At 34.9% G+C, this 72,089-nt stretch overlaps 3 protein-coding genes across 6 annotated transcripts; all 3 read left to right on the top strand.

Annotated features, from left to right (window-relative positions):
* The first annotated feature begins 10,118 nt into the window (after positions 1 to 10,118).
* Positions 10,119 to 16,775, top strand: LOC114289160 (uncharacterized). The gene is made up of 5 exons (XM_082914425.1): positions 10,119 to 10,506; positions 12,521 to 13,457; positions 13,604 to 13,699; positions 14,936 to 15,072; positions 16,434 to 16,775. The coding sequence occupies exons 1-5, from the start codon at positions 10,298 to 10,300 to the stop codon at positions 16,612 to 16,614; spliced, it is 1,560 nt and encodes a 519-aa protein (XP_082770551.1). The 5' UTR covers positions 10,119 to 10,297; the 3' UTR covers positions 16,615 to 16,775.
* A 15,805-nt stretch (positions 16,776 to 32,580) lies between these two features.
* RRP4 (ribosomal RNA processing 4) lies at positions 32,581 to 44,374 on the top strand. Its single transcript, XM_028232826.2, has 7 exons — positions 32,581 to 32,940; positions 34,061 to 34,162; positions 34,253 to 34,298; positions 34,717 to 34,806; positions 42,577 to 42,642; positions 42,926 to 42,994; positions 43,709 to 44,374. The coding sequence occupies exons 1-7, from the start codon at positions 32,786 to 32,788 to the stop codon at positions 44,168 to 44,170; spliced, it is 990 nt and encodes a 329-aa protein (XP_028088627.2). The 5' UTR covers positions 32,581 to 32,785; the 3' UTR covers positions 44,171 to 44,374.
* An 8,669-nt stretch (positions 44,375 to 53,043) lies between these two features.
* PYM (partner of Y14-MAGO) lies at positions 53,044 to 65,087 on the top strand. Of its 4 annotated transcripts, none has more exons than XM_028236353.2 (5): positions 53,044 to 53,587; positions 53,688 to 53,807; positions 57,624 to 57,845; positions 57,913 to 58,068; positions 64,612 to 65,087. In XM_028236353.2, the coding sequence occupies exons 1-5, from the start codon at positions 53,381 to 53,383 to the stop codon at positions 64,747 to 64,749; spliced, it is 843 nt and encodes a 280-aa protein (XP_028092154.2). In that variant the 5' UTR covers positions 53,044 to 53,380; the 3' UTR covers positions 64,750 to 65,087. The 4 variants fall into 4 exon arrangements, with proteins under 4 accessions (XP_028092154.2, XP_028092156.2, XP_028092153.2 ...); XM_028236352.2 differs by having other exon boundaries at positions 53,123 to 53,587; positions 53,688 to 53,828; XM_028236355.2 differs by lacking the exon at positions 57,913 to 58,068.
* Positions 65,088 to 72,089: the final 7,002 nt, after the last annotated feature.

Genomic DNA, 72,089 nt, shown 5'->3' with positions numbered 1-72,089 from the left:
ACTGTTGTTGTACACAAATTCAGCTAATTGCAAGTAGGTCTCCCAATTCTCTTGGAAGTCTAGCACACACATTCTGAGCATATCCTCCAGAGTTTGGTTCGTTCGTTCAGTTTGGCCATCTGTCTGTGGGTGATAGGCACTGCTCAGTCTCAATTCAGTCCCCAAAGCTTGTTACAAACTCTGTCAAAATCTCAATACAAACTTTGAGTCCCTGTCAAACACAATAGATACTGGCACTCCATGTAATCTCATAATTTCAGTCATATAGATATTGGCCAATTTATCAGCGGTAAAAATGGTTTTTACAGGCAGAAAATTGACAGACTTAGTTAAACGGTCAACTATAACCCAGATAGAGTCCATACCTCAAGAAGAACGAGGCAATCCCACAATGAAGTCCATGGTAATGTGCTCCCATTTCCATTCCGGTATTGGGAGTGGTTGTAGCAAACCAGCAGGTCGTTGATGTTCAGCTTTAACCTGTTGGCAATGTAGACATCTAGTCACGAAATCGGCAATACTCTTTTTCATTCCAGGCCACCAAAAATTCTATTTCAAATTATGATACATCTTCGTGTTCCCCGGATGCATAGCAAATTTACTACTATGAGCTTCGGTCATAACACATTTCCTCAAGTCATAACAATTGGGCACACAAAGACGGTTCTGAAATTTCAGCACATCATTCTCAAACACAAATCCTGGCCTCGGCTTTGAATCGAATTCCTCCACGATCTTTTTCAGGTATTCATCCTCGCACTGTTTCTGTTTGATCTTATCAAGAATTGTAGGTTGAGCGGCAATAGCAGTAAATAGCTCTTCTTACTCTAGGTCAGTCAACAATTCTTTTCGGTTGGATAGCAAACATGACAAATTCGCATTGGATTTTCGGCTTAAGGCATCTGCTACGGTATTAGCCTTCCCTGGATGATACAAGATTTGCAAATCATAATCCTTGATTAGTTCTAACCATCGTCTCTGTCTCATGTTCAATTCTTTTTAGGTGAAGAAATATTTTAAACTTTTATGGTCTGTATACACCTCGCAAGTTACCCCATACAAATAGTGACGCCATATTTTCAAAGCAAACACCACGACCGCTAATTCAAGATCGTGTGTTCGGTAATTCTTTTCGTGAGGTCGAAGTTGTCTAGAAGCATAGGCAATCCCCCTTCCGTTTTGCATTAGTACCCACCCCAAGCCTTTATAGGAAGCATCACTGTACACTTGAAACCCATCAGTACCATTAGGCAAGGTTAAGATTGGTGCAGTCACTAACTTGGTTTTCAACTCTTGAAAAACTGCCTCTCTTTGTTCATTCCAGTCAAATGGCACATTTTTTTGAGTTAACTGAGTCAATGTCATGGCAAGCTTGGAAAAGTCTTTCACAAACCTTCGGTAGTAACCTGCAAGTCCTAGAAAACTTCGGACTTCTGTCACATTTGTCGATCTAGGCCAATCCACGACAGCTTCAATTTTCTGAGGGTCAACAGAAACTCCATCCTTGTTGATTACATGTCCCAAAAATGCCACACTGTCAAGCCAGAATTCACACTTGGACAATTTAGCATACAATTTTTTTTCTCTCAAAATATGCATGATGGTTCTCAAATGGTTCTCGTGTTCTTCTCTGTCTTTAGAATAAATCAAAATATCATCAATAAATACAACAATGAAGTCATCCAGATATGATTTAAACACCCTATTCATAAGATCCATGAAAGCTGCAGGTGCATTGGTCATCCCAAACGACATTACTAAAAATTCATAATGTCCATATCTAGTTCGGAATGCAGTTTTCTCTATGTCCTCAACTCTAACCTTTAATTGATGATACCCGGACCTGAGGTCAATTTTGGAAAACACTTGGGCACTCTGAAGTTAATCAAACAAGTCATCTACTCGGGGTAGAGGGTATTTATTCTTGATAGTCACTTTGTTCAGTTCTCAGTAGTCTATACACAATCTCAAAGATCCATCATTCTTTTTGACAAACAAAACTGGAGCATCCCAAGGTGAAGTACTTGGACGGATAAATTTCTTATCTAACAGTTCCTGAAGTTTGGTTTTCAATTCTTTCAATTCAGAGGTAAACATTCTATAGGGAGTCTTAGAAATAGGTTGTGTCCCCGGAAACACCTCAACAGTGAATTCAATTTTTCTATCTACTAAGTCCCCAGGTAAGTCAGTCGGAAACACATCGGGAAATTCACAAGCAACAGGGATTGTTTCTACAGTAGTACTGTCAGATGGTGTAGTCAATATACAACACAGATAACCCCTACATCCCTTCCTAAGGAGTTTTACAGCTTTCACAGCCGAAATCAAATATGGGGGAGGAACTACCCCATTCCCAATGAATGTAAATTCAGGCATACCCGGTAGTCTAAACACAGCAGTTTTATTTGCGCAGTCAATGGTAGCACAGTATTTAGTCAACTAATCCATCCCCAAAATACAATAAAAATGATTAATGTCCAAGGGTAATAAGTCCACATACAACATCATATCGCCAATCATAACATCACATGCTGGATAAATATGAGCACACATCATAGAATCCCCAGACGGCGTAGACACGGATAATACATAGGTCATAAGCTCTAAGGGTCTAGTCAATTTTCGAAAAAAAACATGCGATACAAAGGAATGTGTAGAACCAAAATCTATCAGTACATAGGCATTTTGAGAACATATAGAGAGTGTACCTGACGCCACAGTATAGGTGTTCGGTACGTCACCGGGCACTAAGGCAAACACTCGGCCTTGTCTCAGAGATTCTTTCCCAGTATTGGCTTTGGCATTGGTTTTGGCCACAGAAGCGGATCTCACTGAACTTGTTGCAGGACGGCTAGTAGTCTTAGACCTGAGCGGGCAATCTTTCACTACATGGCCTGGCTGGCCACACCGGAAACAAGCACTGGACGCTTGGTAGTATACACCCCTGTGCCTTTTACCACAATCAGAACAAACCGGAATAAACTCACTACTCTGACTCGAGTTGTTCGAAGTCCTTGTGTTTTGCTTCTTACTAACATAGGACCGGCTCTTTTTAAAACCAAACCCGGATCTTTTTCCTCTCCATTTAGTTGTTGTAGTTGCTGAGGCTTTACCTTGTTTCATGGTGGCTAGAGTGGCCTCTGCCATTAAGGATCTGTCTAACACTTTCAGTACGTCTACTTGATCAAATACCTCTAAATCCAATCCACCTTCAAACTTTCGTGCTTTCTTGTAATCGGTATCCACCATATGTGGAGAAAACTGTGCCAGTTCGGTGAATTTAGCTTCATATTCTGCCACAAACATCCTTCCCTGTTTGAGTTCCTGAAATTCAGACACTTTCCGATCCCTGAAACATAGGGAAAAATACTTGTTATAGAAGATAACATTAAACTGTGCCCATGTCATATTTTCATTACTACTTCGGATTAGTAACCACCACCTGCGGGCTTCATCTTTCAGAGTGTAGGTGGCTAGGAGGACTTTTTAAGTTTCGGAACAAGGAAATACTTCATACAATTTTTTCATCTCAAGCAGCCACGTCTCAGCTTTCAAAGGCTCAATTCCACCATAGAACGTTGGCGGTTTCATTTTCATGAATTTCTGTGTCAGATTGATGATGTCAGTATTATCTGCCTCGGCTTGTGCCGGTGGAGGCGGAGGGGGCAAAGGTTGTTGTCTCTGTTGTTGTGTCCAGGCTTCAGTCAATGCTGCTAACATTTGTTCCATTCGGCCCATGCGAGCCTCTGAAAATTCACTTTCACCACTTCCCCTTGCATTCTCCATCTTACTATACAGACATCAAATGATAATAAACACAGGCATAATCTTATTCGTTTTCTTCAATTCATTTGATTCAAATGTACATTCAGTTTCCATATTCAGTTGCATTACCACACACTCACACATGCAGATGGAATGCCCCTAACTCTTACTAGGACATCCTAAGCTCATACGGACCTGTGTGTGCGGTAGAACACGTGCTCTGATACCACTCTGTCACGACCCAAACCCGCCGCTGTAGGTTTAGCACCGTAACCGGCTAGTAATCTGTGGATTACCAAAGGCCTCTGAACAGATTAGCTAATAATAAGGGGCTGCGGAAGCAATAATAAAAAATAGACAAGGTCTAATGAGCTGTGATAGCGTACATAGGACAGAACATTTCAAAACTTATTTATATCTATACATAAACATGCCAGTCCAGATACACAATATTTACAAGGTATTCACAGATTGTACTTCCTAAGACTTGACTTTACAAGACTAGCATGAACACAAAAACAAACAGCCATGGCTCCAGGCTTCGTTCGGAACCTCCTCGGGAGGCACAATAGTTGGTTGACAAAAACGAAATAGAAGGCTGTCAACTCTAGCCCTGGTCATGTGCCGGCTCACCTACATACATAATATAAACTGTGAGCGAAAGCCTAGTGAATAATAATAGAGTAAAGGGTTTCAATGAATGAGTTCGTACAGATTCAGAAATCATAATTCAATTCATATCAGAATCATAGTTTATCCAGATCATATACAGACAAAAATCATAAGTCATGATTAAGTTTACATGATACATCCATTAGCATAAACAGAACAGAACAGAACAGAACGTATACACTTGAGGTTACGAATAACCAGTTCCATAAAGGAACCTCCGGATTCGGGTAACAGAACAGAACAGAAGCTAAGCCCCCGTGACAGGGCCTCCGGTACGGGTAACAGAGTGCAGATAGAAATAAGTTCCATAAAGGAACCTCCGATACCGGGTATCAGCTAACAGATATCACATGATGCTAAGGATGTCACAATTACATATCAGAAATTGAACAATCATTCATTGTACAGAACATATCATTTCAGAAAACAGCTCTTATTTTATCACACAGAAAGTAGATATAGTTTGAACATAACTTTACTAAATTATTACTCACAGTTGGCCTTGAAATAGACAGACGGAGCAGATTGATCACACGATACGCGGCACGTGACCTACATAACACATAACAGATACACACTTGAAACATACATTCTAATTGCACAAAACTTACGTCGATGGTTCTTAGTGTGTTTCTAACCTTAAATCCTCACTATAGAGTCTTAAACATAGCCTAAGAATGCCTAGGATGGAATGAGGATGCAAAGATGGCTTGGAAAACATTTTTCAAAACTTGCTGAAAACAGGGTCTCGCTCGAGCGCAGCTTCCCTCGCTCGAGCGAGCTTGTCAAAACAGAGGGGTCGCTCGAGCATAGACTCCTTCGCTCGAGCGGCCTGTAAAAATGCAAAAGTACTGGTTGTTGAAATTTTACGCTCGATACCCATTCGATGCTCGCTCGAGCGTGAGACACAGCTCTTTGCTCGAGCATAGGTCTTGTCGCTCGAGCGTGCGCCTGCGTTCACCAAAAACCTGAGAGCTTGCAATTTACGCTCGAGCTACCATTCCTTCGCTCGAGCGGAGCTCTGAACAAACGATGGTCGCTTGAGCGTGGAATCCTTCGCTCGAGCGAGGAAGCCAAATTCTGAAATTTTTAGATTTGCCTCCCAAGCTCAAACCAAGCATTCAACACCTCAAAACTCGACCTCTTGGGCCCATTTTCTGGAAAACACTTGTAAACTCATAGTATAAGATGTTTCAAAGATCAATTTGTAAAATCAAAAGCCCAAGGGTGAGTCAGTTGAACACAATTTCAAATAAAACTTCAAGAACATAACTTAAATGTAACATGCATGAATTCTCATGACTTCTAACGCTCCAAAACAGGATCCAAAACAAGATTAAGCTCAAGAATAGGATGAATTCATAGACTATAACAAAAATGTGGACATTCATGTGGAAATTCATGAAGAACAACTCCAAAGTCCAAGAATATGTGCATGTATGCATGAATTCACTCTCAAATCCAACTCTTAAAACCAATTCTAAACTTTAAACTCTAATCTTCCAGGAAACATGTAAGAATTAATCTTAAATTCACAATGGAAAGGGATATCTCCTACCTTAAACCTTGAATTCCAAGTCTAGGAGCTCAAATTTGCAAAGCCTCTTCAATTCTCCTAGGTTCCAAGCCAATTCTCTAGATGAATTCAATCTTCTCCTAATTCTCCCTCTCTAGTCGGTTTTGGGCTTAGGAAGATGAATGAATGAAAATGATATCAACACATAACATGGAGAGTAATGGCCTAGGATTGTCCACTAGGTGACAAAATGGTAATTAGCTTGAACTAATGTAATTTAGCATATTTAATCCTATTTAATCATACCAAATCAAATTTCAACTAAATTTACCATAAAATCACATTAATTCTAATTAACACAAAACACTAATCAATTTTGGATTCGGCCGCCGATAAAACCTTCAATTTGCAGTTTAAAACATAAAATAAGAACAGATCATTTTATGGCAAACAGATAAAAACACTAAGATAATGCAATACATATGCAATTTAATTCCGGATTCCTTCTAAATTACTGTTAGGCATAACTAATCATGGTTTAGCATTAATCGGAGGTCGAGGTTATTACAAACCTTACCCATTTTATGGGTTTCAATTCGTACGCACATTAATGATCCAAATCATCTATTTTGTAAGTCTTGTAATAAAGGTCATTTATGTAAAAAATTAATTTAATTGGATATCTATAAACACATAAACAAATCATATTTTGTTTTATAAAATTAATAATAAATATGATTGTAAACTCAAACCATATATTTTATAAAACAAAATACAATTTGTTTTATATTTTTAATTTTTTGATAAAATTAATTTTTTGCATGAATAACCTTTATTATGAGGCTTATAAAATAGACAGTTTAGATTATCTGTATGTGCTCGGATTAAAGCACTCAAATAAAGTATGGACAAGTGTATAGATATGAAAATAAGGAGGTAAGTTTATCGCAATAATTTAAGATCTTATAAGTCCGGCCATCACCGTTTTACTTCTTCACCCTCGAACTCAAAAATTTTAAATATGGCTTCAAATCTTCACACAGTCGAAAGGTCGATACTGGATAACACGCTTGTTTTACTTTAGGGGAACACCTCAACCTCAATATTCTATCTTGACCAATAGAGGTGGGGTCTTCAGATTTCAAGTTGAAGGTTATGAAACAATTGAGTTTTGGATGAATTCGATGGCAACTTGAATTTAATTTTTTTTGTTTGATTTTCTTAATTTTTAGTTTGGTCTCCTGTGTGGAGATTTATTTCCCTCCCTTGTGAGTAGGGGTGTGTGCAGTGTCACCCCCCCAAAATAATACAATAAAGATAACTCATATGCGAAATAAATATGAGAAACAACAAACTTTCATATATCAGAGTTCACTGTTTAACAATCAGTTAAATGCCATGTAAGCTTACATGTTTCCAAGTCATTGCTTGGTTACACAAATTGTGTCTCGCTCATTACTTTACAAATAACAAACATACACACATAAGGCATAATTAAGAAGCTCTTGCTTCCTAAAACTTCATCCACACTATTGCCTTGGAGGAAGCATCCCACCTGTACTTGAAAATGATATTCCCATATAGGGTGAGCCAACAGCCCAGTAGAAATAATCTAACACAATTTATAAGGTTTAGCAAATGTATAAATACCACGTAAATAAACAATACCGATCATGAAACATCCATAATACCTGCATATCCATATGCCACTAAGACCAACCTTGTTCCATTTTCCTTTAATTTCATTTCCAGTTCATATATGCTATTCAATTCACGAGTTAAATCCGTTATCTTTCAACAACCAAAATGAGACTACAGCTCAATAGTTTTCCATTTATGCAAAACCCATATAAACACTTCAAACTTGTCTTTTTACGGATATTTCGTCCGCGGGAATCGGCACCCATGTATATTTTCTCAAATATGTCATTTTACGGATATTTCATCCGAATGACTTGGCACCCATTTATATATAACATTTCGGGTCTTTTACCCAGGACACTCCGACCAACTTGCTTTAAATGGAGTCCATCCCCCTTCTCCTCCCAAACAAATATACATATGCAATGTATTTATAAATATAATCATATATGGAGTACATCTCCTATCTCCACCCAATAAACATACATATACAATGTATTTATAGCACGGTCATATTCAATGACAATCAATCAATAGATTAGCATTAAATCGCCTAATCCTCATACAATTTCTACAACAATCATGACTATCCTCTACCGATAGCCCAATGCAATTATTTCTAAAGAGATGTTCAATATCAAAATAAATAGTTTATTCAAAACTTCCATATGTGAGATAATACATATCTAATATCACCATTTATAATCACAACCTTCCAATTTTACATTTTCAATGTTAATCTCAATTATTTATGCAAAATAATAATTTAATCAAAATTATGTCAAAATCCCCCTTTCACCAAATATCAACCCAAACACCAAAATCAACTATTTTGGCACAACATGATCTTATATTCAAGTCTCATACTTGTTCATCTCATATTCATCAAAACCCCTATTTTCATTTCACACCCAAATTCTAAATTTGTCCAAACCGCAACCGAATCTCATCATCTATACACAATAGCAAATAACTAAGTTAAAAACCATATTAGAGTATAGAAAATCCCTACCTCAAGTTTGAAGAAAAAACGAGTTGAAACCCCAAAATCAACTATGCATAAACTCGATCTCCACCGCACACAACGTAGCCCTCACCTAGATAACCAACTTTGATGAAGGACTTGGATCTAAATCTCAATGGATTTGGAGAAATCAAAGATCTTGTGAGGTTTTTGGTAGGAAAAGTAGAGAGAAGGAAGAGGAAATGTTTTTAGAGAGAGAGATATATACAAAAAGTGACATTTAATCAGCCCAAAGAGAGAAGAAAAAGAAAAATTCCGGATCTACCTAACTTCCCGCACTTGCCTTTTTAGCAGTGTGCTTCAGCCCCTTTGCCCTGTTTTTCGCACGTGCGGCCTCATTCCCCGCACGTGCAGACAAGCAACTTCGAATGCGTTTTGCATTTTTGTTTTGGGAGGTACTGCCTCCTGGACCCCCGTGAGCTGACCGGGCAGCTCGACCCCCGACCGGCCCAGTTGAAGTGGCAAACACATGAAAGAAGGATCGAAACCGGAATCGCTACATGCAGTGCAGTTTAGATGGTTTGAGAAAAATTATAAATCGAATGGTGAACAAATTGTGATTTTAGCGGTTTTGAATGGATTGACAAATTGAACAATATTCTAACTAATTACCAAGTCTTTACATAATATATAATACTACTTTGCATTTGTTATACATATAACACCAACCAATTTTACATAATATTTTTCATGTATATAAAACAAACTAATTTTACATAACATTTTTCATATATATAACTACTAATTTGTAACAAATTTCACATATTAAATTTCTCTCGCACTCATTTTTACTTTGATATTTCATTATAGGTTAAAAAATAAATATGTATTAATTATAGCAAAGTGGAGCGGTTTCAAAAACGGATTATAAATTTTAAAATTTAAACCGTGATTAACAAATAGAGTAGTAATAATTAATATGAATCGATGCGATTTTAATAAATTGAGTAATATTTTATACAACCCTATTTTATTCTATAAAAATTGCTTATCTCTTAATCTTTTATTGATTTTATAACAATTTTTTTTTCCTGATTAGTTTAAAATTTTTAGCTGATGATATAGGTCTTACACCTATGTGAAATCACTGTATTTGATTGAAAGATTTGAAATAAAAATTAAAAATTAAAAATTAAAATAAAAAATATATATAATTAAATAAAATATAAATATATTTTATTTATATTTTACCATCTTTTTTATTTCACTTTCCAAAATTCTCTCAAATCCACTGAGCAAAGAAATTTTGATAAATTACATTTGTCATTACTTTACCAAATCTGCTTGGATTGTTTGGGGGGGTTTTAAACAAGTTTATTTTTTGTCTTTTTATATTGAAAAATTAAGGTTAAAAATATAAATATTTACATTAACTTTTTAACTTTTTATGAAAAAATATATATTAAAAAATTATATAAATTAATTTATAAAAAAAAATTAATATTAAAAATTATGCAGTCATAATTATTAATTTTTGATAAATAATAATAACTTTTTAACCTTTTTTCTTTTCTTTTTTTTTTTTTTTTTTGATTGACTTCCCAGCCTACTGTCTGGTGGCATCGCTTGCTCTCTCACACACTCCTCTCTCACGACTGCTCTTTCTCACCAACCCCTCCATCAAATTCGCCGATCCCTCCTCTCTCTCTCTCTCTCTCTAGAATTGTTGGGTTGTCGGCATGGATTTCATCCCCTACTGCATCATTTTCGCTATCCTATTATCAGCCATTAGATCGGCAGACGCGTCAATCCACGCCTATCACGGAGATGCATTCAGAGAAGTCGGCAGTGCCTACCTTCTCTCCGGCGGCAGCGAAGGCATCGTCGCTTCTCGCTCCGCCACTCCTCTCGCCGGCAATGCGATCCACGACGGCCAATCTTATATCAGGTATATTGTCTCTATATTTCATATGTATACGTGTATATATATTTGTATCTACGCTATATTTGTGCTATGATTGGTAACACTGAGCCAGATCTGCTGCCGCATTGCGGCGCTCGATTGAATTTCGTAAATTCATGTTTGTTTGCCGGGAAACTTGAAGACAATGAAGATTTTGAACATTGAAGTAACGTACGGTTTTGATTATGAAATTCCGAAGCTAAATGTAAACTGAATCTGATAGTTGCGTAGTATTCGTGAGTGGTGGGAATTTTCTGGTTTTTGGTTCGATTTTCACCGCATTTTCTTGGCAAGAGAACTGGATGTGAAATTGAGCTACGATTGGTGATATTGAGTCAGATCTGCTGCCGCAAGATTGAATTTCGTGAATTTTGTTTATTTGTTGCGGAACTTGGAGAAAAGGAGGAAGAAAATGAAGATTTTGAATACTGAAGTAAACAGTTTTGATTCTGAAATTTCGGAGCTGACTGTAAACTGAACCTGATAATTGTGTAGTATCCGTGAGTGGTGGAAATTTTATGTTTTTTGGTTTGCTTTTCAACACATTTTCTTCACAAGAGAGCTAGAAGTGGAATTGATTTCCTTACTTTAACAATGCATTGTATCTGTTGCTGATGAAGTTTTGGTGCTAATGTAATGCCATCTGCAGCCCTTACACAATTTTACTCAAATTTGAGTAAAATCTTCATTTGATATGAATTACTCCTATGGACAAACCTAGATTTAATCATAAGTTTGAGTAAAAGTTTCACTAATATCAAAGTGTTAAATTTGAGACCCACAAAATAGTCTTAAAAGTTTTGAGTAAACATTTTAGTCTCCCTTAATTTGAGTAAAAGTCAATTTGTTATAAGTTTGGATCGAGGAGTAAAGGGTGTTTTGAGTGATTTTTACCCAAATTCAAGTTTGATATAGGATTGAGTCAGGGTTGGAGATGCCCTAAGTAAGGTTAGAAGCAAAGCTGAAAATGAGCTGGTTTAATTTCATATCTGGTTGTTTTATTAACGTGTCTTCCATATATATATATTGCTTCCACTGTACTTGACTCAAATATAAGCGTTAGACATTTAAACTCTGGGAGAATTATTGAACTGGAGATGGTAGTTTGTGGGTTATGTTTCAACAGATTTTATCTTTATGTTCGTATTTGCCCATTCTAAAAGTGAGAAATCCCGTACTGTAGCAATTGACCAATTGAGTTGTGAATTTTGTGGTTTTTGGTTTGATGGTTTTTATCTTTAGGTATCTGCATGACCTTGCAATCCAAAGCATTGCATGGGCTGGGAAACTAATCATTTTGCAAGCCAATGCTGCTATAAAGGTTGAACTGAAACCAATATTTTTGTGACCGTATGATAACTAACAAATAAAAATTATTTATGGATTTTACCCGCCAACAAGGGGAGTAAAGCCCCTGAGACATGTGACATGAATTTATTGAATAGAGCCAGTATTGATAGCCGGATCTCTTCTTTCTTGAGGTTGCAATTGCTACAGTTCCATATTTATTGTGGAACATATGCTAATAATTCAGTTTCTAGTTTTCTAGTGTTTCGTTGTTGCCATTTGTATGATAGCAAGTTGAAGAGGGGCTTCTCATGATGTGTATTTGGAGCTATTGGATATCTTCTTGTAACCATCTCAAATGGGACTGGATAAATGAGTCATGTTGAAATGGGGCTTCTTATAATGTGGATTTGGTTCAACATGCTGGATGATCTAAATTAGGTGTAATGATATGAACTTCCCTGCATATATATCTTGCTAGGGATGTATGTGCCATTAATTATTAGTTTTATCTTGGGAGCTCCACTCAGTGACAGATTTTATTTCTGCTTGAATTTTGTGGATTCTGTGGAATCATGTGGTGTTTTTTTCCTTTTTGCATTTGGGTAGTACTCTCTTGGCTTTTTTTTTATCCTTATAAAATTTGTTTTACTTGTCAGTAACATTTTATTCCTGTTTGAATTTTGCCCTCTGACAATTAAAACTAAATTAGATTTGAGAATATCACATTCTGGAGGACTAAAGAAGCTGCGGACCAGCGCTCAAAAATGGAACACGGTACAGGCTTGATACAAGTTATAATATTTGAGGCCGCTGATCGAGATAATATTGGTGGTTCAGCTTATGGTGGGCAGAGATCTATCTGCTGCACCCCTGATCTTGCTAAGCTGGAAGGTTGTAAGCAAGGTGAAGTCATTAGAATACATTCTAAAACCAGTAAGAAGTGGCCTATCATCTTAAATGTACAGTTCAAAAGAAACTACCTATCCACACAAATGGATAATAAAGTGGTTTACATAAAAAAGACTGGGATGTACAACTTGTTCTTTATATCATGTGATCCAAAACTCAAGGGACTGACAATGAGTGGCAAGACATTGTGGAAGAATCCTGATGGATACTTACCTGGCCGAATGGCTCCCTTAATGAAGTTTTATGTGATCATGTCTCTCGCATATGCATTGCTTAGTCTCATTTGGTTCTCTCAGTACATGAGATTTTGGAAGGACATATTGCAACTTCAGCATTGCATTGCTGTTGTTATTGGTCTTGGATTACTTGAGATGACTCTCTGGTACTTCGAGTATGCACACTTCAATAATACAGGAATACGGCCAGTTGGAATTACAACTTGGGTTGTGACAGTTGGAGCCATAAGGAGAACTCTTTCACGCCTTCTGATACTCTGTGTTTCAATGGGCTACGGTGTGGTGCGTCCTACTCTTGGTGGTCTTACCACAAAGGTGCTGCTTCTTGGTGTAACTTATTTCTTGGCATCTGAATTGCTGAAAATTACTGAATATGTGGGAACTATAAATGACGTAGCAGGAAGAGCAAGGGTCTTTCTAGTCCTTCCTGATGCATTATTGGATGCATTTTTAATATTGTGGATTTTCACTTCTCTTTCAAGGACACTAGAGCAGCTACAGGTACTGCCTTTTCCATCACTACCAATTCAAGTCTGTTTTTTAGTGTCATTTCACTTAGTTGCATAAGACTAGTAATTATTTTCCATCCATTATTACTATTTTCATTCTCATAGAGTTTGTATAATGATATTTTTCTCTCTATCCAGGCAAAGAGGAGTTCTGTCAAGTTGGATATTTATAGAAAGTTCTCAAATGCATTAGTAGCAACAGTGATTGCTTCAGTTGCTTGGATAGGATATGAGGTATGCTTCTAATGAGTAGACTCTGCTTCTAATTTTGATGTGCAATAACATTGGTCTAATTTTGTTTATTAGAATTCATTTTCATTTTCATTTTCATAAATAGACAAAAGCAAAAATCCCAACTATGTGGAGAAGATTAATTGAGTGCTTAATTATTATGTTATGATTAAAGTGTTCCTCAGTGCCTCGTGAATAATAAAATTAGTTTGACATGGGCAGTGGATATGTTTGTTTCTGCCTCACCAGCTCTTTGTGCACTTTATCACGGAGGTGCAGAATTTCTTCCTCGTGGAGAGCATTTTCATTTTTCATAGCAAGTGTTGGAAAAATTTACACACCTCACCCACTTTATGCCAAATCTTGACAAACTGTTTTGCCCATCCATCACAGGCTTAAAGGCCAGTCTCACCAGCTACATGGAGAAGATTACTTGAGTGCTTAATTATTATGTTATGATTAAAGTGTTCCTCATTGCCTCATGAATAATTAAGTAAGTTTGACATGGGCAGTGGATATATTTGTTTCTGCCTCACCAGCTCTTTGTGCACTTTATCACGAAGGTGCAGAATTTCTTCCTTGTGGAGAGCATTTTCATTTTTCATAGTTAGTGTTGGAAAAATTTACACACCTCACCCACTTTATATGCCAAATCTTGACAAACTGTTTTGCCCATCCATCACAGGCTTAAAGGCCAGTCTCATATATTTCTCAAGTCCTTTTAGTCAAGCTTTGTACTTCCATACCCTTATCTTCCTTAGTCTTTCACTTTCCTCGACATATATTCATGACTCCTTGCCCACTATAGTTTCTTTCATAAGAAAAAGTAGTATATTATCTGACTACTAATCATCCTTGGAAGTGTCATTCTAATGAATGAGATGAGACTCAAATCTATCTATCATAGGAAGATGGAGTTTTGAAAGCTCTTCCAACATGTTTGTTACATAATTATTAATCTTATTGCAAGGGGGAAAATAATCAAAAGTTACTGAATTGTACAACCATGCAAGGTTCTGTGCTTAAATTCCCTCTATCACTATTAGTGAGAAATGGAAAATTCCACTGATCAGCATTTATACATTTTCCCTTGAAATAAATGTTTTTTGCATGAAATTTTCAATTTCTGATGAAATGAGACATAAAAAATGTTAAAACCAAGTTGTTTGAAGATTATATTTTATCCTCATTCTGGATTTACATTCTGACTATTGGATGATTATATGTTTCCCTCTAAAGGTCTACTTCAAAGGAACAGATCCATTCAATGAGAGGTGGCAGAGTGCTTGGATGATCACTGCTTTTTGGGATATTCTTGCATATTTATTGCTATGTGTTATCTGCTATCTCTGGGCCCCATCACAGAGCTCTCAACGGTATGTCTCGAATTTAAATAGCCATATGAAGAATTCCGTGCTTTTTAAGCGCACACTAGGGTTTGTTATGACATTTTACCATCATCCAACCATTATTGGGCTTTTTGTGTCTGTTTACATAGTGGGTGTATGGGAAGTGGGTTTTTATGTAGGTTTTTTTAGTTGTAGGATATTATTGAAGAAATTTTTTTTTTATGTTTGGGAAGATAGTTGGGTTTTTTTGTGGTTGGATGTGATTTTTGTGAGAGAAAAAGTGAAATGATTATGGAGTTGGATGTGAAATTTTGTTTGGATGTGTTTTTTTTAGTTTTGCAAAAAGTTTGTCTTTTGGTGGAAAAAATCAAAAAAATATCCCAAACCCAAGTTCCCAAACACCACCATAATAACTTAAGCTAGATTTGGTTGGTTAATCCAAGCAGTTCATAGATGACCGGCAGGTGCTCATGTGCATCTCACCGGTGGATAAGGACGGTCCCTTCTATTAATTTGGGGGACTTTTTCAAAAGAATAAAAAAAGAAGAAAAGAAAGACCACAGTAAAAAATTTGGTCAACTTGTACTAAAGGAGATTCACTACACATTGTCTTTGATAATTGAGTCATTCTCATCAAACTTCTGCCCACCACACGACACTTCAGCTCAAAGTATATCATCTGAGAATTTTACCTTGTAAACCCAATTATCTTCCCTTGTCATGGCTGGGAAGACATAACCTCTTTTGTGGGCTGAGCTAGGGTGGTCTCTGAATTCTAGGTCACCTTTTTAAACTTGCATAGCAGCGCCAGCTGAGTACCCAAAGTTCTTAACTTTCTTTAAAAGATTTCAGAAATTTTGAGTGGCTTTTGCTCTTTTATCTTCCATCTTTTATTCAATGAAGATTAATGTGTTAGACGCCAGCCCTATTCCAAAAGGGGCGGGCTTCCCTTTAATTCGTGATCAGACTGGAGGGTACTGTTGGACCCGTTGGGGTCTACTACGGGTCCCGTTTTTATAATTTGAACCGTTCAATGTGTAGAATCCGTCGAGTACTATATGCCTATAAAAAATCATGTTGATCGGATATTAATAATTACATGATCAAATCAATTTTGTATTAAAAAAAAATAGATAATGAAAAAATAAACGAATACAGTGAACGGTTCGGATTATCGAAATATGACCCGTGGTGGCCCCCACGGGCCCAATAGTACCCTCCAGTCGGACTGGAGGGAAGCCCAGCCCATGTCCAAGTCGGCAAAAGTTGAGATAAATTATGTTATTATTTCTTTGCCCGAGTGAGTGTCTGTTTTTCGGAACCTACTCTTCCCATCTGTCCATATGCCACCATGTTTTTCTTGCTTACTTGCTGTGGCTTTGGTGCAGTTATGCTTATTCCGACAAAATGAGAGAGGAGTCTGATGATGATGAAGCTCAATCCCTATGCAGGGAATCACCAAATGGTGATATCAATTTAGTCAAAGTCCAGAGAAAGGAGAAGAATGCTGAAAGTACTGATGTTTTCAATCTCGAAGATGATGACTCAGAAGAGGATAAAGGGGAATGATTGTTGCAAAAGAAAATACTTAAATGAAATATTGCAAAAAAAAAAAGAAAAAAAGATTGCCTTCTTGATTTTGTGTATTTTCCTTCACAATATTGATTTTGTAAAATGCACCATATTGATTTTTGTAAATGTTAAAGAAGGGCAGCAGGTGGTTCTCAGCAGGAATTTATAGAAGGAAAACAAAATGGGAGGTAAAACTCACAGAGAAAATGGAAAAAGTTAGGTATCTAAAAAATGAATTGTATGCGTAGATTAAACTTGGTTAAATTCGTTCCACATTTTATTTTCAAGGTACTTGTTTCGAGTGTGTAGTAATGATGAAATAATTGAGTTTATATATCATTTATTATCTTTTTATTTTTAACAATTTTTTTCACAAATTCAAAATTCTAGCAAACACGGCATATCTGTGTGCTTGTTTACAAACATTAATTTAACTAGTATATGCTCGCGCCTAAAGGTGCGGTGTAAATAATGTTGGGATTAAAATGCAATTGTAATTTATATATATTATGTTGAAAGTTATGAAATCTGTGTCATTTTTTGATAAAGATACTAAGAAAATATAAAGAAATATTATTCTTCTTAAAGAACTTGTAACAATTTTACTTGTACCACACGTTATACAGAACTCAAATAAAATAGCAACTCCCTCTAAACAAAATACAGAAATCAGCGCTATTGTATACTCGTTAACTTTCTATAATAAAAAGAAAAAAAAATTACTAAACACCATATAAAGCATACCAACTTGTACTCTGCAATTTCAAACTTAGGGGATTCTAAAACTTAGCACAAAGTTATTTCTAAAGTAATTCAAAATTTATCAACATATATTGTCTTAAGTAAGGCATTTATTTTGTTTGTGTTCACCAAAAAAAAAAAAAAAGAAGAGATTTATCTATGTTTATCTTCTAGTTTTTTGTTTTTTCAATTTTTTCAATCCTCATTATACACATTTTCTTTTTGGTTTAAATCTTCAACACATACTCCCAACAATCACCAAAATGTGTAATGGCCAAGCCAACATTGTCTTATGACGGGAAAAGAAATCTAGTGTACAGTGCATGAGTCAGTCAAATAAGCCATTATATTAGGTTTCTCATAGGTCATACCAATCCATTCTATTTCATTCCATTACTTTACATTCACCAAAACCACTCACAGAAAAGCTACAAAGACTACTACGACACCCTTTACTAAGCTCCATAAGAAAAGAAAGATTGAGAAAAATAATCTAGTGGAAAAAGCAAATGAAAGCAAAAAGTTTGAGCAATATTGTTTTTTTTATCATGATTTACTGCTCATTAGTCCCATTTTGCTTCCATCTTTTACGCAAATGGAAACAGAGCTTTGTTTAAAACATAACTACAAAATGGGAGGAGGGAGAAATTTTTTATAAACCCAATAATCATGGAAGACCCAATAAGTAATAGACAAAAAAAATTTAACTTTTATCAAAATTATATGAGTAATGAAATAGATGTAATAAAGAAAAATTGTGTGTGAGGGCTTATACCTTTGATTACATCGAGAACCTAGAAATTGATGACCACCAACAAAAAACATAGCACAATACGAAAACAACATAAAGTAACAAACTAAAACTTGGGAGAAAACTAACGATTAGAGGTAGAAAGGAAATGACATATTTATCAAAATTTTAATGAAAAATATTATCAAAGAAATCAAAAAATTGATGAACTGCAGCAAGAGGAAATCAGATATTAGAAATTGAATTATAGAAATATAACAATCGAAACGAAGGAAATAAAATAATTAATCAAAATATCATTAATGTTTGTAGACAGTGCAATGGAAAATATAAATGGATGCCCATTATACACGGAGTAAGTAAAAGAAAATAACGGTATCTTAGGTGACTCTGTCAAGGCTCGAATCACTTTCATACTTCATTGTCAAAGAAAATCAACATAGATGTCCATACTTTACAAAGTATAGCATTTTCAAAATGAAAAAATCACACCTAAAACGCTAACTAAAGAAAAATAATAATTTTGTTACAAAGATGAATGGAGTGATTGATAGCAAAAAAAAAAAATTACCCCGTCATTCAAATGTAAAGCATTACCCAAATTAAATCGATTTATTAAAATCCCAATTCAACTGAAACACATGCATAACAAAACAAATTAGAAAAAATGTAATTGTTTGAGCTTTGAGCACTGCTTGAGTTATCGAGTCTAAAAAAGAAGGGAAAAAATAATAATAAACAAAGCTCGAAGTATAGTTTTTATCACAACATACCAATCCACATTCTCAAATAATAATAAAAAATTAGGTTCCTTACATATTTGTACTTCAATGGAGGCTCCAATTACCGTCATCGGCCAAGTCTCATTCTACAGGATTTAACCACTGTCATCAACATCTGTAAGTAAACCTGGCATGGTAGCAAAGTCATGCCACTTGAGAAATAATCAAACCAAGCAACCATATGAATTGAAAAATGTACAGTCAGTTGAGAAAATAAAAAATAGAGGATGTAAATATCACAAATAAATGGCTTAATTTTTTATTTTTTTTTTAAAAAAAAAGAGAATAAGTGGATGACACATGCCGATGGCACTCCTCAACATATTTGAATTCAAATGTGAAACAATAAAATTAAGAATTCAAACACAAAAAAATGATATGTCCAGGTTCAACTCTTAAAAATGAAAGGATTTTCATGCTCACAAAGAGAATAAAAACTAAGGTACATTGTAAAACAAAAAGATGGCATGCTCACAAAGAGAATACAAACTAAGGTACACTCACCTACAACCTGTAGAACATTGTAAAACAAAAAATTGCATGCTCACAAAAAGAAAACAAACTAAGGTACACTCATCCACAACTGGGGAACATTGTAAAACCTGACATGCATTTGCTAGTGGGTCTAATTTGTGGTTAATTTTTTTATTTTTTTCCTAGATTATTAAATCCCAAGGGGAATAAAGGAGAAATTAATATAAAAAAATAAATTTAAAAAAAAAAGTAAAACTAAACCAATTGGAGTAAACAATAATGAAAACAAAAAGGAAACTAATTCATATAAATGAGATAGAAAACTAATATTACATCAAAAAACACTAAACAAAAACAGTCAATAACAGAGGAAATAACGCAAGTTATACGCTGCTGTCAATTGAGAGGGAGAGAGTGAGTGAGAGCCATCGAAAAACAACGCCATTGAGATTCTAATGATCTTCAAAATAGCATAAGTCACCTCACAAAAATGGGAGATCACACAGCGTTAACAAAATCAAATTGACAACTCATAACAGGGGGAAAAAAATGAAAAAAAAACCAATTTGATAGTGTTTTTTTTTTTGTATTATTTGATGTCTGCAATATTCTCAAGACATAGAAAAGGGGGAAAAAACTCCCACACAAATATTATTGTCAACCAGAATTGCTACGGAATTTGTTTCCCAATGGAAGCCAAGCACCCTATAACCAACAAATAACTTCAACTAATAATAATAATAATAATAATAAATCAACTATTAATAGGTACCAAAGGATATAGTTCAAATTTATCACAATTTTAGCAATAAAACAAACTAATTAATCTAATTACAAATCTAATTAATTAAATCCAGCACAATTAATTACAAATCTAATTGATTAAAGTTTCTAGCAACTTTTTCCATGGTTTCAACATATTTGGCATAACTAACTAATGAAAATACCTGTTTGGGATAAGATCTCTACCAAAACCAAGACACTGAAACAGAGCCAGCAACCCACAACCCTAATCTTCTCCATTGTCGCCGTTGAAGTTGTTGCACCATATGAAGCAGATCACATAATGGTGCTTAAAGATGGAGCAAAAAAAATATAAAGAGATAGATTAATGGTGCCCGAACAAATATTCCAAATCAATTAAGAAAAATAACAATTCAGAACATCAACACTTGTTATTGAGTACAAAACCCAATAAAAATAATAATAATTTTGATAAAAATACATTCATAATAGACCTTTCAATCAAACCCAAAAATGACAATAACCAAAATTTCATTTTTTTTACTTTTGCTGCCACTTTCTCAGCAATCAAACAGGACAGAAATATTTTTGTATAACTACATCTAATAAAAAGAATGGTTTCTATACTGATAACAAAAAAAAAAGGAAAAAGAAAAAGAAAAACAAACCCAAATAAAAGAGGGGAAGTGTGAGAGGGAGAGGGAAAGGGAGAGGAGGCAAAGATTTATTATCATATCAAAATCCAAAACCCAAATAAAAACCTTAGATTCTCACACCTTCTTCCAAAAAAAAGAACAGGGAGTATAGCTTTCTACCTTGGAGCTGTGTAGAGAAAGAGGAGGTAGAGATTGAGGCAGATGGTAGAAATCACCCCCTCTCAATTGTGCTATATTTCGTCAGAGCTATATTCCGGAAATCACCACCGGAGATTAAACTTCTAAAGAGACAAAGCTTAGTGGAAAGAGGAAGATGTGTGGTGGGAAGAAGAGGTGTGAGAGAGAATGGAGTTTCAAATTTTGAAATCAAAATCAGAGAGAGAGAAGATGTCCGTGTGAATTGATTCAATCCTAAGGGTAAGAATCGAAAAGCTAAATGTAAAACTGATCTGAAGCATTGGTATTCACCCAAAAAATCTGAACCATTGAAATGTCCAAGTAGGACAAATGAGAGTAAGACATTTTCAACCATTGGATTGAATCAATCTGATGGTGCATATTTTGACAGATATACAAAAGTCCCATCAGGATTCAAAAATGTATGCCCGTGCCTAAAGGCACAGAGGAAATAATATTGGGATTAATCTTCTCATGTCCAATCTTTTATGTAGTACATGGAAAATTTATTCACAAAATAATTTCGGAGAAAATTGTTCCTTTCTTATAGCATCACTATTATTCTTACCCAAGTTATCAATCTTTCTTGTTCTAATTGAAGAGGTTGGTCTCATTTGAACTTCGGCTCAAATTAGAAAGGAGTGATTGGTAACCAAGTTGACAATGTCCAACAGTGCAAAAAACAAAGTTGCACTTTAAATAATATTATGTGCTCTCTAAGAAACATATAGTGCAATTTTGGCTTGTTCAAATTCTGTTGGAAATAGTAGAAAAATTCTGGGTAAAACTAGAATTTTTTCTCAAGTTTGGTCTATTTTTTAGGTAGGCCCCGAGCGTCGATTTACTCGGGTCAAAGTGGTAACGCGTTCTATGCCGCGTTGTGATTTACGTGGTATATTTGGTTGCTCAAAACCATTACCGAGTGAATGGGAAATTGAAGCCAAAGTGTGCTCCATAAAAATGGAGTTTTGGTGGAAATTCTTTAAGGTTGTAAATTGGCTTGTCCCACATTAATTTGGTGGGAAGTTTTGAAAGGGTTTATAAGGCTTGGGTTAGATACTTGGGGTGTGCCCCAAGGGGTACCCAAGTGTTTTAGAGGGAGAGGTTATGGGCAAAATGGGCTAGACCCATTGGACCCAAAAATAACCACACGCGCGCGCTGCCGCCGCCGTCCGTCGGGTTGGGCTTCTAATCTTTTTGGGCCAAAAACATTTGAATTTAATTTTATTTTTTATTAAAATAAAATCCAGAATTCAAATTAAACTGGTTTGGATTTATTGTTCATCCAAACAGGGCCCTTCCCGTTTTCAAACAGAATTAAACTGGTTTAGATTTATTGCTCATCCAAACAGAGCCCTTCCCGTTTTTATCTGTTTGAATTATTAACCCAACAGATTCAAAATCTGTTTAAATTCGAAACTAACAGGTTTCATACCTGTTCAATTCAAAACCAAGAGCCACCTTTACATCTATAAATAGACTAGCCTCCCATTTGGATTGCTCTCGTATTTTTTGGTACTCCATCCTCTGCTTTAAATCTCTGCATTTTGCTGCATTTTATTTCTGAAAGAAAGAGTGTAAACACTTTGTGTGTTTGACGAACGATTAAATTGTAGTGCTGCTTTTATTCGTTGATAAGATCATTTTATCCTGGGAGATAGACGTCCAAATTCTGATAGCACCGTGGAGAGGACGAATCTGTCTTAAGGACACAGTGTTAAACACTGGACTTAATCAGAAAAGTTATTCAAATAAATTAACTAAGTAAGCTGTTTAATTTTATTCTGTTTTTTATTTGTTTATTTAATCAGATTTTATTTTTGTTTTTGTAACAAAATAAAATCTGTGGTTTTATTTATTTATTTATTATTTCGAGTTTGATTTTTGTAATCAAACATATTCTTTCCTTTTCTTTATTTCTTTATATTCTTGTTGTTGTTTTGTGCACAACAGAATTTAACTTAATTAAATACAGTGAAGATTGTCCAACAATCTTAAGACAAAATCCTTTTTGGTATCTTCATTGTATTTAATTTTCTGTGTTTGCAAAGTAATATTCTGGTTGGAAAAACAAATAGTGATTTATGCTATTTGACAGATAGTAGTAATATACTGTCTCTTTTCTTTGACAACTAGTAGTAATATACTGGTGTCATTAACAATTGCAGAATATTATTTGGTATTACAGAAAATTATTGTGAAATTTTATTTTTCTAGTTTCAGTAACAAAGAAAATAAAATTATTTTGTTGCTATAATTTATTTTCTGGTTTTAGTAACTAGAAAATTAATTTGTGTTTTAATTTTTTCTGATTTTTGTAATCAAAGATTATGGCTACTACAACTGAAACTGCATCTGGCAGTGGTACTCCTATTGTTACACCTACATCGGTCCCTATCCAGAACCATGTTCATGTACCAATCAATCATGGAGAAAAATCGGAAAAATTTAACGGTACCGAGTTTAAGAGATGGCAGCAGAAGATGCTGTTCTATCTTACAACTCTTAATTTGGCCTGGTTTCTTCATGAAGAGGCTCCAGCACTTAAAGAGAGTGAAAGTGATCGGCAAGTTGTTGCCGCTGTAGATGCTTGGAAACATTCAGATTTCCTGTGCAGAAACTACATCCTAAATGGCCTTGACAATATGCTGTATAATGTATACAGTCTTTTGAAAACAGCAAAAGAATTGTGGGATTCTTTGGAGAAGAAATACAAGACAGAAGATGCCGGCACGAAGAAATTTGTCGTCGGTAAATTTCTGAACTTTGTTATGGTAGACTCCCAAACGGTAATATCTCAAGTTCAAAGTTTTCAAATAATTTTGCATGATATTCATTCAGAAAGGTATGTCTCTTAGTGAGTCATTCCAAGTCGCTGCTTTAGTGGAAAAGTTACCACCGGCTTGGAAAGATTTTAAAAATTATTTAAAACATAAACGCAAAGAGATGACTATGGATGAATTGATTGTAAGATTAAGAATTGAGGAAGATAACCGAAAGGCTGAAAAGAGGAATGGGAAAAATCCCATTGAGTCCAAAGCTAATGTGGTTGAACAAGTTCATAAACCACATAACAAAAAGAGAAAGTTTACTGGAGATGGTCCTAAACAAGGCGATAGTAGCAAGAAATTCAAGGGAAAATGCTATAACTGTGGCAAAACTGGACATCGAGCTTCTGACTGCCGCCGCCCTAAGAAAGATCGTGGAAGTACAAGTAAGAAGACCACCAATCAGGCCAATGTAACAGAATTGGATTACATCTCTGACGGAGTGAATGACATCAACCTTTCTGCTGTGGTGTCTGAGGCTAACTTGGTTGGAAATCCCAAAGAGTGGTGGGTTGACACTGGAGCAACTCGTCACATATGTGCGGACAAGAAGATGTTCACTACCTACAATGACGCTGCAAATGGTGAACAACTTTTCATGGGAAATTCTTCTACTTCTACTGCGGCTGGACAAGGGAAAGTGATCTTGAAGATGACATCAGGGAAAGAACTGACCCTCAACAACGTACTGCATGTACTTGACATCCGGAAGAATTTAGTTTCTGGGTCTTTGTTAAGTAAAAATGGTTTTAGGTTTGTTTTTTAGTCTGATAAATTTGTATTAACAAAGAGTGGTATGTATGTTGGTAAGGGATACATGAGTGATGGTCTCTTTAAGTTGAATGTAATGACAGTTGTACCGAAAGTTGCTATGAATAAGAATAACACATCTTTTGTTTATATTCTTGAGTCAAATTTATGGCATGGTAGATTAGGACATGTGAATTTTGATGCTTTGCGTAGATTAATTGGTTTAGATTATATACCAAAGTTTGAAATTAATCCTAATCATAAATGTGAAATTTGTGTAGAAGCGAAACTAACTAAGACTCTATTTAAATCGGTTGAAAGGAAAACCGAACCTCTAGAATTAATTCATACTGATGTATGTGATCTAAAATTTATTCAAACTAGAGGAGGCAAAAAGTATTTCACAACTTTTATCGATGATTGCACAAGATATTGTTATGTTTATTTACTTAGAAGTAAAGATGAAGCCTTAGAAATATTTAAACTCTACAAAACAGAAGTTGAAATTCAACTTGGTAAAACCATTAAAATGGTTAGAAGTGATAGGGGTGGTGAATATGATGCACCATTAAATGAATTTTGTGCACAACATGGCATTATTCACCAAACTACAGCCCCTTATTCTCCACAGCAAAATGGAATTACTGAAAGAAAGAATAGAACCCTCAAAGAAATGATGAATGCCATGTTACTAAGTTCAGGTTTACCACAGAACTTGTGGGGGGAAGCAATATTGTCTGCTAATTATGTTCTTAATAGAATACATCACAAGAAAACCAGCAGCACTCCTTATGAATTGTGGAAAGGTCGACCACCTTCCTACAAATACTTAAAAGTGTGGGGCTGTTTGGCAAAAGTTGAAGTACCTGTTCCTAAAAAGACTAAGATTGGACCAAAAACAGTAGATTGTGTGTTTATTGGTTATGCTCAGAATAGTAGTGCATATCGGTTTCTGACTTATAAATCAGAAATACCTGATATAAATGTGAACACTATTATAGAGTCAAGGAATGCTGTGTTTTTTGAACATGTCTTTCCTTACAAGAAAGGACAGGAATTAAGTTCACAGAAAAGAACTTATGATTGTACACAAAGTCAAGAGACTAATGACAATCAAACACAAGAGACTAGTAATAGTCTCGACCAACAGGATTTAACTAATGATGAACCTAGACGAAGTAAGAGAGCAAGAATATCAAAATCCTTTGGTCCAGATTTTCTGACATACTTGTTAGAAAATGAACCTCAAAGCTTTAAGGCAGCAATGACAGGTCCTGAAACACCTTTGTGGAAAGAGGCTGTTAATAATGAAATTGAATCCATTATGCAAAATCATACTTGGGAATTGATGGATCTTCCACCAGGTTCTAAACCTCTTGGATATAAATGGATATTCAAGAGAAAAATGAAAGCAGATGGTTAAATTGACAAGTATAAAGCAAGACTTGTAGTTAAAGGTTACAGACAAAAAGAAGGTCTGGATTATTTTGACACATATTCCCCTGTGACAAGAATAACATCCATCCGCATGCTTATTGCTATAGCAGCGTTGTTTAATTTAGAAATACATCAAATGGATGTTAAGACAGCTTTCTTAAACGATGATCTAAATGAAGAGATCTATATGGAACAACCCGAAGGGTTTGTAGTATCAGGGCAAGAAAAGAAAGTTTGTCGACTTGTAAAATCCCTTTATGGATTAAAACAAGCACCTAAGCAATGGCATGAAAAATTTGATCATGCAATGCTTATTAATGGGTTTAAGATAAACGAATGTGACAAATGCGTCTATGTTAAAAACACTGACCAAGGATATGTCATAGTTTGTCTTTATGTGGATGACATGCTTATCATTGGAAGCAGTCAAAACATGATCAAATCAACTAAGCAGATGCTTAACAAAAGATTTGATATGAAAGATATGGGGGTCGCAGATGTTATATTAGGAATGAAAATTACTAAAACATCTGATGGATATGCATTATCTCAATCTCATTATATTGAGAAAATTCTTGATAAATTTATCAAAGATGATTTGAATTTAACTAGAACACCTGTAGACATCAGTCTTTATTTATCGAAAAATAAAGGTGATGTAGTGTCTCAGTTAAAATACTCCCAAATCATTGGAAGTCTAATGTACCTAATGAATTGTACTCGTCCTGATATAGCTTATGCTATCAGTAAATTGAGTAGGTACACTAGTAACCCTGGAGAAGACCATTGGAAAGCGATCATTCGGGTTCTTAGATATCTAAGATTTACTTGTGATCATGGTTTGAACTTTACTCGATATCCAGCAGTACTCGAACGTTATTGTGATGCCAATTGGATATCGGATACTAAAGATTCAAAATCCACTAGTGGATATGTCTTTACTCTAAGAGGCGCTGTTGTTTCTTGGAAGTCCACGAAACAAACTTGCATCGCACGATCCACAATGGAATCCGAGTTCATTGCTTTAGACAAAGCAGGTGAAGAAGCAGAATGGCTTCGTCACTTCTTAGAAGACATTCCAATGTGGCCAAAACCTGTGCCAGCTATTTGCATTCATTGTGATAGTCAATCTGCAATAGGCAGGGCACAGAATCACATGTATAACGGTAAGTCACGACATATTCGTCGTCGACATAATACCGTAAGGCAATTGTTGTCAAACGGAATAATCTCAATAGATTATATAAAATCTAAAGAGAATATTGCGGATCCGTTAACAAAAGGTTTGACAAAAGAGCTAGTGTATAGTTCATCAAAGGGGATGGGACTAAAGCCTATTACATAAGAGTCGTCATAATGGTAACCCTACTTATATGACTGGAGATCCCAAGAACTAAGTTCAAAGGGACAACTAAGTTATGTATGGCTCGCCAGAAATCACCAAGGGATTAAAATTCCTACCCATTCCTATGGTGAGAGTGATATCTGCAACATATGTTGTCTGTAGGGGTATAAGGATAAGCTTTGCTTTTAATGATTACTTATATCTTGATTAAGGCATAAAATCAAGACGAGTATAAGGAGATACTCACAATAAGAATCACCTATATGAGTGTTGAACTAGGGCCGGTTCTATGAGAATGAAAAGGCTAAATTCTCTAGAAACACTTATGAAAACCAGGCGCGTTCAAGGCCAAAATGAACACAACAGTGAGAACCACGATGTGTCAGAAGATATTTTGTGTGAAATCTATTGTCTTGGCTTACACAAACGGCTGAACAATTCAAGGCATCGCATCCATTGGTTAGCCAGTAAGTCCGATAGGTTATCACTAGGGAAGGTTCAAGCCCGAAAACTACCTATCCTGATGCAAGATATTTTCGACTTATACTCTTTCGTAAAAGTCTGCATATTGTTGCATTTTCGTTGTCATCAAATTGCATTCATGTGAGGGATTGTTGGAAATGGTAGAAAAATTCTGGGTAAAACCAGAATTTTTTCTCAAGTTTAGTCTATTTTTTATGTGGGCCCCGAGCGTTGATTTACTCAGGTCAAAGTGGTAACGCGTTCTATGCCGCGTTGTGATTCACGTGGTATATTTGGTTGCTCAAAACCATTACCGAGTGAATGGGAAATTGAAGCCAAAGTGTGCTCCATGAAAATGAAGTTTTGGTGGAAATTCCTTAAGGTTGTAAATTGGCTTGTCCCACATTGATTTGGTGGGAAGTTTTGAAAGGGTTTATAAGGCTTGGGTTAGATACTTGGGGTGTGCCCCAAGGGGTACCCAAGTGTTTTAGAGGGAGAGGTTATGGGCAAAATGGGCTAGACCCATTGGACCCAAAAATCATCACACACGCGCGCGCCGCCGCCGTCCATCCGGTTGGTCGGGCGGGCGGGCTGGGCTGGGCTGGGCCTGGGCTTCGTGAGTGTGTGGTTAGGTTGGGCTTCTAATCTTTTTGGGCAAAAAACATTTGAATTTAATTTTATTTTTTAAACATATTCAAAATCTGTTTAAATTCGAAACTAACAGGTTTCATACCTGTTCAATTCAAAACCAAATAGACTAGCCTCCCATTTGGATTACTCTCGTATTTTTTGGTACTCCATCCTCTGCTTTAAATCTCTGCATTTTGCTGCATTTTATTTTTGAAAGAAAGAGTGTAAACACTTTGTATGTTCGACGAACGATTAAATTGTAGTGCTGCTTTTATTCGTTGATAAGATCATTTTATCTTGGGAGATAGACGTCCAAATTCTGATAGCACCGCGGAGAGGACGAATCTGTCTTAAGGACACAGTGTTAAACACTGGACTTGATCAGAAAAGTTATTCAAATAAATTAACCAAGTAAGTTGTTTAATTTTATTCTGTTTTTTATTTATTTATTTAATCAGATTTTATTTTTGTTTTTGTAACAAAATAAAATCTGTGGTTTTATTTATTTATTTATTATTTCGAGTTTGATTTTTGTAATCAAACATATTCTTTCCTTTTCTTTATTTCTTTATATTCTTGTTGTTGTTTTGTACACAACAGAATTTAACTTAATTAAATACAGTGAAGATTGTCCAACAAATTCAACTAAACAAAGTTTTGATCAAAAAGAAAAAATAAATTCAACTAAACAAAGTTGACAAAAAAGAAAAAATGGTCCAATAATGGTTATGAAGGCCTTTCTTAGGCAGTGTGTAGTGTGTATTGTGGGAAATCAGAAATCAACTTTGTGTGCCACTTCTATGCACTCATATAAAACATCTTAATTCATAAACAAAAATAAAAGAAAATATAAATAAAAACAAATGGAAGACAAACAAACAAATTTAAACAGTAAAGTGGCAAACTCATTGCCCTCAAAGAATTATAGATTCTTTAAGTCTTTCTATAACAAATTTCGATAATTGGAGCGCATTTTGGGCAGAAATGAAAGGCATCTCAACAGTTGAATTTTGGATGGAACAATCTAAATCATTGAAATAAAATGTATCTCTGATAAAAAATCCCATGCTTAAGTGAATAAAAAGAAGAATTTTTTTTTTTTTAAAGAGGTGGAAAATATAAAAAAATAAGAATAAAAATGATAGAATTTGGAAATTTGAATTTAATTAGACACCAAGAAACAAAAAATTAGCAATGCTAATCAACAACCCTAAAAAAATCTTTTTAATGTTTTTTTTAATAACCTTAAACAAAATTAACCATATATGACAGTCAAATATTTTTTCCAAATCACTTGGTAGCAAATCTATATAATCACAAAAGATTTGACAAAAGAACATAGGTCTAAAAACTAATTCAATTTAATCCAATAACAATAAACAATGATAAAATTCTATTTTGAACTAACCTAAAATTACAGAAAGAGGATACCATAAACTAATAATTAGCCAAAGAAAACTCAAAATTACACAGTAATCTATGATTAGCCAAAGGAAACTCAACAAAAGTAAAATAAAATAAAATAAAAATTTGAGGCTGAAAAATATTTATGAACTATTTCCTCCACTTACTCACCAACCAAACATGACAGAATTTTTTTGGTAAAAGCTACTGATTTATGGACTAATAAATATTTATACCGATTCAAAAAAGTCTTCAAAATTGAAACAAACAAAAAATAAATATTACACTCACTGTGTAATTCCATTCCATGTGAAACAGGTCCATACTCTCACACTATTTAATTTCATTTTTAGAATTTATTTATTTTTAAATTTGACAAAAATAAAACTCAAACAAATATTTTCAAAATTTAAAAAAATATATTTATGATCCAAAAATAGAAGATCTTAGAAAGTTTTTTGTAAAAAAAATCTTAGAAAGTTTTTAGAAAATCTTAAAACTCAAACTTAATGATTTAACACAAATCAAACTCTAGCATAGAAACAAAACAAATCTGAAATCTATATAAACGAATCCAACACTCTGTTTTTCTTTTTGTGAGTGAAGCACATAGAAAAAAAAGAAAACAAAAAGAATTCTACGAAGCTTTCAATTGGTGGAAATGACTCAGCATGGTCCAACTTTAATTTGCATGTTTGAGTGAAACAAAAAGAAAAAAAAATGCTCTGAAGCTTAGAAAGTTTTTTGTAAAAAAAAATCTTAGAAAGTTTTTAGGACACAAATCTGAAATGATTTAACAAATCCAAATCAAACTCTAGCATAGAAGCAAAACAAATATGAAATCTATATAAACAAATCCAACACTCTGTTTTTCTTTTTGTGAGTGAAACAAAAAGAAAAAAAAGAAAACAAAAAGAATTCTATGAAGCTTTCAATTGGTGGAAATGATTCAGCATGGTCCCCCAGCTTTGATTTGCATGCTTGAGTGAAACAAAAAGAAAAGAAAAAAAATGCTCTGAAGCTTAGAAAGTTTTTTGTAAAAAAAATCTTAGAAAGTTTTTAGAAGGACACAAATCTGAAATGATTTAACAAATTCAAATCAAACTCAATAATTTAGCACAAATCAAACTCTAGCATAGAAACAAAACAAATCTAAAATCTATATAAACAAATCCAACACTCTGTTTTTCTTTTTGTGAGTGAAGCAAAAAAAAAAAAAAAAAAGAAAACAAAAAGAATTCTATGAAGCTTTCATTTGGTTCAACTTTAATTTCCATGTTTGAGTGAAACAAATAGAAAAAAAAATGTTCTGAAGCTTTCATTTGGTTCAGTTTATGTTCTCAAAGAAGATAAAAATGTTCTCAGTTTATGTTTCCAAATTCAGCCTAAAGACCCCAATAAATCTAATAAAAAATTACCGATCATAAACGAAAAAATAGAAAACCCAATACACATAACCAATAAACCCAATAGAAAACCCCAACCTGACCGAGAGAGTAAACTCACGCCAGGAACCTTTGCAACAGGAGAGAAACTTTGTAAAGGAAAAAATAGATATAAAGCCTTCATAAATCAAAATACACATAACCCCTGGAACTTCTAAGTGAAACTTTTAAGCAAAAATCAAGTGAAACTTCTAAGAGGAGAGAAACCCACAAAAATATCACTTGCAAATTTGTAAGTTGTAGTTTTACCTCTGAATGGTTGCAATGTCGTCGCAAGAGAAGAGAGACGAATTAGGAGGGCGAGAGAAGAGATTCCATGGTCGGTGGTCGAAAGAAGAGAGGAGAGTAAGAGGCGAGGAGAGGTGGTCGGTAATTAGTGAGTGGTGGTGTCGTCGTGAGAGGAGAGGGGAGAGAGAAGAGCGTATGAAAGAGAAGGGATATCTTTGAAATGAGAAAGATGGAGGATTTGAGCAGGGATGAAAGAGGAGAGAGGAAGAGCAAAGGCTAAATCTGGACCATCCAGAGTGAATAATAATATTGATCTCAACCATTGAAATGTCCTTGTAGGACAAATGAGAATGAGACATTTTTAGCCCTTGGATTGAAGCAATCTAACGATCCACATTTTGACACATAGACATTTTTTATTTTGAATTCAAAATCAGCCTTCCATTGTTATATAGATGTTTTAGGCATAATATTTGGCATTTTACTCTTTTATTTGGCACGGTATTTCTTTTGCCTGATTTTTTTTTTTGGTCAAAAACCCTTAAATCGGTAAATTATGTCTCAAAATTCTTGTCATTCAAATTTTTACATGAGTAAATGACTAAAAATGTTACCAAAAGATTTCTCTCTATTTTTAGTAAGAAATTTGTTGGTTTGACCATCATGAGAACAAGGCTCGTCTCTGTTTAATTTTCAGCAACATTTCAAAAGTATGAGGTTACAAGAACTTAAAACGTTTTGATACAATAAAAATGAATATTAATAAAGTATGCTTTTCATAGTAATTGAAAAATGAAATAATTTTGGCAAAAAATATTTTCTACATTTAGAAAAGTTTCAAATATTTTCAAACTAATAAGACATACTTTTATATGATAGTTGAGTTTTTTTATATGAATGGTTATAAATACCCTTTTACATATTAAACGTTGTCAATTTTCAATAATAAGCTAGTTCTATATTATAAGTAGAAATTGTACTAACTATTCATTCATAATTCTCTAAAATAAAATAATAATAATAATAAATAGTTATGAGCAGCTCCCCAAAAAAAACCCCTTGTAGCCGTATGAAAATTTCATGGACTAGATTGAGACAAATTGAAGTTTAGGGACTATTTTAGAATAAAACTTATAATTTAAGGGCTATACCTATTTGTTGGTTCCGGGTTTGATTCGGATTCGGGTTCGGTTCACACAAAACCTTAATGGGGGGTTTCTGCAACAGTTACAAAAATCTTCACTTTAGGGGTTAGGGTTTTTCAGTGGGAAGAGATTTGTGTTTGGAACGAACAATCGAGATCGAGATCGAGAGATGAGAGGGTTACAACTATCATTGAATCAAACCCAGAAGATTAGATTGCAGAAAGCTCTGGAAACGCTCGAATATCTGTCTTCAAAGGCCAACTCTAACGCTTCAGTCACTGTTGCCGATACTATCCCCGTCAACTATGAAGACGGCATCCTCAAGTACCTCTCTCTCTCTCTCTCACACACACACACACACACACACACACAGACAGAACCATTGATTTTGTAGTGAACAAAATGACTTTCATTTTTTTTTTTGGCTGTATTTTCTTGCTTTGTCTTGAACCTTGTAGTGAAGGAATTGATTTTCTTGTTTTAATTTGGCCTTCAATTCGACCCCTTTTTGGGTGTGTAAAGAAAGGAATAAAGTCTCTGAAGAAATTATGACGAATTACTGCAAGTAATGTTGCCTATGGAAGCTATGTGTACTGGTACTGGGGAGGGAGTTAGAGATAAATTTGAGTAAAATTTTCACTAATGCAGGAGTTTTAAATTCGACAGCCACAAAATAGCCTTGAAAATTTGAGTTAACATTTGACTCGATTTGAGTCTCGCTTGATTTGGGTAAAATTTCGAGTAAAAGTTTCACTAATGCAGGAGTTTTAAATTCGAGAGCCACAAAATAGCCTTGAAAATTTGAGTTAACACTTGACTCGATTTGAGTCTCGCTGGATTTGGGTAAAAATTCGAGTAAAACTCTATTTGGTATAAGTTTGAGTCAAGGAGTGGGTAGTGTTTTGAGTGATTTTGAGCCAAATTTAAATTTGATATGGGTTCGAGTCAATGATTGGAAATGCCCTTAGGCATTTCGAGGCCATATAGGCCTATACCCGGGAGAGAGACGAGAAATGTAATTTGAAGTTTGTGTCATTAGTTCTATCAATAAAGTTGCCTTTTTTTGTCTATAGTCCCATCGTTTCTCCTTTAAAAATACTATTGTTTGTGAAATATTTTTGTTCAAGATTGCATCAGGTTTGTTTTGAACCAATTGATGTTCTTGGATAGCATGGAAATTGAATTGGTTGTGAAGTACTGAATCTTAATAAAAAAAATCCTATCTATCTTTCACATGGATCTTTTGAACTTTTGAAAGAACCTTTGTGTTGTGAATTTGAAATGGTATTATGTTTTAATTCTTTTATTTATTTCTTCATCTCCCCCTCTCTCTTTCTCTCTGCTGATCGTTCCTTATTTCTATCTTTTCTTTTCTCTTCATCTTTTTTCAATTTTCCATTTTGCAATTGTCTACTTATTCTTGTCTTTGATGGGTTGGATGAAGGGGACATGGAACAGCAGAAAACGATGGTGAAGTGGTCGCGACACTCTGTGGTGTGGTTGAACGAGTTAACAAACTCATCTATGTTCGCACTTTGAGGGCCAGGTATTTGCAATGCCTACAGGATTAAAATTTTTTAATCATAGGATAGGATGGTGATTCTTAAACTTGATACCGGAATACAAATGATTTTAGGTACAAGCCTGAAATTGGAGACATTATCGTAGGACGTGTTATCGAGGTAAAACCCAAATGACCAACTTTATATTTTCTCTCAGATGATTCGGATGAAAGTTATTTGTATGCATTCTTTTAGAATGCTAAAAAGCTTGACAAATTGAATTTGTCAACAACAAAAAAAAAAAAAAATTGACAAATTGATGACTAATTTGACTGTTCTAATTGTTTGTATGGCAATAAAATTTATTGAGGATTACCTGGCAAAAAATAAAAAAGTTGAGTCACATTACCAATTTTCAAGATATGTTCCACTGTGAAGTTCTAAAAGTTAATGGAACCAACTTTTTCATTCTGTCAGTCAATACGTCTAGGTTGCTCCATCAGTCGTCTAGGTTGCTCCATCAGTGAATTGACGGCTTTTGAATTTGACGTTTAGGCTTCTCATCAGTGAATTGATGGTTTTTGATATTGACGTTTAGGTTGCTCCAAAGCGCTGGAGATTGGAGATAAATTTTAGCCAAGATGCAGTATTAATGCTTTCTTCAATGAACTTACCTGATGGCATCCAGGTATTTATATTTCCCTATGCTGCATAAATCATTTGTTTCTGTTCCCCCTTTCAAACGATTTTTCTGTTTTTTCAGCTTTCTGATAACAAAATCAATTTTCCTTTTTTTTTTTTTTTTTTTTTTTTAAATGGGTTTTCAACAACAAAACCAAAACATAGTACTTAGTGATAATACCATGCAATCTATCTGAGGTCTTGTCTTATCCATATAATTATTATGTTTTTAAAGTGGGCATACAAATATCCTATCGCGAATTGTAAGTGGGTGATGTGTTGACGGGTTTATCAAGAATTTTTATTTTTATTTTATATTCGATTCCATGGCCTTTAGTCAATCTTATGACTTCCCAGGCAAACCGAACACCAAGATGTAGCACTAGTAAGCACAGTAAAGAAGAAGAATAGAAGAGAAAGACAAAGAGAAGAGATGGAAGATAAGAACAGGAATAAAGGGATAAACATAAACATGGAACACACTCCCAACAATATTTCAATTAATCAATATCCAAGTCAAGTCTAATAAACCATTGCATATATATATATACTAGCATATGCCCATACCTAAAGGCATGGTATAAATAATATTGTAATCAAAATATAACTTATCAAAAAAAAATATATATATATTGTAATCAAACATAATTATAATTTATACGTATCATGTTAAAATTTATGGAGTCTGTAGTATTTTTTGATAAAAATATTGAAAAAATATAAATAAATACTTTTTTTCTTAAAGAACTTGTAATAATTTTACTTGTATCACACGCTCTACAGAACTCAAATGAAATAACAACTCCCCTAACCTTAATGCAAATTAAGAAACAAACATATAAGATTTAAAATGTTGAAAATATAAGAGCAAGCCAAAAAAAATTATTAACACCAAACAAAATATACAAATCAAAGCTATTGTACACTTGTTAACATTCAATAATAATAAAAAATTACTGGACATCAAATAAAACACACCAACAAGTGCACTGCAATCTTAATAAACTAATGTATGCCCGTGCTGCTTGAAGGCACGGTGTAAATAATGTTTTTTTGAATAATTTTCATTTATCATTCTCTCTTAAGCTAGGAACATTGACAATCAAATATACCTAAAATTTTGTTTACCCAGGACACACAAAATGAATAGATAGGATGCATTTGAGCAAGAGGATCCCCTTTATTATAGATACAACTTCAAAATAAGAGGAATAACAAAATGGTGCTCTCCCTTTGGAGAGCCCCATGCCAATACGAAAATGGTGTTCTTGATCAAAATCCAAATAGCAGACACTTCCAAATGTCTACATCTCAAATCAAACCAAACCAAACCAAACCAAATGTATATAAGTTTACACAACGTCAATCTGCCTCTAAATAATCTTTAACTTTATACAATGTCAATCATTTTCAAAATTTGGCAATGATAAAACCAAAAATAGTATAAATTCTGCCCTCAAACTCCTAACTTTGCACTAATATAAATTTATTGACGGGCAATGCATGTGCTTACACTACTACGACACATAGTCAAAAGACGCTTTATGGGTAAAGAAACTTCTTTCAACTATCAAAACAAATATTCAAAAAGTGTATTAGGATATTCACAAATTACTTTCACATATACCCATGACAAAGTTTTAAATTTACACTTGAAAACGAAGTGCATAGTTCCATGCACATGAAAATGACAAATGAAGATAAGTTTCTTCATCAGCAGAAGGGCAAAAATAACTGTAAAACTAATGATGTCTAAGCTTTCCTACATTCCAAAACAATTACCAAATCATTTAATAGTAGTATTTAGATGAAAATCAAAATACTTTGGACGAAACTTTAAAGATCGAAGGTTTGGAATATATAAAGCTTAACAAATTGCTTAAAATTTCAAAGATTCTAAATGACTCAATTAAACTAACCTAGAACAATGAAATTCTCAACAACCAATCAAAGAATTCTAAAAAAATAAAAGGACTTGCTAATGAGATTAATGAAAGCTTGAACAATATGATATTACAAATCTTAGTAAACAAAAACTCGAACTCAGCTTTTATAGTTGTAAAACAAATTAACTCATAAATTCTATAATTCTATTAATAGCCTATTCGTTGAAATTGTTAAAATGGTTGAATTTACAAAATCATTTGATTCATATAATGCCCCAGTGTGACTAAACTAATCATGTAAATGAAAAAGTACTTTAAATAAGAATAATTACACAGATGATTAATTTGAAAGTCATTAATTACATCAACTACGACAACTTTAAAATTGAAATTGTTACATTGAAAAATAACTAAAGTAAAAGGACTTTAAAGTGATCCAATAGTCGTTTTAGTAGCAATATATGAAATAAATAAAAAAATCAAATCAAATCAAACGGATTAAAGGAATTTTATTTAGAGAAAAAAAAGTTTAATATGAATTGCTAGCATATCACTCATGCCTAAAAGCACTCTGATAGAACCAGCTTAAATGGCTGAATCTTTTCTCTATAAAAAATAAAAAATAAAAGATAAATCATATTACATGGAAGTTTGAAGAGATTACCTTGATTGGAGAGTTCAAGGGTGCCATTGGTTTGTTTCCTTCTATCAATGAACAACCTCGGACTCTTTCAAAAGCTTCTTCATCTCATCCAATTCCTATAGATTCATATCCAACCAACAATGGTAGAGTATTTAGCATGAATAAGGAAGAAGATTAAAACAACAAAATTACTTTAGGAACATGACATATTTCAAAAAGTTATTTAGGAACATAAAGTTTAAATAGGAGTACACATAAAGTCAAAATTTGTCACAGTACACATTAAAAGTAGAAAATTTAAAATTTACTTGGCAAAAGTGTCATCCTTAAAAAATATATAAAAACAACGTCCAAATAGTACACATTAAAATCCATTTAAACTATTAAGATAACTGTGGAATATAAAATTTTATAAAATTCATGTGAGTTTACCACTTTGGATGCAATTTAGGATAACCCTCCATCACCTTCTTCAATCTTCACCTATACCCATTCATATTCATTTCACTTCCAATACATGACCATATGCAAAATATCAAACCAACCCCTTTGGATCCATTTGGTTAGCTCATGGGCAGCAGCCAACCCCCTGCCACAACAAAAACAAAATTTAGATTGAAACTAAATAAACTATAAGACTAAACTGATATAATAAAATTTATTTTTGCCCTGACAAATCATTTTCAAAATTTGGCAATGATAAAACCAAAAATAGTATAAATTTTGCCCTCAAACTCCCAGCTTTGCACCAATATAAATTTATTGATGTGCAATGCATGTGCTTACACTACTACACGGTCAAAAGACGCTTTATGGGTAAAGAAACTTCTTTTAGCTATCAAAACAAATATTCAGAAAGTGTATTAGTATATTCACAAATTACTTTCACATATACACATGACAAAGTTTTAAATTTACACTTGAAAATGAAGTGCATAGTTCCATACACTTGAAAATGACAAATGAAGATAAGTTTCTTCATCAGCAAAAGGGAAAAAATTACTGTAAAGCTAATGATGCCTAAGCTCTCCTAGCGTATAACTCGTGCCTGAAGGCAATCCCAACAAAAAAAAAAAAAACTGATTACACTTGATTATTCGGATTTCTCAAGCGGTAGCACTTGTCAACCTTCACTGGGTTTAATAGAATTACCAAATTCAATAGAGTACTCACCAATTTTGCTAACTGTCGTAATTGATAAGTAGCTCACAACCTAGTAATGACATCAACTTCATCACCACAACCAAGGTTGCTCATTTTCATCAGATCCAAATTAGCATGACCGATCAAAAACTTATCATAGAGTAGAAGCAAGCTGTAGAGGCACACACTACAACCTAATTTTCAATCGGAGTACAAAAAATATATAACAAAACATTATTAGCTATCCCGACCATCCTTTTCTTTAAGGATGGAATTTTTGTAAAGATACCCCATTGCTGAAAATAGATTATAAAAAATGAAATGCGAATTTGGGAAGGGAATAGCTCTAGGGACCTTTTCCCACACTCACAGCATTCTCATTAAAATTCCATATACAATGGAAAACCAATCTGTTAACCAAAACATTTATGGAGCAACGGGTTCGATTGGAGAAAACAAAATTAAGATCAAATTAAAATGGCCAAAGTCATCCACAACATGTTCTTTCACCATCCTATTACGAAAATGGGTCAAAGCCATGGCATCATTTGCCATAAATATTGCAAAGCCAAACTGCATCTCACGAAAGTATTATTTGATATAAAATAGAGAGAGTTACCATACCAAATTCAAAGCACAAAAACTCTTAAGGCAGTCAAGCTTATGCTTCCACTTGGTAACTACAGTGAAGGAAATAGAAAAGAGACTCTATTTTAGGTATTTTATCAAACATTTTACTGACAAAATTATAGAATATGCTATATAATCGTAACACACAAAAACATAAGAGTTTGACTATAACCTATAATCAAATCAAAAATAGTATGCGAAGGGAAAATTTTGAGAAAATGAATAAGCATAAAGTTTTACCTGGGTTTAAGTCTCATCCACCTATAAATTATAGGAAAATCTTTTTATTAAGAGGAAATTAGATATAATAAATAAATAAAAGCCTCAACCTATAAGAAAGGTGTAGTAGAAAGCAAAAAAGAAACTATATTACATGGTATTTCTAGAGTATCTAATAATTTTCTATTTAGAAACGAAATAACCAAGTGTACCTTTCTATAGTCCCTACAATTACTAACCTTCCTCCCTAAAGACTTGTGGCATCTTTAATATAAACAAATTAAATTGATCAACTCCAAGTTCCTGATTTCAATTAAAAAGGAAGTGATATTGTTGGGTGCAAGGGGATACATGGAGCCATGTGAAACAGAGGTAAATATAGAATGGCATTAAATAAAATAAAAGGACAAAGTTTCAATTCTAATTGCAATGAAAAGAAGAGATAAAGAAGTGGGGTTGGAAACAGCTAGGGAGGGTTGTTGTTTTCTATATCAAATCAATGATTGTTACATTACAGCGTTTGAAAGTTGGAGTAGTCATTTTGTTTTCTTTGGTGCTGAAGCCGAAATAGACAAAATGCAAATAGTAGATATCAGTAGAGGAAGTTTCAAAGGACCTTGTTTAAAGCCAAGAACAAAGTCAATAAATTCAAGCTCTTTACAAAATTTACACTTAAAAATTTTTTAGTGTTACTTCTATGTAACATAAAATTTACATATAATTTTTTGTTTTAATTTTGTCAAAAATAAAACAATAAAAAATTTCAAATTATTTTTTAATACCCTCATGTTTCCAAATTATTTTTGAAAACACTCTCTCTCACAAGTTAATGAAGGATTTTTTTCTAATTTTTTTAAGATTGAGTTTTTGGAGGATAATATTGAACTTTTTGTCCACTTGTATGTAACATGTTTGACCTCCTTTCCATGGAGTTTTGTACCAATTCCTCTTTCTAATGATGATGCTATTGCAATTATAATATTTTTTACAAATAAAATTATATTAAATGATGTGGTAAATTGAGATTCCTTTTTTTTCAAATATAAAATTCATTACTTAATCTCATAAAATTCATACTAACGATAATGGACTGTCAATAAATAGAAGAAAAAAATTACAGGAAGAGCAATTTTGCATTTTCACTGCTTTCTGTATGAATTCTTCAAACACCAAAGTCACTGGATGAAAACTTTCTTTTTGTTCTTTTCTTTTTTTAAATTTTCCGTAATTTATTCTTCAAACAAAATATTTTTTACAATTACTGTCATCACATCCTAAAGGTTCCTCGCAAACTATAAGAATTTCATGAATACATAACAAAAAATAATAAGTTAAAGTTAGTCTTACACAACTTCAACAGAGGCAACTGATCTCATAGAAAATGATCTGTTGGCACCCACCTTTTCTATGAAATAAATGATTAAGGCCTTCACAATCTGCCTAAATCTCCTCCTGTAAGTTGGAAACTTTGATACACTTCGAATCATTCCCATCATCCAGACCCAAAAGACTATATATCAGTAGTGTTCAGAGAAAATTTAGCCTTTTACATTGTAATAAAAAAGAAAGGGAATATCATATTGTCTATGACATAAACCCAATTTCTCAAAAGGGAAATCAATCACACTCAATTGAATACGACTCCAACGCCAATTCCCCTTATCCATGGCTTTAATTTGGCTTTTCCTATTGTCCCTAACACCCATGTTAACCCCTACCCAATTCTCAATTCATGGACCTTTCAAACAGTAAAATTCTTGAAATTTAGAGTTGCTAAATTTCTCAAAATTTGAGTGGGGCCACAAACCCCATTGGTCTATGCTTAGGCTCATGTCCTATAGCTTTCAAAGAGCAGTGGGCTAATGTCCAAACATCAAATGCCAGCAAATGTGGTCACTACCAATTTCTGGTTGATTTTCGAAATCATAGAAAACCATCTTTTTGAAAATCAACACTCATTAAACCCATTTCATAAATCAAAATCTTGTCAGAAATCAAAACTCATTTCAGATCCAAGACTGAAAGCTGCATACGAAAAAAAAAAAAAAAAAAAACAGACGGAACACCACAAAAAAAAAAAAAAAAAAACAACAACAAAAACAAACTCAAACATATCAGTTTTAATATTTAGAAAAAACAAATTCAAATTCAAATTCAAACTCAAATTTTAGAAACACAAACCCAAATTGATGTATTTAGTGTCTTTGTATGACCTGCTGCAACTTTTTTTGGGTTTAGTGTGATTCCATTTAATACATGGATTAAGATGGATTAAGATTTAGAAAACACAAACCCAAACCCAAACCCAAACCCAAACACTCTTGACGGTGGACGGAGGCGCCGTGGTGGGTTAAGAGAAGATCCGAGTGGGAGAAGAGATGAAGAGTTGATGTCGGTGGAGATCGGAGGCGACGTAGTGGTGGAAGTGGCGCGGCTGTGGAGAGTTGCTGTCGGTGGTAGAGATGTTGCCGAGGGAGAGAGAGATCTCTGAGAAGTTTGCAAAGAGAGAGAGAGAGAGAGAGAGAGAGAGAGAGGAAAAATGGTGCGAATTTGAAAAGGAATGTTTGCAAGCCTTCGAGTCTTGGGTGCAAAATTCTAGGGTTAAGTGGGCGGTAAGTTAAAGTAGAGTGGGAGAGGGAGTCTCATCTCTACCCGCCCATCTTTAGGCAGAATGAATTCTAACCATTGAAATGTTCTAGTAGGATAATTGTCTAACATATTTTCAAAAACCTTTGTGCCTTATTATATAGATATATATATGGGCTAACTAAAATAATCCATGAAGGAAACAAAAACTAAGCAATAAAATCCTAGTTAAATTATGACTCCTAAAATGTATAAAAATAAAAAATCTTCAGTTATCTCGTTATCCAACTCCTTTGTGTTCTTTATCACCAACTCATCCTAAACTGATGAAATTCGTAGTTGCTGCGCGGAGGTTTGCATAACTGGGGAACAAGGCTGGTGCTAAACTGACAGTGCCCTTATTCTTAAATTATGCGTCTATATATAGGCCCTGTGAATGGAACTTTGACTAACATATTAGAGGGGAGAAAACATCATGAACTTGTACTGCAGTTTGGGAGTAGCGTATTAACTAACTTTGTAATCCTATGCAACCACTTTCATTTGAATGCCATAAGAAATTCCGAGTGTTTGTTGTAACTGTTCCTTTTTGAAAGATTGATCTACTTGCTCCATTTCTTGCTTGAAGTGATTTATTGTACTTTGTAACATTCATTCTTACAACTGCTAGAGGCGGCGGACAGCAGTCGATGAACTCAACATGCGCAGTATTTTTGAAGAGAACGATGTCATTTGTGTAAGTTTGCTCATTCTCTTGTTTCTTGAGAAGCTATAATGATTACAGCCATTCTGCTTTGGCTCTATATAGAATTGGTTCTACCATGCCTTGAAAGAATTAACGCTGCACTTTAGGATTCGAGTCCATATGAACATTACATGAACCATCATGTCATCACGCGGCTGCACATCTAGTGGCTGCACGATTGAGTTGCGGTTTTGATTCTTCAGTTTTTGGTAGTTATTTCTAAATAGAAGATAATAATGATAATGACGCTAAATCTGTGTTGCAACTCTTTCAGGCTGAAGTTCGTGGTTTCCAGCACGATGGTAGTTTGCACCTGCAAGCAAGAAGCGAGAAGTATGGGAAGGTGTGTCTTGTTGAAGTTTTTTTATTTATTCAGCGTTCTTTTCTGCCTTTTGCATCTTCAACATTTAACCTAGTTTTGGTCGTGTCTATGGTTATGAGAAAGTGGAATATCACCTGTGTAATTTACATTAACAAAGCAAATTTCTGACGAGAATAAAGTCTTAACCCATGCTAACAAGAAGTTTATTGGGGGAAAAATGTTTATCACTTTCGTATGGTGCAAAAGGTATTCTGGACTATAGTCTTACCAATGCCACCACACTACCACCGCCACCACTCCCCATCGCCACCACCATGCTGCCACTGCTGCCACTCCCACGACTCCAACCAACCCACCACCACCACCACCTCCACGTTCACCTCCACCTCCACCCTGTTGCTGCTATCACCACCGCCAACCCCACCACCATTAATACATTATTTTGAAGGACGTAACCAAATATAGGAAAATGTTTTTTGCCAACAAATGGAGTTGTATTATATCATTTTTTGTGAAACTTCGCTTGAAGAATGCCAAATACTATTTCATCTTCATTTAATCTCAAATTGTTATATTGTTATTGAAAAAGCAATGCACAACATTGGTGATATTTTATTGGGAGCATGCTGTCAATTTCTGGATCTCCAAACTTGGCATTACTCTCACCATCTGAATATAGTTGTCTTCCTGTAGTACCGATTGTTTGATTGGTTTTATGGTACACTCTATTCGCAGATTGAGAGGGGGCAGTTGCTTACCGTCGCCCCTTACCTAGTGAAGAGACGGAAACAGCATTTCCACCACCTAGAACAGTATGGGATTGACCTCATACTTGGCTGCAATGGATTCATCTGGGTTGGTGAACACGTTGAAGCCAAAGATGATATGATAGAGGATCGAGCGAGTAAATCTGAGCAACAGAATGCCAAATCCAGTAAATATTCAATGAGTCTTGAAGAGCAAGAAAAAACTTACACACCACTCGAGACTAGGCAAAACATATGCAGGACTGCAAATGCTGTCCGCGTGTTGTCTAGTTTAGGCTTCAGTATTACAGTAGAAGTGATCATTGAGACGGTTGAGTTGAGCATTTCATTAAATCTTGACATACATGAGATGCTTGGGGCGGAGTTCTGCGTTCTGGTCGCGGAGGGAGAGGCTGAACGGCGCCGTCGCTTGATGAAAAAGAAGGGGTAATCCTTGCCTCAATTTTATTTTATTTTTGGAGGTAAATTGCAGGCAGTGAGGGTTTGTCGTCTGAGTAGATGGGATGGTTTGTAATATCAATATTATTGTTTGTTCTTCAAATCATCATTCTATTGTGAGATAATAATTTGTTAATGTAAAAATATTTTGGTTGATTAGTTGATTACCCGATGAAATAGATTGCAAATCATCAAAGAACATGGAGAATTTGGAAACTACAAATTGAAACCCATATTTTTTAGGGTAATTTACACTTTTTAGAGGTTTGGGGAAAGTATATTAAATTTTATATTTTTGATATAATTATATTGAATTTTTTTAATGTTTTAATTCACATAGTATTTGGTCAATTTTTTATCAATTATTTGTTAGCTATATGGATGGAAAAATTATTGAAATATATATTTAATTTTATTTATTTATGTTTGTGCACCATCTACTGCTAGCCTTACTAAAGAGGTCGGTGTTTGTATTTTTTTTTTTCAAATTTCAAATGAGATTTGAGTAATTTACCTAATTTTTTTGAGATGTAATAAATATGGCATTCCTTAATAATGCTCAAGAATTCTTTGTTTCAAATATTAATCTTAAGGGAAAAAGCTATGTTATATGCAACCTATCATAAAATGTATAATTTTATTATAAAATTTCGTAATAATAATTACAAAATATGTACGTAATTTCATCATAAATTGGCGTAACAAAAAATATTTAATTAACAAAAAGAAAAAAAAAAAGCTTATAAACTTTTGTAATACTAATTACAAAATTTTAGAAATTTGTGATTTAATATTTTGAAATTTTATGATAAAATTACATAAACCATAAATTTCTAATCTTAGGACTTGATTCAACGTGTGTGATTATTTTTGATAAATACACACAAATTAGCGACAAAGCATCCCCATGCCCTTATAATCATTGCGACTCTTGTACTATATTTTGGATGAATGACAACCTTTCTCCAAATGTAGTGTTAGATCACAAAATGGTTTATAGGAAATACACTAGAAGACTAAGAAGAGGTCTATATTCATAATAAATCTCAACCTATTGTTACACTTTTTGTGATCCATTCTATATTTTAATTGTGTATCTTCAGTGATAGTGTACTACATAAATTTATCTTATAAAATGTCATTTAGTTCCTTACAATATTTGTAAAAATTACTCAATAATTGTATTCTCATCAAAAATCTATTCCAACAAGAAAAATAATCAATGAATGCATAATTTTTTTTTTTTTTTTGGATTCATTGGAAATTAAAGCAAACAAAGATACTGAGTCACAAATACGGTGGTGTTTGGCAAGAAGGTTTGGGTGGGTTAGGGGCTAAAATAGCCACAAAAAACAAAATAGGCTATTTTAGCCACAAAAAACAAAACATCAAATCCAACCCATAATCATTACAATCCTCTCTCACAAAAAAAGTCAAAAAAGCCAAAAAACCCTTCCCAAACCAGGCTAAAATAGCTAAAAAGTCAAAAAGCCAAAAAGTCAACCCACTTCCCAAACGGAGGCTACATCAAACAAAGGCTAATCCCTCATCACACTAATTCCAAGCATGTCTTATATGACCAAATGACTAACTTCAACTAGTGGTGTTTTAAGGAATACTGCATGTTCTTCTTGAGCCACTCCCAAATTGGCTAGTTTGTCAACTACTTTGTTTTCCTCTAGCAGTGTGTGTCCAGGAAAGCAATTGCATCTATCTAGTAAGAACTTTGCATCTTCAATGAGAGATTTGTAAGGTGAGTGTTGGTTTGGGCCATGTTGTATTTGGAGGATAGCTTGCTCTAAATCAGATTCAATTTCAACATCTCTAATGCCTTTTTGAAAAAGAATGATAAGTCCTCTGTACATTGCCCATATCTCTGCCTTCAAACTTGAGCAATGTCCTAACTTGCCATAGTAATCCCATAACCAAGTCCCTGTCTCATTTCACAGGAGTCCATCATAGCTAGCCTGACCTGAGTCTCCTTTTGAGCAACCATCTGCATTCAGCTTAAGTTTACCTACAATTGGACAACATCATTGAATTAGTCTAGGTAGAGGAGGGTGTAGGTAAATAGGGGATTGAAAAGCCTCATCAATCTTATAGACATGATCCCTAATGTTCTTGAGACTGGTTTGGATTGGGTTAGTTAAATTATCAAAGACAACTCTATTTCGATCATTCCAGATTTGCCAAAGAAAAACAATAAACACAAGGTACCATTTTTTCCATAATAAAACTTCTTGCTTTGCATGTTAAAAGTAACCCAATCAAACAGAGGCTTATCAATTCTTTTTACCTACCACTTGTTGCTTTGGATGTGGACCCAAATGTCTTTGAACGTAGCGTAGTCTCTAAATAAATGGTTCATATCTTCACTAGACTGGTCACATCTAGGACATAAATCTATATGAGTCATATTTCTCACAAGACACAGCTGATTGGTTAGTAATCTTTCTTTTAATACAAGCCAAAGGAAGCATTTCAATTTTTGGAGAATTTTAATTTTCCATAATAAATGATGTATCTCCCAAATTCATTACATGCTTCCAAATCTGTAGTGTAATGGCCCTTGTTTTCATCAATGTATGTAGGTGCGCTATCAATATTTGGTCACCATCCAATTAATTAAAGTAAAACTGTTATAATGAGATAATTTAGTATTCTTAAATAAATTATAATCATAACATAGACCACATTAAGAATAGACAAGATTGTCTTCTTATTTAATTTTTAATATAAATTTAAATTATCTTTTTGCTTTAATTTTGTTTTCCCTTTACATTATTATTTTTGGACAAAATTTAAAACTTCATTGCAGCAAAGTAAACATTGGATCCAATTTTTAAACAAAACAACTTGATGTGGAATGGAATAAGTAGACTTAGAATTCGACACAAACTCAAAGGGGATAAAAAGCACACACAATTGAGAAACAAATGAGATACTATCTCAATTGAACCTCTGCAATCTATAACGTCCTCTTATGTGAAAGAGAAATTGAGAGAATTGAGAGAGTAATATTGAAAGAGGTTTCTGTATTATTAACACTCTACCTGAAACAAAATTAGAGACTCCATTATATAGGAGTTCTGATACAAGACATCATGATGATGGAATGGAATAAAATAATAAAAAGGACGCCGAAAGGAGGAGGCGCCGAAAGCAGCCGAAAGCCTCTGTCGATTTAATATATTCACACTATCATATATAGTATTAACAATGATATATATATATAGTATTATATAGTATTATATTAACAGTATAATATTAACAGCCCCCCTCAAACTCAAGGAGGACAAACATCAACCAACTTGAGTTTGGAGACAAGTTCAACGAAGCGACCAGGAGAATGGGCTTTGGTAAAGATATCAGCAGGTTGATCAGCAGAGGAGATGGGATGGAGATGGACAGTACCATGAGTGACGTGTTGACGAATAAAATGACAGTCAATCTCAATGTGTTTGGTGCGATCATGAAAAACATCATTGTGAGCAATTTGAAGAGCACTTTGATTGTCACAAAAGAGGGCAGTAGCACCAGAGGGGGAAACACCCATGTCATTAAGAAGCCAACGAAGCCAGAGAAGTTCCTGAGTAGTATCAGCAAGAGCACGATATTCAGCCTCGGTACTGGAGCGAGCAGTAAGAGATTGTTTCTTGCTGCGCCAAGAAATAAGAGAATCACCCAAGAAAAAGCAGAACCCGGTAGTAGAGCGCCGGTCAGTAGGATCCCCAGCCCAATCAGCATCGGAAAAGGCACGAAGCTGGAGAGAGGAGCGGGCGGAATAATGAAGTCCATGAAACAAGGTACCTTTGAGATAACGAAGGATACGAACTAAGGCGGCATAATGAGGGGTACGAGGAGCTGACATAAACTGGCTGACAATATGAACGGCATAGGCAATATCAGGACGAGTAACAGTGAGATAGACAAGGCTGCCAACCAGCTGACGATATAGGGTAGCATCAGAGAGAAGAGTGCCATCAAGAGGTGTAAGACGACTCTGAGACTCCAGGGGAGTGGAGGCAGTCTTGCAATCCGTAAGACCAGCACGGGTGAGAAGATCAGAGGTATATTTAGCCTGAGAGAGAAAAGACCCCGTGGAATCATGGAAGATTTCAAGACCCAAGAAATAGCTGAGAGGACCAAGATCTTTCATCTCGAAATGACGGCTAAGAAACTGTTTAAGGCATTTAATACCATCAAGATCGTCACCGGTGATAATCATATCATCCACATAAAGGAGAAGCAAGGTGGTCCCTTGAGCAGTGTTGCGGATAAAAAGAGCAGTATCATAAGAACTGGAGGTGAAACCACAGTCATGAATAGTGGAGCTGAACTTGGCAAACCAAGCGCGCGGAGCTTGTTTGAGACCATATAGAGCACGCTGAAGTTTGCAGACTTTATGAGGGGGAAAAGTAGATCCAGGGGGAGGTTGCATGTAGACCTCCTCAAGAAGAACACCGTTAAGGAAAGCATTTTTCACGTCCATTTGATAAAGATCCCAGTGTCGGGAGGTAGCAACCGCAATCAGGCTGCGAACAGAGGTGAGACGAGCAACAGGAGCAAACGTCTCTTCATAGTCAATACCATATTCTTGGTTGAAGCCTTTTGCAACAAGGCGGGCTTTGTAGCGCTCAATAGATCCATCAGAACAAGTTTTGATTTTGTAGACCCATTTGCAACCAATGGCAGTCTTGCCAGGAGGAAGATCAACAATGTCCCAAGTGTGAGTTTTGTCTAAAGCCTGCAATTCATCAGTCATAGCTTGCTGCCAAAGAGGATTAGAGCGAGCCTCACGATAGGAGGTCGGTTCATAAGTGGAAAAAGCAGTAGAACCAACAATAAAGTCACGAAGACGAGTAGAAGGTTGAGTTACCCGGTGTGGTCGAGTAGAGGCAGGAGGAGCCAGAGGGAGAGACTCACCAGGAGAGGAGGATCCCGAGGAAGCAAGAGCAGGACCATCAGAGCGAGCAGGGGCCTGGGACAGACCAGAAGGCAAGGCAGTCTCGAGAGAGTCCGGCAGGGGCGGTGGAGAGGCCGGCAAGGGTGAGGGAGGAAGGTCATCAGAGAACAGATCCGTGGAAGGGTCAGTAAAAAACAGAGAGGGTGAGGGAACGGACAAACGGAAGAGAGAGAGAGAGGAGAACATTTTGTGTTCCCAAAAGACTACATGACGAGAGATACGGAGGCGCTGGGAGAGAGGGTCCCAACAACGATACCCCTTGTGTTCAATACCATACCCTAAGAAGCAACAAAGGCGAGAACGTGGTTCAAGTTTGGTACGTTCATGAGGTTGGAGAAGAACAAAACAGGCAGATCCAAAGACCCTAAGGTTGGTGTAAGGAGGACGAGTGCCATGTAGACGCTCATAAGGAGTGTGATTGTGAATGACAGGTGTTGGGATACAATTGATAGTGTAAGCAGCAGTGAGAGCTGCCTCGCCCCAAAAATGTTCCGGACAAGAGGAAGACAGTAGGAGAGCTCGAGTAGTGTCAAGGATATGTCGATGTTTCCGTTCAGCACGTCCATTTTGTTGAGACGTACTGGGACAGGAACGATGAGGTTGAGTACCATGACTCTGAAGAAAGGAAAGAAAGTCAAGATCTTTATATTCCATTGCATTGTCGGAGCGAAAAATCTTAATATTTTTAGAAAATTGAGTTTTAACCATTGTAGCAAAATTGTAATAAAGTTGTTTGAGCTCAGAGCGAGTTTTCATAAGAAACAACCAGGTAAAACGGGAAAAATCATCTATAAAAACAACAAAATAGCGTGCACCTCCCATAGTAGGAGTAGGAGAAGGTCCCCAAATATCAGAATGAATGAGATCAAATGGTGCAAGAGAAACAGAGTCACTTTTATTAAACGACAAAGCAGGTTGTTTGGCAAGTTGACAGGACACACAATCTAAAACATCAGAACTTACATGACCTAAACAACCACTGGAAATTAGAGATTTTAAACGACCAACAGAAAGATGGCCTAAACGACAATGCCAAAGATGAAAAGGAGATAAAGGAGGAGTAGTGGTAGCAGTGGTAGTAGTGGTAGGAGCTGTGATCTGAGAGGAGTCTGGAACATGAAGATGGATGAGTTCGTAGAGACGTCCATGCTTACGGCCTATCCCAAGAGTTTGCCCCGTCCGAGGGTCCTGCACCAAACAACCAGTACGGGAAAAGGTAACAGTTAGACCATGCTCACATAATTGACTAATGGAGATAAGATTTAAAGTAAGAGCAGGCATAAGATAGACATGGGATAAAGATAAGTGAGAGGTTGAAACAGAACCAACATGACTTACAGACAGAAGAGACCCATCAGCAGTATGGATAGAAGGAACATGAGGAGGAGAAGATAGAGGAGTAAAAATAGTAGGGTCAAAGGTCATGTGATTACAACAAGCGGAATCAAAGTACCAAGAAGTGTTACCTGCGGTGACAGATAAAGCAGTAGATGGAGGAGTACCGGAATTCTGCCAAAAATGTTGAAACATGGCTGCGACATCGGTTTGAGAGTAGACTGGAGTGAAAGGGTCTATAGAGGCAGAGGAAGGTAAATCCTCGGAGGCAGCAGCAGCAGTGCGTTGAGCAGGTATTGGTTTAAACGGAGTCCCAGAACGGTGAGAGTGGCTGCGAGAAAAATTCCCGGTGGAAGGACCATTGCGAGAGGCACGGGCGGGATTGCGGAAGCAATCTTGTTGGAGATGACCAGGGCCAGTCTTGTTACAAAACCGACAAAGACGAACTGGACAATTAACCAGAAGGTGAGTCGATGGAAGATTGCGGTTGTGACAGTAATTGCAGGCATTGGACCTTTGTGGTGAAGGTGAGGAAGGAGAACTTCGAATCTGGGGAGTGGCAAGAACAGAGTCCACAGGATGTGGATGGAGAGTACCAAATCGAGTTTCCTCGGACAACAGTTCTGAAATTGCTTGCTCAAGAGTGGGTAAAGGAGTTCGATGAAGGAGAGATGCGCGTACTGGCTCAAAGCGAGGAGTGAGAGCCATGAGAAACTGAACCAAGCGCTGTTGGTCACGGTAAGTAGTAAACAAGGTAGCATCCTTAGTACAGTCCCATGGAGGTTCAGAAAGAGCGAGCTGATCCCAAGCATAATACATTTGGGAGAGAAAATCATTAATGGTTTGAGTGGTTTCTTGGCGCATACCGTGAAGATGACTCAAAAGCTGATATTGGTGAGCAAGGCCAGTAGTCTGATAGCGTTCGTGTAAAAAATCCCAGATGGCTTTGGCAGGAGAAGAAGCAGAATCAAGTTGGAACCGACCAAACTGAAGGCTGATAGATGTAATAGAAGTATTGCGAAACCAAGTGATGATCTGATAGTTTTTACTATCCCAATCTTCCAGTCGGTCGATATATTTGGCAGTGGAGTCTGTGGCAGCGGAATCTGTGTTCTCGGGAACGGGTTTGCACACATCCCTAGTAATGATGCGCCAAAGTTTCTTTCCTTTGAGGAAGCCAGACATAGCTTGTGCCCATAGGACATAATTAGTCCCGTCAAGAATAGCGGAAATAGGGTGGGTAGTGGAGTCTAGGCGATCCATGAGAGAAAAATAGCACAAATGAGGTAGAATCTGAAAAAACTGAGGTTACCAGTGAATTCAGAAGGTCGAAATTAGTCAGAAAAGGAGTGAACTGACCAAAAATATGACCAGAAAGGCCGAAAAAGGAAAAGTCAACGAATCTGGTCAAACAGGCTGATGCGCGGTGCACGTTAGCAGAGAGTGGCGCGGCGCACGTTAGCAGGCGAGAGGCACAGGCGCACGGAAGCAGCTAGGGCTGACGTCGGCTGACGTCAGAAACACGCGGCTCACGTTAGCAGATGAAGCCGGGGCGCACAATAGCACCGGACAGTGTAGGAGCGCGTAGAGCGCGTCTGAATCGAGTGAGCGCGTGGCCGAATGTTCCGGCGGCGCGTGGAGGCGCGTGCGGCGGCAGATGATGATGAATCTGGTGGCGTTGGCTTCGTCGTGAAGAGACGAAGGTGATGGTACTGTCCAATCTGTGTATTAGGTAAGGACTAGGTACGCAGTAGTGATGCAGAGACTTAGGACACACACCTGTGCTCTGATACCATGAAAGAGAAATTGAGAGAATTGAGAGAGTAATATTGAAAGAGGTTTCTGTATTATTAACACTCTACCTGAAACAAAATTAGAGACTCCATTATATAGGAGTTCTGATACAAGACATCATGATGATGGAATGGAATAAAATAATAAAAAGGACGCCGAAAGGAGGAGGCGCCGAAAGCAGCCGAAAGCCTCTGTCGATTTAATATATTCACACTATCATATATAGTATTAACAATGATATATATATATATATAGTATTATATAGTATTATATTAACAGTATAATATTAACATTATGTATGTTTTTTTAATTAAAAATATAAAAAATAAATGAAGGAAAAAACTAATTCATGACGTGATTTTCGTAGTCACCTTTCACTACTAATTTGAATCTGAAGTAGATTCAAATAATATCTCATCGAGTTTGGATTTGCTTTTCATACCATATGCACTTGGACTTGAAATGGGGGTAATTCAGCCATTTTAATTAGTCATTATTTTGAAATAAGCTATTTTAGTAATTCTTTGACTAAAATATAAGGTAAAAAAAAATTAGTATATTTGAGATAATTTTTTAATTTTTTATAAAAAAAAATGTATAAAAAATAGAGAGAAATTTTTTTTTTTGAACTTTTTGATATAAACTATTGACTTTTTAATTTTTTTAGTAACTTTTTCACTTTTAGATTAAAAGATTGAGTTGTCAAACGGGGCTAAGTTTTCAAACGAATTGTGAAGGTTGGGGAGGTTAAACACATTTTCAAAAACATTTCTATATGCTAAATATCAAAATTCAAGGGAGGTCATTGCAATTTACCCAAATAAAAACCATGGTTTCTTTCGAAATTACAGCCTTCGCCACAAAACAATCACTCCCACACTCTCTCTATCGTTTCTCTCCGTCTCAAACCAATCAATTCCAATAATTCCATAAAAGATTTTCACACAAAACCCTTTCTTTCTCAGCTGATTCCGCATTATTCAACCAAGTTCCTTGATCAATTGCTCTATTTTCTCTCTCTACAATCGTCGTCGTCGTCGTCGTCGTCATCATCATCATCATCATCTTCTTCTTCTTCTTCGTCTTCGTCTTCGTCTTCGTCTACACATGGCAATGGCTAGCAGTGGTAATGGTGGAGGTGGAGAAGACGAAGTGAAGCAGTTGGAAGCTGAGCTGAGCAAAACCCTAAAACAAGGAGAGAGAATTCTCGCTCCCACTCGAAGGCCAGACGGAACCCTCAGAAAACCCATTCGAATTAGGGCTGGTTATGTTCCTCAGGACGAAGTCGCCATTTACCAATCCAAGGGAGCTCTGGTACGTATATACGTGTATATGTGTATGTCTATGTTGAGATACAGTAATGTTATATATGTATGTATAGGTGTGTTAATGTTGATGATGGTGGTGATGGCAGTGGAAGAAGGAGATGCAATCGTTGCAGGATGTGCCGCCGGGTTACGATCAGGTTTTGGATTCAAAACCTAAGACCAAATCTGCTAAGAGGAACGAAAGGAAGAAGGAGAAGCGGCTACAGGTTACTCTTTCTCTTGATTTTGTATGAGCCAAGTCTTTACAATTTTGTGAGTTTTTGTATGGGATGAAATGAATGTGATTACAATGTTTACCATAACCTTTTTTTGGGGGGCTTTGAGAGGTTTATAATCAAATTAAGTTTTTGAAAGATTTTAGCTTTGAGAATGTTTTTTTATACTTTGATATAATTTGTAAAAGAATAATTCTACATATACGAACAATTTTACTAAAAATACAAGAGGCCAAATGCGATTGATTGTCAGAAAAATAATGACATTTAAACATCTAATCATAGTTGAACATGTATGTTTTTAGTAAGATTGTTAGTAAGATTTTAAGTAGATGTAGCATTGCTCTTTGTAAAATTTGTTTTGAGATAATAAAACCGTTGAGAAAGATTAGGCATGCTCACCTGTTTCCCACAATGCCATAAAAGAATTAACCCATGTGATAGTTTGATTGCAGAAAGGATTGGAAAGGATCAACTCTTTGGATGAAATAAAGGGCATTTCTTTTTAATCTTCTGTGGTAGTTGCCTCTGTGTAGGATTGTCTTTTCAGATAGTTTTAGGCTGTAGATTTCAGGCAAAGTGACAATCAACTAGAATGCACTTGTTCCTCTCTTTTTTGATAAATAAAGTAATTGTATTCATTCATAAACTGCCAGAAAGGGGCAGAATGTGTGTACGTCAGATGTATACAAAAAGGTTATAAACCCTAACTAAAAGAAAGTTATGTCAAAGCATATGGTATCTAAGACATTGTCACTTGATATTTGCAGAATACATTCGTAGAATTTGAATTGCAACTTATTATAAAAAATAAAAATAAAAAATCTGAATTTAAAATTCAGTTTCGCTTAAAATTACTAAATACATCATCATGTGTCATAGCTTTAAATTTGTTTCCTCGCTTGATGTGTGTTCTCCACAATGTGGAACTAGTCCACAAAAATCCTAATTAACATTTCATTATTGCCAATATTACTGCTGATAAGTTGCTAGTTACTAGTAACATCACCTCCAATGAATCATCATATTGTTGGCAGCAGTAATATCACCAACCAGGCAGCACCTCCATCCCTTTGTCACTAATACCACTACCTTTATTGCACCACAGTCGAAAAATTGTAATCGTTTCCTCTAGTGTGGTATCTCCACTGAAACCACAAGGAAAAGAGAGGATGAAGGTGTGATATTCAGTTCTAGTTTCAATTCATTAAATAATTGATACATAATGACCTGTACCACCTATAGGCATTAGTTTTGCACATCTATGATTTCAATTGTAAATTTATTCCAATTTCAACACTCCGAGTGACGTACACCTCACGGTACAGGCTTGGAGTAATTTGGAAACTGAACAGGATAAGAAGTTTAAAATAGGAGGTGTGTGAATAGTTCAAGACTCTAAAGTGGGAAGAAAGGAAAGTGGTTGGTTGATAGTGGATGCATTTTGAAGGCTCTTTTAACTCAATTACAACAAAATAGTCAAAGTTGGAATTTTTTTACATGCTTTCCTCTTCTGTAGCTTTGCAAACTATATAATCAAATGGCAAAAGAAATGATAATGAATAGAAAATGTGACAAATTTAAATTTGGCAATGTGTGTGCCGCCAGCGTGGCACCATCTGGGAGAGGTTCCTGTAGCAAACGCATGCATGTATTGCATAAACTTAATAATAGGATGAATCTTCAGAAGACATTTGGTATCACAACTACAAAGACAATAACCTGTCATGTGAATATGAGGTGTTCTTAAGATCTTCACATGCCATCTATGTTACACGGACTCTTTGAAATTTCAGAGGTACCCGTGTCGACATGACACGACACGGGTACGGGTGCGGGATACGACTCATTACAAATAGATACAGCTATGTTTTGCCCTAAATATAGAAGCAACGAAATAGCCCTAAGTACAGAAGAATGGAAAGAGGAGAGAGCAAGAACCTGGTCGCCGACTTCTCTCTAGTTGCAAGCTTCGATCTCACCCCAGTCGATCCTTCACTCTTGATCTCATATCTCGATCGACCTCGTCTCTGTCTCGCGCCAATCGATTCTTCTTTCTCGTCTTTCAATCGATCTTTTCTGTCAATCTCCGCTTCTCTCTCTCAGTCGATCCATCTCCTCTTCTTCTTCTTCTTCTTCTTCTTCTCTCTCTCCCCGATCTGTTTTCTCTCTGTTGTTCTCGATATGTTCTCTTTCTCTCTCCCTTCCTGTTGCCGATCTATTTCTTTCTTCTCTCTCTCTCTTCTCTTGCCTCTTGTTTACCATATAATAAATAAATCATATCATTTGTTATATAATAATATCTAATTAAATCATATATAATAAAAAAAATAAAAAATCTAATAAAATCTATAAATTACATTATTTATTTTTTATTTATTTTAACATAATTTGTTATTCCTTATTTATTATATATTTTTTATTTATAATATATATATGTCAATTAAAAGTAAAAAAATAAATTAAAAATATTATCAATAAAAATAATACATAAGATAAAAAATAAAAAATATATTTAAAAAATAACTATTTAACTCATCTTTATATAATAAATATATTTTAAAAAATTAACTATTTAACGTATCCCCGTACCCGTATCCAAATTTGGATCCGTATCCACGTCTCCTCAATTTTTAATTTTGAAGTGTCCAACCTCTAGATACGCACCCGCACCCGATACCTATAGCCGAGTCCGTGTAACGTAGCATGCCACAGTAAATGATGTGAGCCTTGTGTGGGCATGAGAAATCATGTAGGCAATGGAAGTGAGGTTGAAAGAGAAATGCAGATTATTTAATCTTGCCCTTAGGGGTTGAGTTTTAGGTTGGGGTTCCTCTCGTCATTGATCAAAATCAGTAGTCTTTATTTTATCAATAAATTCTCAAGAATAGAATAATGAGGAGAATGAAGAATAGTACGCTTAAAACTTGTAATTTTGGTTCTATGTTACAATACAAGCTTTCATGAGAGTCATATATAGGCTTGTTCCGGGCTAGAAGCTCTGAAGAGTGAAGACGAACATTTATCAATTTTAAAAAAAAATTGCTCTCAACCTTATGTTGAACATTCGTGATTTCATTTTCATTCAGTTTGTTTTCTAGTCCTTTGCATTGCCCTTGTTATTGTTGGAGATATTGATAGTAGTTGAATGTTGCTGATTTTGCACTAAAGAGGGAATTTCATCACAAACCAGATCCTGCTATTTTCCAGAGTGAATAATTATCACACCAATCCTTCTCTATTCTTGTGTGCCTTGCATTTTATTTCTTACCTTTACATCCAGGCCCTCAATGTTCGCCACTTTGTTTTTAGAGATGGAAAAATGGATATCCTGACATGCTAATAATGAGAGGACAAGATCTCAGTTGTGTCTATCCCCTTTGGGTTTATCTGTGCATTATCTACCTCTGCATGTAAGAACTTTTATCTTATCTCTTCCCTTTTTGGTTTACAAATTGTGTAGAAGTGGGGAACAAGCACACATCACTTCTGAAAAGTAATATAGTGACGCTCTTCTAATTGGTTGGACCATAGGTGCATGGTTTATTTCATGGGCAAGATCTGAAATAGGAGGTGCAATTCATTCTGGGGTCTCCTGTCTATGGTTTCATGAAGTTTACAATTGGAGCTAAAAGGCATGGCTGTGTGTAACAGACTTAACTGTGATTATAATTGTCTCACAAATAAGTTGTAGGAAGTTTATTCATGCACCTACATGCTAGCAACAATCTTGCTTTTATTTTTGGTACTTTTCTTTTGTCCGTTGTTATTGTTTTTATATATAAATTTAGCATGTTACTGGTGCAGGCTGCTCTTGATAAGGGTAAGAACTCGGATAGGAATGAAACGTCGGATGAAGATGCAAGTCAGGGATTGGAATCTGTTGAGCCAGTGGTATCACAGTTGAATGACCTTGCTATATCTGCAAATTCTGCTGTGGTTGCACCTCCCTCAAACTCAACACAATGTTCAACTCCTTCAGATCCTGTTCCAGATGTTGATAAAAAGATTAGAGCACTAAAAAAGAAGGTAAAATTTCTCATGCTTCTTGCATTTGAAGAGGATATTCATGACTCTACTCTGTTCCTTTTTCTAGTTTGTCTGGGACAGTTGTTATTTGTTAATGTCACACCTTGGCCCCAAAACAAGCCCTAGGCTCATCAAAGGCTCAGGGAAAGCGCAAGACACCTTCAGTCAAGCCCACTTAAAGCTCTTAGGGACACACCTTTTAACAAGTTTCAGGCTTGGAAAGGTGCATGTTTTATAATTGAATCATACCTTTATTGTTATCTATATCTTGTTATTCGTCGTTGGCCATTGATTGATATGTCGTATATCATATTCATGGTCTTGAGATAGATAATATATATTTCAGATTCTAGATTCATGGGCTTATGGCTGGCTAGTTGAACTAGACTCTATTGCTTGACTCTACTAATATATAATTGTGGCTTTTTATTATCGTAGAAAATACACATGTATATCAAAGTATGCACAATCTTATTTGTGGTACATATTTTAAGTTGCTTTGAGTTGGATGTATATTTAATAAACATTCCTATCACACAAGTGTCTTAATTCAACTAGGCTCATGATTTATGCTGTGCCTTGCACTTGGGCTGTAGAGGACTTTAGCCCTTGAGTGCACCTTGAGTCTTTATTAACTGTGATTTACTGATTCAGAGACTTATTGCACCCTAAACTTGTTTACAAGCAAAAAGGTGGCTTTCCCCAATCTGTTGTTAATAAAATGCTGGTTTGATAAAAATTAGTTATTTCAAGCAAAATGCTGGCTTTCCCCAATTAGTTTTCTTATTTCAGTTATTGATTTTTATTGGAGTTCCTCTATGATGGATATTTCATGAAACACTCCAATGGAATATTTCTAGCTAGGGAATCCTAGTGAGATTTTAAGTATTTCATTTTAGATTCTATATCATGACATCCATGAATATTGGAGGAAAGCAATTGTAACTCTTCTCCTTCTAAGTTGATTGATAGTGTGTCACTATAGACCAATTTGTTTTGTTCAAATTATGTCTCTTACTTTGCATTTTTTTTTTTACTCAGATTGTTTTTTTTTTCTCTTTGGGCAACAATTACACATTTGATTTCCCTTGCATTTAAGTTGGACCATCCAATCTACAGGGTTCAACTTAAATGATACAAGTACAATATCCCTAGTTATCTGTGTTTGTTTAGAATATTTATGTCCTAAATTCCTAATTATTGACCCATATCCCAAAAAATTCATGAGCCTATTCACAGTAGTGATGCAAACTTCTAGCCTTTTAAGAAGGTTTTGATTTTCTTTATGGTATTTGAATTTGCAATTGCATTATTCTGAGTTAGTAACAAAATTATTTTTATTCGGTAGATAGAATTTCATAATTGGTGTTCTTTGCTCATACATGATAACTTTTCAAAGAGGAGATAACAAATATGCTGGTGAGATTAAGAAGTTAAATAGGAAGGAGGGGTCAAGCGGTCTTTCAACATAAGAGAAATTTAGAAGAGAATGAAGGAGGGGGATTAGGGAAACTTACTATTGCAAAGGTGGTGAGTTGGAGACACAAAACTAAGGCATTGTGGTTGACAGCAGGTGATAAGAACTCTAAATGCTATCGTATGACTAAGAAGTTTGGATATAGGCACAAGACACAAACGCGCCCACAATTTTTTTTATTTATTTATTGAAATCATAAATAAAAGAAAAAAGAAATGACACGGGAGAGATATGACAACAAATAAATATATATTTTTATCTGTACCAATATGTAGAATGTGGAATATGATTCCTTACAATTTTGATATAATAAAAAATTAATGTATTTGTAATGTAACAAATGAAGAAAAATTCCTAATATCTATTTTAGAAAGCTCTATTCATAAACAAATTGAAAATTTTGTGTTTTAGAATACCTAAAATTACTAGTCTAAAAGAGGAGGGAGTAATACTAATAGGTAAGTGATGGTCATGTGAGTTCTCAAGTGTCTGAAGTGTGTCCAATTCTTAAAAAAATTAAAAGATAATAGGGATATACTTGGAGGTGTATTCAACCTGTGTTAGGGAGTGTCAGATAAGTATCAGTGTTTGACATGGACAAGACACATTCTTAGAAGTGTATGTGCATCTTAACCGGATGGCTATAATTTTTTATTGATACCGAGGTATCTAAATCAAAGTCCGACTAATCCCCATGGGTGCACAGACCCTCGACAAGGAGTTTCTCTCAAGTGCACCACGGTTAATTCAAGGGTTTTCTCCCAGTCTGATGGCCCCAAGGAATTATTAGCACCTAAGAAGTTTCGATCTTGAACCTTAGAGGGAGTACATCCCAAGGCCAACCCCTTGGGGTTCTTAGCTGGATGGCTAATGATCATAAGATCACATCATATAGAAAGATTTGCTTTTGAGGGTGAGAAAGTGATGGAGAAGACTATGTTAAGAGGGTTGTCATGAGTTTTTATGAGAGGCGCCATCCTCCAAGACTACTTTCAGGGTGGTTAGTATTGGAAAGACTTGAGCTTGACTCCATTGGGAGGAGGGTAAGGATTAAGGAGTGGCTAGAGAGACCATTTCTTGACGAGATAGTGATTGCTTTCCGAAACTTGGAAAGGGATGAAGAGGGCCCAGTTGGATGGTATGATGAAGGGATTCTTTCAATATTGGAGTGTGGTTCAAGGTGATGGATGTTTTGTTGTATTATTGGGGTTCTTGTTGTTTTTGTTGTTATAGCATGGAGAGTTTGAACAGAGTCCTATTTGTTGCATGGGGTGTTGTAGGTATTTAGATTGATTAGTCTTATAGGGAGTGCATAAAAGCTCATGGTGTAGGGAGTGCATAAAAGCTCGTGGTGAAGGTACTATTTTTTATTCGAAGGAAGATTATAAGTGGCATTATTTCTGATTCTCAAATGCTTTTATTAGTGTGGAGGGATGTTGATGTTTTATTAGTTGCTAAATTACTAATGACTGTGTTTGTCTGAGGAGCAATAGGTAGTATGCAAGCTTGATATTGAGAAAGTCTTGAATCATTTTCATCAAAAAAATTGTGTTTCAAGTGTTGAGGAAGAGGCAGGGGGACACTAGTTCAGTGGTTAAAATTTGGCCTACTAGCCTTAAGGTTGTAGATTCAAACCTGAGGACACTCACTTCATGCAAATTATGCCAAATGTTAGGTTTGTGCTCAATCAATTTGACCCAGATCCCCATCTAATGTGGCCTAAACTGGCTGTTCTTGTGTGTTGAGGAAGACTTGTTTTACTCAATAGGAGACCTTTTTTTGGTTCTATTCATCTTCTTTCTAAATCAAGGGTTTTAAGGCCAAAACATTCATGCTGAGTAGGGAGGTTGGTTGAGGGGATTCATGGTAGGCAGTAGGACAGGACAGGAGGCAGCAGTTCCTCTCCCGCACCTCTGATGTCACTATCTGTTTTGGTGGGGTAGGAGGTTTTACAGCTTAGAGTTTTATTAATTTAAAAAAAAAATAAATTAAAAAAAAAAAAAACTGTGTTTTGTTTAAGGAACAATTTGAGAAATAAAAACTGGTCTTGGTTGTTAAGGTGCTGGACCTGGACCTGGATGTTATATTCGTGGTGGAGAATTGTGGGTGTGGTCTGGAAGTTCCTATTTGGGTTTATCTTTGACTCTTCTTATAAGGGTAAATCAGTTGTATATCATTGTGGTGAAACTTGAGGACGCTAGCTGGGTGAAGAGGCAGTATTAATCTGTAGGCAAAAACTCACAACTGTCAAGAGCACATTGTCTAGTCTTCTCACTTTCCAACCTCAATTGTATATCATATTGGGGAGATTCTACAATACACACCCTCTACAGGGGGTGTACCATATGCAAGTTACATTTTGCGGTGTTGATACCATTCTGTCATAATCAAACCACTTTCGGTCATAACTAAAAGGATCATTATGGATCATAACCAAACACCACTTGAGGCATAACCAAAGACCTCTTCGGTCACCAAAACAACCACAGTAGATAGGTCATAACCAAAGACCACAAAAGGTCTTTAAAAGCAGTATTTATGTGAAGGGGAAATCTCACAACTGTCAAGAGCACATTATCTAGCCTTCTCATTATTCCGACCTTGGTAGTGAAGGACTGCAGAAGCTCAGAAAGACTTCTCATGGAGTGGTCTGTTAGACAAGTTCAAGTAACATTTAATTGAAACTTGAAATGGAGTTTGTCGCTGTTAAGTTACCAATTTTCCCAAAAGCCTATTAGGAAATGGGCCCAACAATGTATATCAAGCTATCTAACACCTCCCCACATGTGCAACCCTGTCTTGTATGTAGAGAGACAAACATAAGGAGAAGCAAACAACCAAATAGAGAGAAATATATCAAACGGGGACATAATTCCAAATGCTAACGGAGAGACTTGAACCAATCAGAGTTCTGATACCATGTTAAGTTACCAATTTTTCCAAAAGCCTAAGCTATTAGGAAATGAGTCCAACAATGTATGTCAAGCTATCTGACGGTCATGTGGTCTCATCTCAGTTGGAGATTTATGGGTTGAGAATCTTTAGTCAAGCATTGTTTGTCAAATGGTTGTGGAGATGTGTTATTGAGAGAGATTTTGTTTGGACGAGAGTAGAGAGGAAATATGGGAGTCTTTGCAGATCCAGATGGTGAGTTTTAATGGAGTGAGGGAATTATTTAGCTTATGGAAGGGTAATTTAACATGATTTTGTGGGTGTAATTTTCAGAAGTATGGTTGTTTTATTGTGGGAGATGGTCAAAGGAAGTTTTATATTGATATGGCGTGTTGCAGGGAGGCCCTTTGAAGAAATTGCACCGTGGTCTCTGTACAATTGTGTTGGGTGATGTTCCCTCAGGACTCAGGAGTTAGTTATGCAAGTCTCCGTGGAGTGATGTGGACCCTTTTTCTATTCCATTAATTCAGGATGACAAGTTGAACTCGGTTTAGATTTGAGATGAGATGGGAAACATGAAGCGAAGGGGGGAAGCAAGATGTCATATCACCTTATAAGGAGGTTGTGGATGCAAAGTTCCTTTTTTACCTTGGGAAGGAATTTGGTGTACATAGGCTCCTTTGAAGGTGTCATTTTTTTTCTTGGACTGCATTGTTTGAACTTAGAAGCTATTTGACCACTGACAACCTTGAGAAGCTTCATTTAATTAGTAATTGGTGTTTCTGTGTAGAAGTTTGGCATAAAATATTTATCATCTTTTACTTTATTGAGATGTAGCCAGCGATGTTTAGTTCCTATTCTTTATATATTTGGTATGACTGGATCATGTTGGCAATTGGGATTGCTGTTTGATTTGTTGGGTAGTTCAATTCAATGGAAATTGTAGGTGGAACAGTTTTAGGGACGCTTGGTGTAACACTCAATTTGAAGGAAACAGAATAATTGGGCTTTTGAGACTGGACTTACCATTTGTAATGTGAATTGTATGATGGTGAATATGTTCTCTTTCTCTACTTCTCTCTTTGAGGATTTTCTCCGTGATCATCTGAATTCATTTATTAATGAAAAAGGCACAGTACCTCTTGAATGTTCAAAGAATGATAAAATACTTTCTTTTATATTATCAGGGAATATATCGTTGATTTTCATTGGGCATGAAATCTGAAATACGAATCTGACAAAACCCTTTGCTCAAGATTAGCTGAAAACAAGTAAAAGTCTCACTTTCCATCGTATTTCGACGGGAGCCTGCATTCTGCATATGACAGATAGCTCAGGATAACCAGAATATAAATTAGTCAGTGAACATGCAGAAAACTAATTCCAGACTCAGATGTATTTGGTGAAACATTGGTAAAATGATTGATGGATCAGTTCTGTCTGATTACCTAAACAAGCACAACTGTTTTAATTAGAATTGTTGTGATAATTGTTGGAATGTATCCTACATCTTCTGGAATTGCCCTATTTGTAATGGCTATAAGGCTCCAATTTGTCTTCTTTAACACTTGAGTTTTAAGAAGGGTGGGCTGGACTTTTCAATTTGGTATCAGAGTTTGGTTGGGCCTGTGATTGGTGTGCCATTTATCCGGCTATTGTATGTTGTGGTCCAGGAGGGTGTGTTAGAAGATGTCTCACATCGCCTGGAGTTGTCCCATTTGTAGTAATTATAAGCTTCCAGTTTCCCTCTTCTTAACACCCGGGTTGCTTTTCAATTATAATCAACTGGAAGGATCTTGTCTCGTCCGTGGCACCTGCTCTCATGAGGATTTTTGGACTAAGCACAAATCTGTTTAATAGTGGAAATGTAGATCATTGGAGCCAAGAAATTTCAACATGCTTATGTATAGTTTGTTTGTACGAAAAAAATATCAGTGAATCATACATTTGATCCTAAGTAGCAAAACACGATGTTATCGAGCTATGCTGCTAGATCATCATGTATCATGTTACCAGATATGGGATTACTTGGGTTCATACTATTTGGGCAGTCATTTATGTTTAGTACTGCATTTTTTTTTTTACCCGTTTTTTAGATTCTTTGGTAAATCTTGGTTGGGAATGTTCGTCACCTCAGATTGCTACCTGTTTCCAACCGTTCAACAGTTATATAATTTGTATAACTTCGTAGTAATTCCATCAGGTTCACTGGGAAACCTCACCGCTTTTGGTGTGATTAATATACCTAAACATCTCTCATGTTTCACAAACGTAGTTCCCAATGTCACCACACTCATTTTCTGCAAGCTTTCAAGGTTCGATCATTATGACGATAGCAATTGAACTGAGATATTGAACTCTCCTGTTTTTTTTTGTTGTTGTTGTTAATGTCAACAGATAAGGTTGGCAGAAGCTCAACAGCAGAAAACCGTGGAGCAAGATATGAAGCCGGAACAATTGGAGAAGATGGCTAAATTGGAAGGTTGGCGGAAGGAGCTGAAGCTCTTGGAAGATAGGAAAGCCGAGCTATCATAAAATTGAAGTTTGTTTTTAGGGTGAAGGAACTTTGTAGTCTTTATTTATTGTGACTTCATGAAGATGTAGACACCTCATTTTGGTAAAAGAGAGCCTCCTAAACCCTAAGATTTTGATTTGTCAAACCTGTCATATTAGATGTAGTTTGGAAGACCAGAAAAAGATCCAAAAGTTTGGCTTACTCGGCAGCAACTCTTTAGTGTAACACACTACTTATTCAAGTCCTCATCCCAGGTGATTGTTGCTTCAGAATTCTAGTTTCTTTGTAGTATAACTCACGTCTGAATTGCATACTTGAAACCTTTGTCAAATTTTAATTAAAATTTTACGAGGGTAAATTACATTTTTCACCCTTGAGCCGGTGTGTGAACACAGGTTCAAATTTGAGGGAATCATTCCAGGTGATCATTGCTTGAATGAATTCAAGTTTCCTTGTAGTATAAACTCACATATGAGCTGCATACTTGAAACCTTAGTCAATTAAGTCCTCATATTTGAACCGGTGTGTGAACACAAGTTGAAATATGAGGATTTAATTGTTGCAATTAGAAGGTGAAGGACTAAAATGAAACTTAAATGGGGAATCTTAATTTTTGAAAGGGTAAATTACATTTTCACCCCCAACTTTCACTTGAATTTCATTTTGGTCTCTTACCTTCTAATTGTGACAATTAAGTTTTTAAATTTCAGTTCATAAATTACATGTTGTTATGTGTTTATTTCTAAATAAATGATGGAGGAACAAACTGCATATGGAATAAATCATAAGAGGTAAAAATGAAATTTATGAGAAAAAATTTGGTGAGTGATGATAAATTAGGTATCAATTATTTTGCTGCAAATGTAAGAACAGTTACATATTTTTGTTGAAAGTTTTATGATTATAGGAGTAAAACTATGAAATGCACATTTTTAGGTGGTCTTTTGAATAAGTTTACATAAAATTGTATTAGAAAAGAGTCTTGTTATTTATACTCCATTTTGTTCTAAATACAATTCTTTCTTTATCTTTATTATACATAGTTATATTAATATCCTTTGAATTTTAGTTTTTTTAGGGAGTGTATTTTAACAAAGAATGAGTGTATTTAGAGTAAAGTAGAGTGAGAATAGTAGTTCCTTTAGAAAAGTTGTACTAGAGTTCTTGAAACATCTTGGAGTTATTTGACAAATTGTTCGGAAAATTTTCTAAAAAATAACTTACTTCTAGCAAACATCAAAAAGTTATTCTTGCACAAAAATAAAAATAATAAGTGTTTTTTGAACTTATTATTATTTTTATTATCAAAAACACAAAAATTAAAACAAAAGAGAGGAAACATAACCAGACTTTGCACCATTTGGTTGTTTTTGGAGCATCCACTACCCAAAACAAAACGAAATACACAGAAATATTATTTAAAAAATAAAAAAAAATACTAGAATATTATTTTAAAACATTTAAAATAATAATATTACAACAGAGAGTGCAGCCAAACTAACATGTTAACCTTACATTCTCATGACACACGTGTTTTATTTTTAGGGCAAATTACATATACCCCTCGAGGTTTAGTAAAATTAAAGATACCTCTCTGAGGTTTGAGAAATTACAGATATCCCTATGAAGGTTATATTTGCATAACAAATTAGGGGGCAAATTGTTATGAAAATATAAATCTCAAGGCACAATTTGTTATGAAAATATAAACCTCATGAGATATCTGTAATTTCTGAAATTTCAAGGGTATCTGTAATTTAACTAAACCTCGAGGGAGGTATATGTAATTTGCCCTTATTTTTATGATGTGACAGATCATATTATTTTCATTTTTTAGGGTTTATTTAAGTCTAGCCTACATCTTTTTCATATTTTGACCTGAAGATTATAATGAATCAATATGTATAGTTTTTTTTGAGATACTGAAAAAATTTAACAATATGATAAAATTTTAAATCCAAACAGATAAAAATAATTAGATTCGAATTATATGGGAAAAAATTTGTGAAAACACTCTATTTAGAAGATAAAGAGTAGCATCAAAATCACAAAAAAAAAAAAATGTAGGAGTATTTCAATCAAATGTCTATGTCTTAGCCAAAACATTGTTTTGATAATTAAGCGTGGATGGTGATGAAGAATTTTATATTTCTTCTGTTTTAATTATAGCAAACTTTTTTAGGGCAAATTACTCTAACGGTCTCTATGGTTTGGGACTTGTGTCACTTTGGTCTCTGATTGTTTAATTGTGATACATTTGACCCTGAATTTTCAATCTTATTCCAAATAAGGACAATTGAAGATATTTATTGCTTAATTTCAAGGGCAAAATCGTTAATTTGATAAAATATAGACTAATTTGACAAAAATAAATGTCAAAAAAATATTTTTGAATTTCTAAAAATTATTTGTACCCACTAAAGATAAAAATATGTAAAATTGATAAATCTTTTAAACATTTATTTATTTTACCAAATTAATTTTTATTATGTGTTTCGATGATGATCATGTAATAGATACTTGTTTTTTATTTTCATTAAATTAGTTTTTATTTTTTCAAAAGACAAATATAGCGACAACTTTGATATCATTATTAAACTAATTCATTAAATCAAAAAAAAAAAAAAATCCAAAACTAAAATATTTGATATATTAAATATATCGATTACACATTAAAATCTCAATATTCACCCATTACATGATTATCATCCAAACACATGATAAAAAAAATTTGGTAAAAAATAAATAAATATATGTCTAGAAGATTTATTAATTTTACATAATTTTATCTTTGATGGGTAGAAATAATTTTTAAAAATTTAAAAATATTTTTTTGACATTTATTTTTGTCAAATTAGTTTATATTTTATCAAATTGATGATTTTGCCCTTAATATTAAACAATGGTATCTTCAATTATCCTTATTTGGAACAAGATTCAAAATTCATGGTCAAATGTGTCACAATTAAAAAGTCACAGACTAAAGTGACACGAGTCCCAAACTATAAGGACTGTTAGTATAATTCGTCTAATTTTTTATAAATCTACAGTAGACAGATAATTTGGTTACACACTTTGCCAACAACAAAATTAAATTCAATAATCTAACAAAAGATAACTCCATTAATTTTTAAAAAGAGTAAAAATTCTGTCGATGAACATAATTTTGTTACAAATGCTATTCTACTCTTACAAATTATGATAAATAACTCCTAAAATAAAAAAAGAAAAAGAGAAATGTCTCTGATGTGGTGTTGATGATCTATTTTTGGTTTGGAAAATGCTATAAGTTCTAAATTTTCTATCAAATAAATGATCAAATATCTCACATAAATATGAGATATATGAGACATTTAATTATTTATTTAATAAAAAAAATTAAAATCCCTTACATTACTCTTTTGATTTTCCACCATTTACAGGCCTAGTTTCACCACCTCATCCTTTGTCAACTGCCACACAATCACCCCATCTTATAAAACGTGTAAGCATAACTTTTGCAACTTCCCCACATTTCTAGCGAGAGGTATTTGCGTGACGGAAAATTATTGAGTATTTTTGGAGTACCACGTATTTATATTTTTTTTATTAATTATTATTTATTATATCTTTTTATATTCGTGAATTACTTAATACAAAATCATGTATCTTACCTTTTTCACTAATCATTATATCACTACAAAAAAAGAGAGGGACTTTTAGCAATGGATGAAAACCGTCGCTAAAAATAAAAAATCCGTTGCAAAAAAGTATTAGCGGTGGATGAGCGATGGATATGAGGCATGGCAAAAACAGACATGACAAAAGTTTTTTGCGACAGATTAAAATTGTCACTATTTTTTTCGACGGATTTTCAACTCTTTTGCGATGGTTATTAAGGGTCAAAAAAAGTAAAAAAATATTTTTTTACGATTGCAGCAGTATTCGTCGCTAATAAGCTTGGTTCAAAATCAATTTAATGACAAATTTAGCAACAATAACACTAACTGTCGCAAAAAAAATTATTATGATTTTTTTAAAGTAATTTTATTGAATTTGCTTTTCAACGACTAAACCATTATATAAAATTTTTGGTACGCGACCATATTCTAATAGTACAAAATAACTTTCCGTACATGACACGTCTTCCAAACATGATACACTCTTTCATTTGAGTGGTTGCCTTGCTTCATGAAAAGAAAAATAAACATAAATAATATATATATATATATATATATATCTATATAATAAGGGAGAAAGGTTTTTGAAAATGTATCAAAGATACATTTTGTATCAATGGCTGAGATGATTCCTGTATACTATCTAACGGTTGAGATCATTTTTATCCTCGCCCAAACACTCTCTGCTCTCTCTCTCTCTCTCCCACGTCTGCCCAAACACCTTCTCTTCAACTCCTACGTTCTCTCCTCGACTCCGTCTATGGTGGATCTCTCTCTCACGTTCGAAATTCTTTCTCTTCTGAAACTCTTGGCTGAGATGATTCCTATATACTATCTAAAGGTTGAGATCATTTTTATCCCCGCCCAAACACTCTCTGCTCTCTCTCTCTCTCTCTCTCTCTCTCTCTCTCTCTCTCTCTCTCTCTCTCTCTCTCTCTCTTCCACGTCTGCCCAAACACCTTCTCTTCAACTCCCACGTTCTCTCCTTGACTCCGTCTATGGTGGATCTCTCTCTCACGTTCGAAATTCTTTCTCTTCTGAAACTCGCGACCAGAGGTAGCAGATCAGAGAAACTAAAGATAATCTTCCAACAGCGACGGTGGTCTCAACAGGGAAGAAATACCCTCGCCATTGATCAACATCAAGCTCCGCGACTGTCCACCTTCCCTCGGCTCCCACCCTCCCAACATTAGCATCGACACCCACCCTCCATCGGCTCCCACCCTCCCAACATTAGAGGTATTTTGTTTCTTCAGTCAGTTCTTTGAGGCTTCGATTTTAGGGCAAAATTTTGAATCAGTCTATATATATGAACTGGTTTCCAATTTTCCGATTATGGTTTCCAATTTTCCCTTTCTCTGCGACAGAGACGGTGGTCTCGCCATTGATCAACATCCAGTTCCATGACTGTTCACCCTCTTTCAGCTCCCACCTTCCCTCGGCTCCCACCCTCCCAATATGAGAGGTATTTTATTTCTTCAGTTCTTCAGTTCTTTGAGGCTTTAGTTTTAAGGCCAATTTTTGAATCAGTCTATATATATATGAACTGGTTTCCAATTTTCTGGATGTGGTTTCCAATTTTCCCTTTCTCTGTCTTCAATCAGTTCTTTGTCTGGTTATGTTTTAGGTTGAATATCCTTCGACTCCCTCTTGGTCACTATTGTGTTTTTCCCTTTTTTCTGAGAATTGGAAGTAGTTATTTGGATTTGTTGTTTACATTCTCCATGGTTTTGTAGTTTACGGTGGTGGCGTATCATATTGGTTTGGAATTTTTATCCAATTCTCCATGGTTTTGTAGTTTAGGTGGATGTTCATTGACATCTATTATTTTTGCAGTGGCATTTCATTGACATCTGTGAGTCATTCATATTGTTTTGGAATTTTATTCTCATTTTAGGAAAATATATGAGCATCAAAATTATATGAGTCCTTCATATTGGTTTGGTTTGTAAACTGCGTTCACATACTAATTTTTGGTCTGGAATTGTTTTGCTTCCACTACTATGAAACATTATTTGGCCATTTTTGCCTTATCTTCTACACTTAAATTAGGGCTTTCTTTTTCTTAGAGAGATTTCTTTTTCTTTTTTCCTAGAGAGATTTCTTTTCTTCTTTTTCTTTTTTTCTTCAATTTGTGTAGTGAATTACAAATATTTACTTTTAGATTTGTGGATTATGTTGATTAAGTTATACAACTATTTCTCTTTTGGTCTACAAAACATGCTGATGTACACAGATTCCTCCACCATGACCACAGTAGCAGATTTGCCTCTTCCTTTTCGCAGACACCCACACTCCTCACAATCATGTCTGCTCCTCCCTCCTTAGCGACCCTTTGTTGACATCTTGATCGCAACAACTGTAGCAACCCCACTCCCCATCTCTACCATCGCACAGCTACCATCTTAGCCTCATGCAACATTGCGAAGGGTAAACACATTTATTTATATACATGCTTCAGTTTGATCAAGATTTCTAACTGCATTCGCATGATTTTACTTAATCTAACTATTGTTCTCATATAGCAGAAAGCCCCAATTTTTCACACTCCTGAAGTTTATAAACAGTTGAGCTCCATATACTTTGTAAATTGTTTCTATGTAGAAAAACTAAAAACTGCTTTGAAAAGTACATGACATGGAGGCTGAACTCCAAATTGAGATTGCCAGAGATAATTTCCCTTCATAGCAATATTATGTAGGCAAGAAAACATTGTAAAATTTCATTATCTTATGCAAGTGATATATGTAGAAGTTATAAGCTGATGTGAGTCATGATCGATAAAGCATCATATTCCTAGTTTTATTTATTTATTTATTTTATTTTATTTTATGGAATCTAAACAGTGTTGTGGAATTAAAAGGTCTGGCAAGAGTTTGAAAAAATAAATTATAAGAAATCAACAGGGCACTAATCGATCCCCAAGGAAGACTAAAGTTTTTGCTAATTTAAAGGAGATTTCTTTTTCTTCTTTTTCTTTTTTCCTTCAGTTTGTGTATTGGATTTCAAATATTTACTTTTAGATTTGCGGATTATGCTGATTAGGTTATACAACTATTTCTCTTTTGGTCTACAAAACATGCTAATGTGCTTTTATCTTTATTAGTTAAACATGCTGAAAGTCCAATTTTGTCATGGTTTGATTCTAGGCATGTAATTCTTTATCTTTGTGTGGATGTTATGTTATTTTCTTGAGTAGAGTAATTCATGGTCTTCTTTGTTTTATTTTTTTATTTTTTTGTTAAAAGTAAATAAAATAAATAAAATTGACTGACTGAAAGGGATTGAGCTTAAGTGTTAATATTATATCGTATGGAGTCGAGACACTCTTTCCATTAATGTAGCAGAACTAGGATTTATTGAATTGTTAAGCTCTTTCGACCTTCATATTTGTTGTTTTGAAATTCTTTCCATGTCCTTTATATATTGCTTTTTAGGATGTTAGTTTTGATGCTCATTTTCTTTCAAAAAATTCACATTGATTGAAGTTTGTAATTTTTTTATTTACCAGTGTGAACTCTTCCAGATTGAGGCATGAGTTATAGTTATAAAGGTAAATTCATGATTTAATTATTGAGCTTCATTGGAGGTTTTATTTAATATGATTTGAATTTTCTGGCTAGGGGATCATGTATATTTTTGGATCTGAATCAAAATATTATATTGTTTTTTTTTTTTTGTCTATCATTTATATTTATTTT

Source organism: Camellia sinensis, chromosome 2 (genome assembly GCF_055761805.1).
Source record: "Camellia sinensis isolate YWXY chromosome 2, ASM5576180v1, whole genome shotgun sequence".
Classification (NCBI taxonomy): domain Eukaryota; kingdom Viridiplantae; phylum Streptophyta; class Magnoliopsida; order Ericales; family Theaceae; genus Camellia; species Camellia sinensis.
The sequence above is the reverse complement of the archived record's forward strand: the minus strand, read 5'-3'. Positions and strand labels throughout refer to the sequence as shown.

Coding starts and splice junctions, on each gene's coding strand:
- LOC114289160 (XM_082914425.1), top strand. CDS start 10,298: ATGGATTTCATCCCCTACTGCATCATTTTCGCTATCCTATTATCAGCC. Junction 10,507..12,520: donor GACGGCCAATCTTATATCAG/GTATATTGTCTC, acceptor AAACTAAATTAG/ATTTGAGAATATCACATTCT. Junction 13,700..14,935: donor TTGCTTGGATAGGATATGAG/GTATGCTTCTAA, acceptor TTCCCTCTAAAG/GTCTACTTCAAAGGAACAGA.
- RRP4 (XM_028232826.2), top strand. CDS start 32,786: ATGAGAGGGTTACAACTATCATTGAATCAAACCCAGAAGATTAGATTG. Junction 34,299..34,716: donor TCGTAGGACGTGTTATCGAG/GTAAAACCCAAA, acceptor ATTGACGTTTAG/GTTGCTCCAAAGCGCTGGAG. Junction 42,643..42,925: donor AAGAGAACGATGTCATTTGT/GTAAGTTTGCTC, acceptor CAACTCTTTCAG/GCTGAAGTTCGTGGTTTCCA.
- PYM (XM_028236352.2), top strand. CDS start 53,381: ATGGCAATGGCTAGCAGTGGTAATGGTGGAGGTGGAGAAGACGAAGTG. Junction 53,829..57,623: donor TTACTCTTTCTCTTGATTTT/GTATGAGCCAAG, acceptor TTACTGGTGCAG/GCTGCTCTTGATAAGGGTAA. Junction 58,069..64,611: donor CAAGTTTCAGGCTTGGAAAG/GTGCATGTTTTA, acceptor TAATGTCAACAG/ATAAGGTTGGCAGAAGCTCA.